This window comes from Rhinopithecus roxellana, chromosome 5, assembly GCF_007565055.1.
Source record: "Rhinopithecus roxellana isolate Shanxi Qingling chromosome 5, ASM756505v1, whole genome shotgun sequence".
NCBI classification, from domain to species: domain Eukaryota; kingdom Metazoa; phylum Chordata; class Mammalia; order Primates; family Cercopithecidae; genus Rhinopithecus; species Rhinopithecus roxellana.
Genome location: NC_044553.1, coordinates 20711354 through 20770240, shown reverse-complemented (window position 1 = coordinate 20770240; position 58887 = coordinate 20711354). Strand labels below are relative to the sequence as shown.

Here is a 58887-nt window from a genome sequence, read left to right as displayed (position 1 = left end):
ATTGCAGTGTGTTCCTTGTAGTCTTTCTCTCTCTTTCTTTCTCTTTCTTTCTTCTTTCTTTCTTCCTTTCTTTCTTTTTCTTTCTTTCTTTTCTTCTTCCTTCCTTCCCTTCCTCCCTTCCTTTTTCTTCTTTCTTTCTTTCCTTTTTTCTTTCGCTTTCCTTCTCTTTCCTTTATTTCTTTCTTTTTTCTCTCTCTTTCTGTTCTTTCTCTTTCTTTTTCTTCTCTTTCTCTTTTTCTCTTTCTCTCCTTCCTTCCTCCCTCCCTCCCTTCTTTCTTTTTCTTTCTTTTTTCTCTTTCTTTCTCTTTCTTCTTTTTCTTTCTCTCTTTCTCTTTCTCTCTCTCTCTTTCTTTATTTTTTTGAGATGGAGTCTCTCTCTGTTGCCCAGGCTAGAGTGCACAGTGGCACAATCTCAACTCACTGCAACCTCCACCTTCTAGGTTCAAGTGATTCGCACACCTCAGCCTCCCAAGTAGCAGAGATTACAGACACATGCCACCGCACCCAGCTAATTTTTGTATTTTTAAGCAGAGATGGGGTTTTGCCGTATTGGCCAGGCTGGTCTCGAACTCCTGACCTCAAGTCATCTGCCTGCCTCAGCTTCCCAAAGTGCTGGGATTACAGGTGTGAGCCACCACACCCAGTCCCTTGTAGTATTTCTTTATGTAGCTTATGTGAATTTAATTTAGACTGATTTTCATGAAGCTACTTTACAAATACAATACATATAGTTGGTTGTAATATCTACGTTAGATGGGATGAATTTTATCTGCTTCTGTTGTTCACGTGGTGATATTGTATGGCTGTGTCCCACCCAAATCCCATCTTGTATTGTAGCTCCCGTAATTCTCACCTGTTGTGAGAAGGCCCCGGTGGGTGATAATTGAATCACGGGGACGGTTCCCCATACTGTTCTTGTGGTAGTGAATAAGTCTCATGAGATCTGATGGTTTTATAAGGGGTTTCCCCTTTTGCTGGGGTCTCATTCTCTTTTGTCTGCCCCCATGTAAGATTTGCCTTTCACCTTCTGCTATGATTATGAGGCCTCCCCAGCCATGTGGAGCTGTGAGTTTTATAAATTATCCACTCTCAGACATGTCTTTATCAGCAGCATGGAAATAGACTAATACACATGGAGACCCAGCAAACATTTCCTAAATCAAAGCACCCCTATTGCAAGTTGAGAGCCATGAGGGAATGATCATAAAAAGAGCCTACCTAGTCCTGTGACTGGCATTACCTAGGAAGATTATGCCACAATCTGTCCCGAGGAGATGTCCTCCCAATCCCACAGAATTGGAACAGAACCTGGGTGCCCAAGGACCCAAAGCCATCTGCTGGGAGCCCATCCTGTACAGCATCCATCAGCTGCCCACGAAGAATGGGTGCCTTGAGTCTCAAGCAGTCAAGATCACCCAGGTTCACAGTCCTGCGGCCCGCCTGTCTGCACATTGTCAAGAATCCCTGTTAGAAGGATTTGCTGCCTAGAAAATCGGAAGGTGACTTTTTTTTTTTTTTTTTTTTTTTTTGAGACAGAGTCTCGCTCTGTTGCCTAGGCTGGAGTGCAGTGGCATAATCTCAGCTCACTGGAAGCTCTGCCTCCGAGTTCACGCCATTCTCCTGCTTCGGCCTCCCGAGTAGCTGGGACTACAGGCATCCACCACAATGCCCAGCTAATTTTTTGTATTTTTAGTAGAGATGGGGTTTCACTGTGTTAGCCAGGATGGTCTTGATCTCCTGACCTCGTGATCCACCCGTCTCGGCCTCCCAAAGAGCTGGGATTACAGGGGTGAGCTACCACACCCAGCCCTGAAAGTGACTTTTGTTTGGTGGGAAGGAAAGTTCAGAAAGATGAGGCAACTCCATTAAACAGAGTTAGTTGGCACTAAAGCACCCTTCCAGAAGCACCGGAGTGGCTGCGGTCACATTAGGATTTTCCTGCCAGGAAAGAAATTATTCCTTCCAATTGTGTCTCATCTGATGCTGAAAATAACACAGGACCTTCCTAGAGCCAGAAATCACAGCTGCGTAGATACCGGGCTTAGGGACCTCCCATGACTGCATTGCTGTGGTTTGAGCTCGGAAGAATACCCAGCTCCAATCCCTCTTGCTTTGCCATGGTAATGTTTTGTGCCCTGTGTGAAATGGAGGAGCCAGGGGAAAAGAGGAAGGTGGCCAAGGAATTTCATGGCTTCTCAAGAGGGAAACTTAGATACCTAACTTTAAAACTTCCACCTGCTAAGCATGTTTTCCCTAGAAGGAGAACTAAATCAAATGCAAAGATTGATTCTTTAAATGGGGATTTTAAAAATTATCTCATAATCCATTGGCCCCCTGAGGTTTCTGGAAGTGGCCAATAAGTTGAGTTTATTTCTTCCTCATCCTGAAGGGCTTGTTCTCAAAGACTTCCTGGAACAAAATACCCAATGCTGCGAGAGTCTCAAAACCCTGCTTCCTGAAATATAACCTGTTTGAAGGCTCCATGCATAGCAGTGAGTGTCCGTCACCGCTGCCAGACCCTGGTCCAGAATGCAAGCTTCCAAGTGACTATGGACTCCCTGCCTGAGCCCATTTGTGAGTGTGGGGCAGAGCAGCTCTCAGGACAGTGTGACTGTTACAGGGCATGTGCACATGTGCATCTGGCCACTGCCTTTGAAGAACGTGGGATCCAGAAACAGCCTTGCTCTAAGTAATGACTTCTTTGTGGATTTCCCACATTCATTTTGGAGTCAGATAACTTTCTCCCTAATAACTCCTTTTAGATGGGAATGAAAGAGCATTCATTAAAAAAAAAAAAAAAAAACAACACCACACACACACACACACACACACACACACACACACACACGGCAGGGCGCGGTGGCTCACACCTGTAATCCCAGCACTGTGGGAGGCCGAGGTGGGCAGATGACTGGAGGTCAGGAGTTTGAGATCAGCCTAACCAACATGAAAAAACCGTGTCTCTACTAAAAAAAAAAAAAAAAAAAAAATTAGCCAGGCGTGGTGGTGCATGCCTGTAATCCCAGCTACTCAGGAGGCTGAGGCAGGAGAATCACTTGAATCCGGGAGGAGGAGTTTGTGGTAAGCAGAGATCATGTCATTGTACTCTATCTTAGGCAACAAGAGCGAAACTCCATGTCAAAACACACACACACACACATACAATATTTACTACTGCAACTTTGTTGTTTTGTTAAAGCAAACAAAGAGAAAATAATTGGACATTGTCAAAATTAAAACTGGGCCAGCATGGTGGCTCACACCTGTAACCCCAGCACTTTGGGAGGGTGAGGAGGGAGGATCACTTGAGCTCAGGAGTTTGAGATCAGCCTAGCTAACATGACGAAACCCCCATCTCTACAAAAATACAAAAATTAGCCGGGCTTGGTGGTGCATGCCTATAGTCCCAGTTACTGGGGAGGCTGAAGTTGGGGGATGACTTGAGCCTGGGAGGCAGAAGTTGCAGTGAGCCGAGATCACCCCACTGCACTCCAGTCTGGGCAACAGAGCAAGACCCTGACTCAAAAACAAAATTTAAAATGTGCTTCAAATGACATCAAGAAAATGAAAAGAGAAACCAAAGAATGGGGAAAAAACCTGCAAATCATATATCCAAAAAGGGATTAAAATCCAGAATTTATAAAGAATTCTTACAAATCAACAACATAAAAACAACCCAATTCAAAAATAAGTGAGGATTTGAATAGACATTTCTCCAAAGAAGACAATACAAATAACTGAAAAGCACATAAAAAGCTGTTTGACATCAGTAGTCACTGGGGCAATGCAAGTCAGCACCACAAAGAGATACCACTTCCCACCCACTAAGATGGTGGCTGTATCAAAAAGATGGAATAGGCCCCGGGCGCAGTGGTACATGCCTGTAATCCTGGCACTTTGGGAGGCCAAGGTGGGTGAATCACGAGGTCAGGAGTTTGATACCAGCCTGGCCAACATAGTGAAATCCCGTCTCTACTAAAAATACAAAAAATTAGCCAGGCATGGTGGCGGGTCCCTGTAATCCCAGCTACTCGGGAGGCTGAGGCAGGAGAATCACTTGAACCCAGGAGGCAGAGGTTACAGTGAGCTGAGATCACGCCATTGCACTCCAACCTGGGGGACAAGAGCAAGACTTTGTCTAAAAAAAAAAAAAAAAAAAAAAAAAAAAAAAAAAAAAAAAAAAAAAAAAAAAAGATGGAATAAGTGTTGGCTGGGATGAGGGAAGCAGAAACTCTCATACCTGGCTGGTAAGAATGTAAAATGGTGCAGGGACTTGGAAAAAAATTTGGCAGTTCCTCAAGAGTTACCATATGATCCAGAAATTCCACTCTTGGATGTGTACCCAAGAGAACTGAAAACATATGTACACACACAAACTTGTATTTGTGTATGTGTATATTCATAGCAGCATCATTGAGAACTACCAAAACCTCAAATCAATCCAGACTACATCACCTAGTGAATGCCAAAATACAGTGTTCTACATCCATACCATGGGATGTTATTTGGCAATCAAAAGGAGTAAGAACTGATGACACCCACCACAACATGGATGAACCTTGGAAAAATTATACTAAGTGAAAGATGCCAGCTGTGAAAGACCCCATATTGTGTGATTCCGCTTAAATGACATATCCAGAAGAGGCAAATTTATATATAGATTAGTGGCCACACCTCTGGTTAATTTCTGTATTTTTGTAGAGACAGAGTTTCACCATGTTGGCCAGGCTGGTCTTGAACTCCTGAGCTCAAGTGATCCACATGCATCTTCTCCCAAATTGCTGGGATTACAGGCATGAGCCACCTCGCCAGGCCTGAATTATTAGTTTAAATGAGGGAACTTTAAGGTTTGTATATAATATCTCAATAGAGCTGTTTAAAAATAAGAGACAGGAACACAGAAAACCGAAAAATAAAATTGATTTAATAAAAACAAGACAACACACACAAACATGTGCATTATGGGCAGTCCTGCACACAGTGCTGGAAGGGACCCCTGCACACGGCCTCACAGCTGGCACGGACTGGGCAGGAGGTTGCTCTCAGTTCCACGGCATTGCCTTCTAACTTGTGTGGTCGATTCATATGCCCTTAAACAAAGCCATCAATACATCAGCTGTTCTTCCCTGAGAGGTTTATTTTTATTGAACAGTAACTTCATCAAACCCCTGAGACATTTTTAAACATTAATTTTCATGTAAACACAAAATACTAACCATTCATCTCAAATAGCACAATGCTCACAGCACACACATCCCATGTGAAAGGTTACATCTGACACCACACACAGGGCACCCTCTAGGCTGAAGACTTAACTCTACTTTTATGTTCTGTGCCACCTGCACAGAGAGCCCATTGTGTAAGGGGCAGGGGGGAGGCAGGCTTCATGATGTCTCCATATGAAGCTCTAAACTATATTTCTAGTCAATTGGACCCTTCCATCTTTGTAATGGGTGCAAGAGAGATGAAAACTCCAGTTGAACACTCCAGAAGATATTCCTTTAAAGAGAAGAGAGTTTCCTGAGGCCAGTAACCACACCTCACTTATATCCCCTGTGCCCGGCACACAGCATGTCCCTGAGAAAGCATGCTGAATATCTGTTGTACAACAGAATGAATGGATGGATGGATGGATGGATGGATGATGGATGGATGGATGATGGATGGGTGGATAGATGGATGGATGATGGATGGATGGAGGATGGATGGATGGAAGATGGATGGATGGATGGATGGATGGATGGATGGATGGATGGATGATGGATGGGTGGATGGATGGATGATGGATGGCTGGATGGATGGATCGGATGATGGATAGATGGAGGATGGATGGATGGATGGATGGATGGATGGATGGATGGATGATGGATGGATGGACGAACAGATGGATGAATGGATGGATAGATGGATGGATGGTCAGACAGATGGACAGCTGGGTGCATGGATTAATAAATAACAGCTCCCACTGTGTGTGTCCTTTGACTGCTCAAAGAACAGATGATGTATTCCCAGAACTTGGGACTGTTGGTGGTCTCCTTACCAGGCCACAGGAGGGGCTTTATTATATCCTAAAAAGGTAAAACCCAGCAGGGTGCGGTGGCTCACGCCTGTAATCCCAGGACTTTGGGAGGCCGAGGCAGGCGGATCACAAGGTCAGGAGATCGAGATCATCCTGGCTAACACGGTGAAACCCCGTCTCTACTAAAAATACAAAAAATAGCCGGGCGTGGTGGCGGGTGCCTGTAGTCCCAGCTACTCAGGAGGCTGAGGCAGGAGAATGGCGTGAACCCAGGAGGTGGAGCTTGCAGTGAGCCAAGATCACGCCACTGCACTCCAGCCTGGGTGACAGAGCAAGACTCCGTCTCAAAAAAAAAAAAAAAAAAAAAAAAGGTAAAACCCTATTTCTCTGTCAACAAGGTAACCAGGCAGCCCAGGGCTGACCCTGCAGCTGAACTCCAACAGCAAAGAGCAGAGGCGGCAAGGCCCACGGTAGCAGGCCCCTGGCTTCTCCAAAGTCAGTGATGAGCACAGAGGGTTTTGGGGTGTCCTCGGCAGTGGGATCAGATTTGCATTTTCCCAAAAGCAGGGGCAAGAACTTGGGTCATCTTCCTCAAGAGGGTCTGACCAGCTTTCTCTGGGAAAAATCCTACTGAAATCAGCAAGGCTGGGCCCAGTTGTAGAGAAAGCACCGCCCCAGCTCTCAGGGAGCAGGCTTTGGGCTCCCTAAAGCAGCCTGGATTTGCGCTCCACCCTTGAGGAGGGCAGACGGCTCTGGGACAGCTCTGCCTAGCCCATCGGACCTGGGGCCTGAGAGTAGGTCCCTGTCTCTGCATCCCAAGTGAGGCCATACACAAGCCACCAGACAGGGCTCCATCAGTATTTGAGAATGGGGAGGTCAATGTCACATTCAAGCCAGGCTGTCATTTTTAGTTGCTTTTACTATCACAAGCTTTTCCACTCAAGGCCACCATATGCTAGAAGCAACATCTGCCCAAATTCCTACCTGGTGCTTCCCATCTAAGCTGATGGCTGAAGCCTGTGCAGAGCCCTCTCTGAGCACCTCCTGTATACCAGGCCAGAAAAGAGCTCCAAATCTGCAGTAGGCACCATCCAGCCCCTGCCCCTGCCCTCAAGGCACTTCTGATGTGGCTGAAGCCTCCCCAGAAAGAACATGTGTCCCCCTGGAAACCTCTTTGGTGTCCGTGGTCTCACAGCAATAGCAAGGCTGGCATGTGCAAACCTGCAATGAGTTTCTACAGCCCAGATGGAATGGGTGTGGCCCCTTCCTGAGCATCTTTAAACTTCTGTAAGGAAAGAGGTACATTCAGTAAAACATCCCTGTGGTTCCGGTGAAGTCCCACCAATTTATCCTGAGAAGCAAAAGCCACATTAGTTTTAACAAGTAAGCTTCTGAAATGTTTAGGAACTATCAACAATTAACTTAGGGAAATATTTCCCCACTGTTGCATGGTGTCGTATGCTGAGTGCAGCATGTTCTCAGGCATTCTAGAGCCTGAGCCCACCTCAGAGGTATGTGGGGCCCGCGGGGTCACTGGCCCCTCAAAGATCCCTGGGGAAGGTGCACTCCCGGCCACACAAGTCTCAGACCCGAATCCTGGGACCCCAGGCAGGCCTCCGGACCCGGCCCAGATGGGCATCTGGAGACGTCAGGGACTGGACTTTGTAAGCTTGCCCAGTGTCTGCCCCGCCAGCCCGGTATCCTCCTCTTCCACTCCACACTCTGGATCATTCTTTGTGTCTTCCAATTCTTCTCCACGCATCCTCTCCTGAAGTCAGAAAAGAATCCACAGGCATGCCAATTAAACATGGCAATGGGGTTGTCCCACACAGTCTGGGGCTGGACGTTCAGGACATGCAGGTGTCCTGGTCTGGCTTGCGCCTTCACTTCCTGCTGAGATTCAGAATAGGCCAGGTTCAAACGCCCCAGCCAGCCACGAGGAAATCAGGTTTTGTGCATAGGAGCACATATTTACTGAAAGGAACTGAAGGACAGCCCAGCCTGGGGAGACCAGAGAAAGGGCAGGGAAGGAAGCACTACTTTCAAAGCTGGCACTCCGTGCTCAAATGTGCAGAATTCCCCCAGGTCCACACCCATGGGCGTTACAGTACCCTGGACACTTCTGCTTCCTCTGACAGAGGTTTAAAAGAAAAGTCAAGGATCAACAGAAATGGCCAAGTACTACGCTCTCTGTTCAGTGCCTGTTGGGTCTTAGGTTAGCCCATCTTTCTATGGTGAACCAAAGAAAATGAAAGCCCTCATCTGCCAGATGGCTAGAGCTAATGTCAGACAGGAAGCAGCTTTCTAAAACAATCCAGCACTTACTGGGATATTTTATGCTTTCATTGTTGAATCTTCTATTTCAGAGCAATATATTTTCCAAAATGAGCAGTATTTGTCCATGATGTACAAGTGTGAGTTTAAAGTAATTTTGGACTCTTTAGGGATTTGAGAGCAAAGACCCTTTGGCACCAGAAAATGGACATTTTCACAATACCCTGTGTGGGCAAGAGTCTGGTTTAGCCACAGGAAAACCAGGAAAACCTAAAATCTTATGAAATACTGAATGACAACAAGCCTCTAAGAAATATTCTTAATATTCCCTCAAGATTCTGCTCTACAGTCACTCTGGATTATACAAAAACCTAATACCTAATTCCACTCCATCCCAGCAATCTGAGCTTTTGCAGTGGAGGAGGAAAGAAAGACAAATTTGTCTTGTTTTTTGTTCTGCTTGACAGACACTGGTCCATGGCAAAATTTGAAATTCAGATTTTTCAATATTTCCTTAACGATGCAAGGTTACGGCCAATTCCCATGTGTTCTGTTCCATTTTGGTTTCGTTAGAGCTTGTCTAGTTTAGAGAAGAGAACCATAAAAAATCTAATTACAAAGGCCTCTCCTCGCAACACCCTCCTCCCATGATAGCCCAGAGATTCTGAGCCTAGACCAAGGCCCCGCTGCCACGAGAAGCCCACAGCCGAGTCATTTAGGAAGCTGCCTGGCAGGTTCAGACCACGGCTTCACTAAGCAAGGACAACCTGATTACTAAGAAAGTGAGAGGTTCATGGGGGTGATATAGTATCACCATACCTTGCTGCTGTCTCCAGGGGCAGACTGTCTGGGTGTGTCATTCTGAGAAGTCCTCGCATGACGGCTCACGTTCTCCTCGGAATTTCCTGGGTGTGCTGCCCTCCCCAAGCAGGAGAAAGAGGATAAGCAAATGAGGGTGGCTCCCAAGGGGCTGGACAATCAAAAGAGGAAATGGTACACTGGGGACCTTGCAAACATGTTGATAGCCATGACCCAATTCTATATCCTATTTTTTTTTTTTTTTTTTTTTTTTTTTTTTTTTGAGATGGAGTCTCCCTCTGTGGCCCAGGTTGGAGAGCAGTGGCGCCATCTGGGCTCACTGCAACCTCCACCTCCCAGGTTCAAGCGATTCTCCCGCCTCAGCCTCCCAAGCAACTGGGATTACAGATGCCTGCCACCATTCCTGGCTAATTTTTGTACTTTTATAGTAGAGATGGGGTTTCACTATGTTGGTCAGGCTGGTCTTGAACTCCTGACCTCAAGTGATCCTCCGGCCTCAGCCTCCCAAGGTGTTAGGTCAATTCTATCTTCTTGACCTTCACTTTGCCATTTGCTGCAATGCTCTCCAGAAGACAGGTGTCAGGAGATGCAAAGTAATGGTTCCACTCAAGCATTTCTGAGCTGGAATTGTGATCTGTTCTTCCATCGATTCTGGCATTCAAGGGACTCACATTCCCAGTTCTAGTCCTGGATCCTTTTTTTTTTTTTTTTCTTTTTTTTTTTTTTTTTTTTTCCTCACTGGTGGTTTTGCTCACAAGAGAGGTCATAATCACCCACGTTCAGTGAGTCTCCCTCCTCTCCTACCAAATCAGTACCGACTTGGAAAGGGATGACTTTCTTGTCCTCCTTTGCACCTCTCCACCCCACGTCCCCAAATCCATATGTGTGTGTGGTGTTCAGATCCCTAAAAAAAAACGCAGTTTTGCATTTCAGCTGAAAATACCTATGTAACACATTTTGTTTACTAAAGAACAAATGAATTATTTAGTTGTTATCTATATAAGTAAATTTTTAAATGTATTTACAGAACTGCATAAATTAGAAAAATTTGGTTTGGCAAAATTTAATTGTGGGCACTTAAAAATATCAGCACACTTTAGCTCTCTTGGCCATACAGAGTTTTTATGTCACACAGTAGTAGGTGCCCATGTAGTTAGCTGGTAAATGAGTTCAGAAGCCAGGTCAGCCCTATTCACTACTGCATCCCTAACGTCTAGGAAGTGCCTGGCACACCCGTAGATGCCCCATTAACAGTTATCGAATGAACAAATAAAGGAATACACGAATGAATGAATGAGAAAATGAAGTAGAAAACCCATTATCAATTTGCCACCTTTCCTAATGTTTTTATGTGTTGTGAGCTATCAAATGTTTACTTGTATTTCATTCCTAATCGAGGTTCATTAAATCTTTAAAAATGAGTGCACTAATTTGGAAGCACACCTGGAGGTATCAGAGCCCTAATCACAGAGGTAAGTTATCATCCAAGGCTGCAGTAGATTACAATGGCCACTAAGGGGAGCCACACAACCTGTCAAAGAGCAGCATTTGCCAGAAGAAAACACACCCAGTATGGTGGTTTTGCCCCCAGCACTCCCCAGCACACTGCACCACCACAAAATTGCTGTTGCTATTGTACTCTATAATGTATGAGTCACCAGAACAAACTGAAAAAAAAAGGTCAGAACTGCAGTTTCCTGGGCATTAAACTTTCAGAAAAGTAGCCCCCGCCTCCCATCTCATATTTTTCACAATTCTTGATGCAAAGATCCTTCTGGTTTAAAAATTAAATGCAAATAAATGTATTTGTGGATGACAACTGAATCGATTAAAAATTCAGCTAGAGAAAGAAAGCAAAACTATGACTTATAGATGGAAAAAAATTAATTTTTAAAGCAGTAGTCAATTATTTCCTGCCCCCAATAACAATTTTGTAAAAGAACATTTCACTGTTGATATATTCAGTTTCATTCTCTCTGGTAAAGAAACTTAAGCCATGTTTAGGCTGACCAGGAAATCACATCAGAAGCAATTATGATCCTATTGGTCAAGTTTCAAAGGCTTTGTCTGTAACTGAACGTAGGAAGAAAGAAATTTCCCACAAACTCCTTCCCTCAAAAGGTCTGCATAACCTGAAAATATTTTCAGGGCCATTATAAGCTGCAGATGTTATCAACAGCCAAGATCGCACAAACTTTTAAAGACCTGGCCCACCAATCAGGCTGCTTCAAAAATAGTCTTTAAAAAAACATTTGCAATGAGCACAAGTTAATTTCCCTTTGAAATGTTGTGAAATGTTCATGCCTTATTTAGAGCAAGAAGCAATTGATTCCACTGGGCTTCTTGCTTACAGTTCTATTTCTATGGCACATAAAATTATAGGATACCTCCAAAATAACTGTCAGGAAAAAGAAAGAACAGATAAAACTTGAAAAAACAGAACAAGTCAAGAAAGTAACTCTAAGAATCACTGACTAATTTAAGACTAACATCCAATTAATGGCCTGAGTTTCCCAGGGAAGAGAAGGTTCCGGAATCTGCATTGTTAGGTGACCCGTAAGAAGTTCTAATCCACTAACACTTGCTGATTTCCATGAAGACAGAAACAGACGAGAAACTGCAGAGCACTGAGCTAATCTGTGATCACATTTGCAGCCCCAACTCACCAACTTGAAAAAAACCTGAGATGTCAGCACTAACTGTCATAATGGCTGCAAGTTGAAGCCGGTTGGCTGAAAACCTTCCTGAGTGAATTAAAACCCTGACTGCGGGCCCTCGAGGGGAAAGAAGATGTGGGTGAAACTGGGAACTAGCCATGATTTATACAGGCAGTGAAAAGACCATAACTTAGAATTTTTTTTTTTAATTAAAGAGTTTTAGTAATCTAATTATATCCTAATTATAATGATAACCCTTATTCCTTCAAGGGACTCAAGCATGCTTCTGGAACATTCTCTGTGCAAGTCCCCTCATTTGCTGTTTTAAAACGAGAGTTGGTGAATCTCAGAGTGAATTAAAGTGACAGGTTTGGCATCTGACTTCCAGCTCAGTTTCCTCTGCCCAGACCACACTGACTCCCAGCTCTTGAAACAGCCCCAGTGGAATTCTCCAGGAGGAGCCATCTCCCCAATTAGGAGAAAACATCCTCGTCCCTGCTCACCCCTCTGGCCTGTGCGATTTCCACATTTCAATATGCAGCACATTTTCTTTTTCCATTTCCAGCCAAGGAACTGAAACATCCAAGCACAGAGGCTGTGCGAGGCCCCACAGCCTCATTTGTGAAGCGTGTCCATAAACCCGCACAGCTGGACAGCTCAGTGCCCAGGGACACGACCGGCTTCCCTTCATTCCTCAGTGCCACAGGGCAAGTCACTTAACTGCCTCATTAGGATCACAGCACAGCCCCGCCCTGCCATGCCTCCTTCCCGGGTGCCTGGTCACCCCACTAATATCTGTAAAGATCCATTAAGCCTTCCAGCATAAAAGCAAAACTGATCACTATTATCATCAATAAACTCCAAGGCACGCTCACCTGTCAACACCTAAGGTGGATCAGTCACCACGTGGAGAGAAAGCCTGACACCTTGGCTGCCTGTCAACCCCTTAATGAGCCACCTGCAGCTGCAGAAATGGCATTTGACGCTGATGGGAGCACCCACTCCAGGAGTGAAGGAGAGCCAGGGCTTTCATTTTGGACAGTTAATTTAAATTAACTGTCCCCCCTCACCTCCCACCCATGGCAGCACCTGCAGCCTGGAGGTGTCTGCTGCCCCAGCCCTGGCCTGGCCTCACCTCTCAGTGCTGAGCTGAGAAGTGCCTGTCATGAGCAGCCGTTACCCACCTTGCAAGAAGTGGAAAGTTCACTGTCAAAAAAGCAACTTGGGGTTGGGCGCGGTGGCTCATACCTGTAATCCCAGCACTTCGGGAGGCCAAGGAGTGCAAATCACCTGAGGTCGGGAGTTCAAGCCTGGCCAACATGGTGAAACCCCGTCTCTACTAAAAATACAAAAATTAGCCGAGTATGGTGTCACATGCCTGTAGTTCCAGCTACTCAAGTGGCTGAGGCAGGAGAATCCCTTGAATCCGGGAGTCGGAGGTTGCGGTGAGCCAAGATTGCGCCACTCCACTCCAACCTGGATGACAGAGCCAGACTCTGTCTCAAAAAAAATAAAAAGCAACTTGGAAATCCTGACACTGCAAGCCTGCTTTCCCATCTGACTGTTTAAAGGATTTCCCACCCCCTGCCTCTCCTGGAAACCCACCACCAAAGGCTCTGTTTTCGTGCTTCCTCCACTAAACCCCACTGGCAAACTGCCACTGGGGCACTGTCTCGAGCAACCAGAAACTGAAGACGGAGTGCACATCTGTCAACAGGGAAACAAATGACATCATGTCCATGCGACATCATACTATGCTGCTGTGAAAAAGACCAGGCAGAGGTTTTGCAGCACGTTGTCTCTGCGGCACTGCCATTATGTGTGCAGTCCCCTCAGAGGTGAGGAGGATAGGAGACTCGCGTTTCATAGTAAACCCTTTTGAGTTTTCAACCAAGTGCACACATTACCTTTCTTTTCTTTTTTTTTTTTTTTTTTTTTTTTAAGACAGAGTCTCGCTCTGTCACCCAGGCTGGAGGGCAGTGGCGCCATCTCGGCTCACTGCAAGCTCCGCCTCCCGGGTTCACACCATTCTCCTGCCTCAGCCTCCCGAGTAGCCGGGACTACAGGCACACACCACCACGCCTGGCTAATTTTTTTGTATTTTTAGTAGAGATGGGGTTTCACCGTGTTAGCCAGGATGGTCTCGATCTCCTGACCTCGTGATCCACCCGCCTCCGCCTCCCAAAGTGCTGGGATTACAGGCATGAGCCACGGCGCCCAGCCACACATTACCTTTCATTACCTGTTCAGAATAGTGTTTTCAACTCATCTTCAGCTAGGCAGAGGAAACTGATCTTACATGTTTCAATAATCTATCTAATTTTAAAAGGGGAGTCCCTTAGTCCCAGGGAGCTCCTAACTGCTAAATTGGGGGTGATCTTTTTGAGCAAGAAAGACCGGAAGGTGTGCTTCACTCAGGAGGGGAACGTTGGAGGATAAGATGTCCCCACCCAGGTCCTGCCTCTCCTTTGTTCTTGCCACAACAGAAATAACATCCACATGGGTCTCATTAGATCATGTAAATCCATACTAGTATTGAGACCAGAAATAACTAGACACGGTGCAGTGTTTCAGTCCTACTCACAGTCTGGAAGCTTTGCCTGGTGAAGTTGAACCTTGAGCCAGACACTGATGCACTGGCCCCAGGCCCCCAGGGGCTCCACCTCCCACAGGCGCCCTCGCTCCTCCGGACAGACCAGCAGGAACTGCCTACAGACTGGGAGAAGGGAACGCAGTGTGAGTCAGGAAGTCCCCCACCTCACCCTGGTTCACTCTGCGCCAGCTCTCTGGGTCTCAGACACAGCCCACTCCAGTCCTCTAGCAGCCCTCCACCCCCTGATCTCTGCTGGAATCCCTGCGGCACTCAAACCACTTTTTCACCTGCCTACCATGGACACGCCCACCTCCCTGGCTCCTCCCGGTGAGGAGCTCTCATCTCCATGCTTCCCATCTGCATTCATTTACCAGGGCTCCTCTAACAAAACACTGCAGACCGGTTGGCTTAAACCAGGAGTCCCCAACCCTTGGGCCACCGACCAGTGCCAGGACGCACAGCAGGAGGTGAGTGGTGGAGGAGTACACAAAGCTTCATCTGTATTTACAGTTGCTCCCATTGCTCATGTTATCACCTGAGCTCTGCCTCCTGTCAGATCAGCGGCAGCATTAGATTCTCATAAAAGCATGGACTCTATCATGAATTTTGCATGCAAGGTTGCACCCTCCTTATGAGAATCTAATGCCTGATGATCTGTCACTGTCTCCCATCACCCCCAGATGCGACCATCTAGTTGCAAGAAAATAAGCTCAGGGCTCCCACTGATTCTACATTATGGTAAGCTGTATAATTATTTCATTATATATTAAAATGTAATAACAATAGAAATAAAGTGCACAATAAATAAATGTAATGTGCTTGAATCATTCTGAAACCAATCTCTTGTCTCTGCCCCATCCATGGAAAAACTGTCTTCCACGAAACCAGTCTCTGGTGCCAAAAAGGTTGGGGACAACTGGTTTAAACAACAGAAATTTATTTCTCACAGTTATGGAGGCTGGACATCCAAGATCAAGGTGGCCCAGGGTTGTTTTCTCCTGAGGCTTCTCTCCTTGGCTTACGAATGGTCATTTTCTCCCTGCATCCTCATACGGCTGTTTCTGTTTGGGTCCATCCTGGTGCCTCTCTTCTTACAAGGACACCAATCATACAGGACTAGGGGCCCACCCTCAGGACTTCATTCAACCTTAATTAACTTTTTAAAGGCCCTATCTCCAAATGTGGTCACACCAAGGGCTTCAACATATGAATTTGAGTGGGGGGCCCAATTCAGTCCTCAGCACCATCCACCCAGGCCACTTTTCATGCACCATCCTTCTTCCCTCCCAAAGAAACTTCAGGCTTATCCTCTGCTCCCTCCTGGATTCCAGGGTCCACTCAAGCTTCCCAGACTTTTATGCTCACATTCATGGGTGAACATTTTCACATGGCAATGTCCTGAATCCAGGTGAATGGGAAACTGCTCCTGGTTCTGCAGGTGCCCATGAGGACTCCATTAGGCCCTCTTCTTAACATCTGGGGGGCCCTGGGAAAGAACACAGATGGAAACCTACACAGTGCAATGCTAAGTGCAGGCAGACCTCGGAGATACTGTGTGTTTGATTCCAGACCACCACAATAAAGCAAATATCACAGTAAAGCAAGTCACGCAAATTTTTTGATTTCCTAGTGCATTCACGTAAAAGTTATGTTTATAGTATACTGTAGTCTAGCAAGCATGCAATAGCATTTTTGTCTAAAAAATACAATGTACATACCTTAATTAAAATATATTTTAATGCTAAACAATACTAGTGATCATCTGAGCCTTCAGGGAGTCATAATCTTTGTGCTGGTGGAGGGTCTTGCCTCAAGGTTGATGGCTTCTCAGAGTGGGGTTGCTGTGGCAATTTCTTAAAATAACACAGCAATGAAGTTTCTTCCACTAATTGATTCTTCCTTTCACAACAGATTTCTATGCAGCATGTGATGCTGTTTGACAGCATTTTACCCACAGTAGAACTTCTTTCAAAATTGGAGTTCATCCTCTCAAACCCTGCTGCTGCTGCTTTCTCAACTAATTTATGGAATATTCTAAATCCTTTGTTGTCATTTCAGCAATGTCCACTGCATCTTCAACAGGAGGAGATTCCAACTAGAGAACCCACTTTCTTTGCTCATGCATAAGAAGCAACTCTTCAACTGTTCAAGTTTAATCATGAGATTGCAGCAATTCAGTCCCATCTTCAGGCTCCACTTCTAATTCTAGTTCTCTCTTTATTTCCACCACATCTGTAGCGACTTCCTTTCCTGAAGTCTTGGACTCCTCCCTCAAAGTTATCCATAAGAGTTGGAATCAACTTCTTCCAAACTCCTATGAATGTGGATATTTTGACCTTCCATGAATCATGAGTGTTCTTGAGTGTTCTTAATGGCATCTAGAATGGTGAATCCTTTCCAGAAGGTTTTCAGTGTACTTTGCCCAGAACCATCAGAGGAATCACTATCTATGGAAGTCTTAGGAAGTGTATTTCTTAAATAAGACTCGAAAGCTGAAATTATTCCTTGATCCACAGAATGGATATTATGTTAGCAGGCATGGAAACAACATTAATCTCTTCGTACATCTTCATCAGAGCTCTTGAATAACCAGGTACATTGTCAATGAGCAATAATATTTTAAGAGGAATCTTTTGTTCTGAGCAGTAGGTCTCAACTGTGGGCTTAAATTATTCAATAAACCATGCTGTAAACAGACGCGCTGTCATCCAGACACTGTTGTTCCATTTCTAGAGCACAGACAGAAAAGATTTGGCATAATTCTTAAGGGCCTTAGGATTTTCAGACCAGTAAATGAGGATTGACTTCAGCTGAAGGCCACCAGCTACATCAACTCCTAACAAGAGACTCAACCTGTCCTTTGAAGCTTTGAGGCCAGGCACCGACTTCTCTTCTCTAGCTATGAAAGTCCTAGATGGCATGTTCTTCCAGTAAAAGGCAGTTGCACCTACATTGAAAATCTGTTGTGTAGTGTAGCCACCTTTATCAACGATCTGAGCTAGATCTTGCAGATAACTTGCTGTAGCTTCTGTATCAGCACTTGCTGCTTCACCTTGCACTTCTATGTTATGGAGACGGCTTCTTTCCTCAAACTTCATAAGCCAACCTCTGCTAGCTTCAAACATTTCTTCTGCAGCTTGCTCAAATCTCTCAGCCTTCATAGAATTGAAGAGAGTTAGGGCCTTGCTCTGGGTTAGGCTTTGACTTAAGGCAGTGTTGTGGCTGGTTTGATCTTCTATCTAGACCACTAAAACTCTTCCTATCAGCAATAAGGCTGCTTTACTTTCTTATCATTTGTGTGTTCACCAGAGTAGAACTTTTCATTCCCTTTAAGAATTCTTCCTTTGCATTCACAACTTGGCTACCTGGTGCAAGAGGCCTAGCGTTCAGCATACCTCAGCTTTTGACATGCCTTCCTTGCTAAGCTTAGTCATTTCTAGCTTTTGATTTAAAGTGAAAGCCATGTGACTCTTCCATTCACTTGAACATTCAGAGGCCATTGTAGGGTTATTAATTGGCCTAATTTCAATATTGTTGTGTCTCATGGAATAGGAAGAAAAGGAAGGAACAGCTGATCGGAAGAGGAGTCAGAACAGGCTCGTGTATCGATTAAGTTCACTGACTTACACAGGCATGGTTTGTGGTGCCCCCAATTGATGTTGTAACAATTATAACTTCAAATATCACTGATCACAGATCACCATGACAGATATAATAATAATGAAGAAGTTTGAAATATTGTGAAAATTACCAAAACATGACCCAGAGACATGAAGCGATACCATGCTGTTGGAAAAATATCCCTGATAGACTTGCTTGAAGCAGGGTTGCCACAGCCTTCAAAATGTAAAACACGCAGCATCTGCAAAGTGCAATCAAGGGAAGAGCAGTGAAATGAGGAATGCCTGTCTTCCAAAGGTACAAACCAAGTTAGCAAAGCGCTATATATGACACGTTCTGCCCTCCTATCTTGACAAATATAACTTCCTAACAACAGGAGAAGCTCGTTTCAAATTTAGAATTCTTGGACTCCTTGGAGTGTTGCACCAGAATGTGGCAATACCAAGCGAGCTGGCCCCCAGCCGGCAGTCCACCCCCTTCTCCTCCCACCCCAGCCCCCAATACCTCACGGGGCCTGTGAGTACAAATGTGGCCGTCCTCCCCACATGCCATCCACAGCCCCCCAGGAGCCGCCCCTGGGCTCTGAGGATGTGCAAACTGGCGGCATGGTCCACCCTCATGAGCACAGACCCAGGGATGAGGTCCACTCAGGCCCACAGTGGCCACTGGCAGGAATACTGGGGTACTGGCACCCTGAGCCAGTTTAGAAGGAGCAGCATGAGCCAGCTGGGCACCTCCTCTTGGGCCCATGGAGCCCTCGCCCCCTGGAGGGAGATGCAGTTGAAAGAAGGCTCAAAGCATGGGGCCCAGGACTCCTGCCAGAGTCCCTCCTGTCCAGTTGGAAGGCATCACTGAACTCAATAAAAACCTGACAGGCACACCTGGGTGGCTGAAGCCCAGAGAGAAGTAGCGTGAGTCAGAATCAGCACATTCAGATCTTTCTTTGCAGGTAAAGACAGTGGAAGGATGGGAGGGATCACAGGGCCCTACAGGGTCTCGGCAAGGCTGGCCCAGGATCAGCAGCCAGCCCTTAGCCTTGGAGCCCACCGTTCCTTTGAGTAAAAGACTCTCTTCCACTCCCTTGCTAAAGCTTCCTAAAACCCTGAGGTGGCCTGCACCTGAAGCAAGAAGGAGGCGCAGGCCCGGAAGGACATGGGTATGGACAGAGGACCAGCTGCCTGGGCTCCCGAATGCTCCTGTACCTGAAAGTGAGCTACATGATGCAGGAAGCCTCGAGCACTCTTGCAGAAATTCAAGGCTCTTCAGAGTTTGAACAACAGGCTAAGAGTTTGAAAATACAAAGAAACAGCCAGACCCACTTGGGGAAAAGTATGTTTTTACCTGCTTTTCTTTATGACTTCACAGCAATGGAAGCTTCCTTGCCTTTCCTAACTGTTCTCTCCTATCCCTTGAGCCAGAAAGACGCCAGAAACTCCATACTAAGCGTTCAAAAACCACCGCACACCAAGAACAGAGGCAGGGCACAAAGTAGGGTGTGTGTGCTTCATGGGGGAGAAGGGGACTCAGAGACATGCTCTCCAGAGCCTCCCACCCTTGTCACCTTAGAGTGTGATGTTTCACATCAGAGCTGTTTCATCCTCCTCTGGCAAACGTGGATAAAGAATATGGGAGGGAGGCGTCTTGTGCGTAGAGAGCTACAGAGGTGCTGGAAAGCTGAGTCCATTCAGAGCTTGCCTTTCTACCTGGTCCCTGCCTTCCCTTCAGCTCCTGGGCTCTCCCGTGGCTTCTAGTTCAAAGGACAAAGTGAGGAACTACAGGCATCAAGTGAAATAGCAAAGGCACTCCAAAGCCCCGCAGCCCGCAGCATGGCGGTAGCTCTCTGGATTCCCTTCTCTCTGAGCTCGTTGGTTTGTTTGTGATTGTTTCTGAATCCAATTATTTTCCAGCTTGGGAGAAGTTCACTTCTCGTGATCAAACATGAAGTCTCAGTTTACGCTGCAGCAACCAGAGATTTCTCAGAAAGAAAGAAAACCTCACGAGCGTGCTGCCAAGTGGAGGCCTGCATCTGCCCACGAGGGCTCCCCAGGGCCTCCCCCTGCAGAGTCCTCCAGAATGCACATGTGTTATCCATCACCGTTACCCAAATGCTTCTGCAAGACACAAGGGGTTTTACCTTGGTACATGGCAGGAGACATCAGGCAGCTGACCCCCAGGGCCTTGTCCTCTGGGAATGTCTCACAGAAGTCCCGCAGCATGGCTGTTTCCAAGCCTTGGTGCCAGTGTTTCCTCCTGATGAACACAGTGTCAAAGACGGGCAGCAGGTAGCATGCACCAGTGCCATCACCACACAGGCTGCCTGTAGAGAAAGAAAGAGACAGACACTGTCCCCTGGGCTCACGGCTGACCCACTAGGACCCTGTAGGGCCCCCGCACAGCCAGAGTCATGGGTACCTCCTGGAAACATGGTCAGTTTCACAAGCTAAACAAGTGATGCTAAAATAGCAGATCATTCTCTAGTTGACTGATCAGCTTTCTTTACAAACTCACATGATACAAGACCACTGGACTGAAATGAAAGGTGAACCTGGGAGACTAAGCAGAGTGAGGCCACTCAGGCAGCACCCTCCTCAGATTCCTCCCTTCACTGCACACAGTTCAATAAGACCCTTGGAGCCAACCAGGAGTATCTGGCAATGTCAACCATCCCCCTGGAGAAGTGAAACCTGAAGAGACCAATTCAACCCATCTCTAGGGTACGCACTTGTTTCAGTAACTCTAGCAAGGGCTCACCATGTCCAATTATAGCAAAATGCACTTACCCCAAATAAACGCAGCACCAGGCCCTGCTTCTCATGAAATATTGATGGCCCCGCTGCAGCAGAGCAAGAGAGGTGACAATTGGCACCCTCCCCGCTTTTCACCCACTACTTAACTGTATTGCAACCAAGGTCAACACCAGCACAGTTGCCATTTCTGCAATGAGAACATGGCCTTTCAACCAGGCATCCCTGTCATCACCCTAACTAGAACACCAATTCTACATTGACCCTACTAGCTCACCTTCCTCACCTCTAAACTGCACAGGTGCCCATGCCCTAGATGCAATGGAAGAAGAAAACAAATAAGGAGCATTTTCAGCTCCTGTTGGAAGTGGTGGTATTTGTCCCTGCCAAGATTCAGAAGTGGATAATTTCCCAAACAAACAAACAAACAAAAATATGACTCCGATTCTAATCAGCCAGACTGAACTGCAAAGATACACACTCCCATGGTGAACTGTTTGCAAAAATGGCCACGATTACTTCCTTCCTATGGCCATGCCCCTTTGCATTTGATTTTGAAGCTCCTCCCATCAAGAGATGGGATCAATTTCCCCTCACCTTTAATTCCAGCTGGCCTTGTGACTCACTTTGGTCAACAGAATGAGGCAGAGTGACAGCACCACCACTCTAAGCCTAGGTCTCCTGAGGTCCAGTGGCCTGTGTTCTCTCTCGGATCCCTGCAACACACCACAAAAGCAAGCCCAGGGTAACCTGGTACCATGAAAGGAATATGGCCCAGGCACTGCTGTGGTCCCCATCAATGTCTAGCCAGCCCCAAGCAGCAGAGCCACCTGACAGGCAGGTCACCATGGATACACAGCAAGCCCAGCTAGACTAGAAAACCACCCAGCTGAGCTCAGCCTAAAATGCCAACCAAAATAATTGTTAGCCAAATAAGCAGTTACTATTTCATACCAAAAATGAATTTAAAAATAAATAATCTATGACCAGTAAGGAAGTTCATTTCTCTTGAGACAGTAACTATAAAATATTTGGGATTTCAACCTTGATGCACTTGAGATGACAGTACCAACTTGCTTGCAATTATATTATTTCAATATATAGAAGACAAGAGCAATGTTCTTGTAACTGTGAAGTCTTCCAAAACTAAAAAGGTTTAATATTAAATAAAGATGCAATTTAATTTACAGTAGCATTAAAAAGAAGTAAATAATTAAGAGTATGTTTAAGAAAAGAATTGCATTGAGCACTGAAAACTATAAGACATTGTTGAGATAAATTAAGGAAGATCTAAATAAATGAAGAGAAATTCCATGTTCTTGGATTGGATGACTCAATTCTTAAGATAATTCTTTTCAAAATGATCTGTAAACTCAATGCTAGCTCTATCAAAATCCTCTTTGTAATTCTACAACTAAGCATATGAAAGGATGCTCCACATCATATGTTATTAGGAAATCACAAAATTTAAACAATGAGATGCCACTACACACCTATTAGAATAGCCAAATTCTTTTTTTTCGAGATGGAGTTTTGCTCTTGTTGCCCAGGCTGGAATGCAATGGTGTGATCTTAGCTCACTGCAACCTCCACCTCCTGGGTTCAAGCGATTCTCCTGCCTCAGTCTCTCAAGTAGCTGAGATTATAGGCATGTGCCACCATGCCCAGCTAATTTTTGTATTTTTAGTAGAGATGGGGTTTTGCCATGTTGGCCAGGCTGGTCTCAAACTCCTGACCTCAGGTGATCCGCCTGCCTTGGCCTCCCAAAGCGCTGGGATTACAGGCATAAGCCACCATGCCCGGCCTAGAATAGCCAAATTCTTGAACACTGACAACAACAAATGCTGGTGAGGATGTGGAACAACGGGAACTCTCATTCATTGTTTGTCAGAATACAAAAGGGTGCAGCCACTTTGGAAGGCATTTTGGCAGTTTCTTACAGAACTAAACATACTCTTACCTGATGATTCAGTAATCACACTCCTTGGTATTTACTCAACAGAATTGAAAACCATGCTCACACAAAAACCTGCACACAAATATTTATTGCAGCTTTATTCATAATTACTAAAACTTAGAAGCAACCAGGATGTACTTCAGACGGTGAGTGGATAAACAAACTGTGGCTCATCCAGTCAATGTAACATTATTCCGCACTAAAAAGAAATGAGTTATTACTACACAAAGATATAGAAAAACCATAAGGGCATATTACTAAGTGAAAGAAGCTAACTGAACAATGACATTCCATTGGATTCCAACTACAGTAATGCGCTTCATAAAGTCGTTTTGGTCAACAATGGACCACATGTGTAGTGGAGGTCCCATAAGAATAAAATACAGCTGAAAAATTCCTGTTGCCTAGTGATAGTCATAGGCACCATAAAGTCATAATGCAACACATTATTCATGTGTTTGCTGCGATGCTGGGGTAAAAAAACATACCACACTGCCAGTTGTATAAAAGTCTAGCACATACACGCCAGGCACAGTGGCTCACGCCTGTAATCCCAGTACTTTGGGAGGCCAGAGCAGGTGGATCACTTGAGGTCAGGAGTTTGAGACCAACATGGCCAACATAGTGAAATCCCGTCTCTACCAAAAATATAAAAAATTAGCCATGTGTGGTGGCGTGCACCTGTAATCTCATCTACTCAGGAGGCTGAGGCAGGAGAATTGCTTGAACCCAGGGGGCAGAGATTGCAGTGAGCCGAGATTGCACCACTGCACTCCAGCCTGGGCAAGAGAGCAAGCCTCTGTCTCAAAAAAAAAAAAAGTCTAGCACATACAATTATGCACAGTACATAATACCCAATAATGATAATAAATGACTGATACTGTTTATGTATTTACTATACTATATTTTTATTGTCATTTTACAGTGTACACCTTCTACTCATTAAAACAACAAAATTAACTGTAAAGCAGCCTCAGGCAGGTCCTGTAGGAGGTATTCCAGAAGAAGGCACTGTTATCCTAGGAGATGATAGCTCCACGTGTGTTACTGCCCCTGAAGACCTTCCAGTGGGACAAGATGTGGAAGTGGAAGACAGTGATATTGACAATCCTGACCCTGAGTAGACCTAGGCTAACGAGTGTGTTTGTCTCTGTGTTTTTAACAAAAAAAGTTTTTAAACTTTAAAAAATATTTTTGTAATTAAAGCTTAAGAATAAGAAAATATTTATGTACAGGGGCATGATATATTTATGTTTTAGCCAAATGTTATTACAAGAGTCAAAAATTTTTAAAAATTAAGAAGTTTTTATAAAGTAAAAAGGTTACAGTAAGCTACAGTTCATTTATTATTGAAGAAAACTGTACAGTAAGCTACAGTTCATTTATTATTGTAGACATTTAGTGTAACCTAAGTGTACAATGTTTCTAAAGTGTACAGTAGTACACAGTACTGTCCTAGGCCTTCACATTCACTCACCACTCACTTACTCCCTGACTCACCCAGAGCAACTTCCAGTCCTGCAAGCTCCACACAAGTTAAGTACTCTACACAAGCATACTGTTTTAAAATCTCTTTACTGTACCTTTTCTATATTTACATATGTTTAGATATACAAATACTTACCACTGTGTTACAATCGCCTCCAGTAATCAGTACAGTAACAAGCTATACAGGTTTGTAGCCTAGAGACGACAGGCCATACTTGACAACCTAAGAGTGCAGGACGCTCTGCCATGGAGTCTTATGTAAATACATTCTATCGTGTTCACACAATGATGCAATTGCCTAACAGTGCATTCCTCAAAACATATCCCTATGGTTAAGTGACAAATGACCATATATTACATTCTGGAAAAGGCAAAACTAGGGAGGCATGGTGACTGGGCACAGTGGCTCACATCTGTAATTCCAGCACTTTGGAAGGCCAAGGTGGGCGGATTACCTGAGGTCAGGAGTTCGAGACCAGCTTGGTCAACATGATGAAACCCTGTCTCTACTAAAAATACAAAAAAATGAGCCAAGCAAAGTGGCTCATGCCTGTAATCCCAGCTACCTGGGAGGCTGAGACATGAGAACTGCTTGAAGCGGGGAGGTGGAGGTTGCAGTGAGCTGACATCATGCCACTGCATTATAGCCTGGGTGACAAGAGTGAGACCCCATCTAAAAAAAAAAAAGAAAAAAGATCTGTGGTTACCAGGGCTAGGAGTAAGAAGGATGAATAGGCAGAGTACAGAGGATTTTTAGGCAGTGAAACTACCCTCTGTGATATTACAACAGTGGACACATGCCATTAAACATTTGTCACAACCCATAGAAGGTGCAACACAGAGTAAGCCCTGATGTGAACTATGAACTTCAGTTAATGATAATCTATTTCCATAGGCTGAACCTTGTGTCTCCAACATTTGCAAACCCACAGTACCTCAGAAGATATTTTCTTTGGAGATCTTTGGAGATAAGGCCTTTAAAAGAGGTCATGAAGCTAAAAAGGAGGCCATTAGGGTATGCACCAGTCCAACCTTCTTACAAGGACTAGTGTCCCTATAAGAAGAAATCTGGACCCACAGAAAGACACCAGCAATACTCAAGTAGAGAAAAGACCAAGTATGGACATAGTGAGAAGGCAGCCATCTGCAAGCCAAGGAGAGAGAGGACTCTGAAGAAAATAAGCTTTCTGACACCCTGACCTAGAACTTCTAGCCTCCATAACTGTGAGAAAATTAATTTCTGTTGTTTAAGCCAGCAGTCCCCAACCTTTTTGGCACCAGGAACCAGTTTCATGGAAGATAATTTTTCCATGGACCGGGAAAGGGAGGGGATGGTTTCAGGATGATTCAAGTGCATTACATTTATTGTGCACTTTATTTATATTATTACAGTGTAATATATAATGAAATAATTATACAACTCACCATAATGTAGAATCAGTGGGAGTACTGAGCTTGTTTTCTTGCAACTAGATGGTCCCATCTGGGGGTGATGGGAGACAATGACAGATCATCAGGCATTAGATTCTCATAAGGAGAGCACAACCTAGATCCCTCACATGCGAAGTTCACAGTAGGGTCCGCACTCTTTTGTTGTTGTTGTTGTTGTTGTTGTTGTTGTTGTTGTTGTTGTTGTTTTGTTTTGTTTTGAGACGGAGTCTTGCTCTGCCGCCCAGGCTGGAGTGCAGTGGCCGGCTCTCAGCTCACTGCAAGCTCCGCCTCCCGGGTTCACACCATTCTCCTGTCTCAGCCTCCCGAGTAGCTGGGACTACAGGCGCCCGCCTCGTCCGCACTCTTATGTGAATCTGATGCTGCCACTGATCTGACAGGAGGCAGAGCTCAGGTGGTGAACAATGGGAGTGACTGTAAATACAGATGAAACTTCACTCACTCGCCCACCACTCACCTCCTATTGTGCAGCCCAGCTCCTAACAGGCCATGGACTGGTACCGGGGGACTGGGGTCCCCTAGTTTAAGCCACCCAGTCTGTGGTCTTTTGTTATGGAAGCCCTAGAAAACTAATGCATATGTCAATATTGGCTCGTCAATTGTAACAAATGTACCTCACTAACCCAATATGTTAATAATAGGGGAAACTGTCGGGGAAGGGAATACAGAGGAACTCTGTACTTGCCGTCCAATTTTTCTATAAATCTAAAACTGTTCTAAAAATAAAGCCTATTCATATTTTTAAGTGTATTGGGTATTTTATAAAGTGAGGTTGGACCCTTACATCACACACAAAAAATGATTCAAAATGGATCATAGACATGAATGTAAGAGCTAAAACTATAAAGCTTTTAGAAAAAGTAAAACTCTTCCCAACTTTGGGTTAGGCAAAGAGTTCTTAGATTGAACACCAAAAATACAATCAATTGACAAACCTAACTTCATCAATGTTTTAAATGTTTTGTTTCAAAAGACACCACTGGGAAACATGGCAGACGGGAGGCAGGACTAGATTGCAGCTCTGACTGGGACAGACAGAGCAGCGTGTGGAGGTTTGCATTGTTAATTTCTGCTCCAGAACAATTGCAGGAATAAATCAGGAAACCTGAGAGGACCCACAGACTCCCTGAAGGAAGCAGATTGCTCCTGCAGGACCTGGGAGACACCCCAAATACTGTGCTGGTATCCACGACTGAGAGACCCACAGATGGTTCACATCACAGGACTCTGCAGACAACCCCCAGTACCAGCTGGAGCCTGGTAGACTTGCTGGGTGACTAGATCCAGAAGAGAAATAACAATCACTACACCTCGGCTCTCAGGAAGCCACATCCATAGGAATAGGGGGAAAGTACTACATCAAGGGAACACCCTGTGGGACAAAACAAACCTTCAGCCCTAGCCCTTCCCTCTGACAGAGGCTACCCAAATGAGAAGGAACCAGAAAACCAATTCTCGTAACATGACAAAATAAGGTTCTTTAATACCTCCAAAAAATCACACTAGCTCACCAGCAACAGACCCAAACAGAGAAGAAATCCCTGATTTACCTGAAAAAGAATTTTGGAGGTTAGTTATTAAGCTAATCAGGGAGGCACCAGAGAAAGACAAAGATCATTGTAAGGAAATAAAAAAAAATGATACAAGAAGTGAAGGCAGGAAATAGATATTCAAGGAAATAGCATAAAAAAAATCGAAACTCCAGGAAACAATGGACACACTTATAGAATGCAAAATGCTCTGGAAAGTCTCAGCAATAGAATTGAACAAGGAGAAGAAAGAAATTCAGAGCTCAAAGACAAGGTCTTCAAATTTACCCAATCCATCAAGACAAAGAAAAAATAATAAGAAAATATGAACAAAGCCTCCAAGAAATCTGGGATTATGTTAAATGACCAAACCTAAGCATATTCAGTGTTCCTGAGGAAGAAGACAAATCTAAAAGTTTGGAAAACATATTTGGGGAAATAATTGAGGAAAACTTCCCCAGTCTTGCTAGAGACCTAGACATCCAAATACAAGAACCACAAAGAACACCTGGGAAATTCATCACAAAAAGATCATCACCTAGGCACACTGTCATCAGGTTATCTAAAGTTAAGACAAAGGAAAGAATCTTTAAAACTGTCAGACAAAAGCACCAGGTAACCTATAAAAGAAAACCTATCAGATTAACAGCAGATTTCTCTGTAGAAACCCTACAAGCTAGAAGAGGTTAGGGCCCTATCTTCAGTCTCCTCAAACAAAACAATTAGCCAAGAAATTTGTACCCAGTGAAACTAACCTTAATGTATGAAGGAACGATAGTCTTTTTCAGTCAATCAAATGCCGAGAAAATTCGCCACTACCAAGCCACCACCACAATAACTGCTAAAAGGAGCTCTAAATCTTGAAACAAATCCTGGAAACACAACAAAATAGAACCTCTTTAAAGCATAAATCTCACAGGACCTATAAAACAAAAATACAATTTAAAAAACAAAAACAAAAAACCAAGGTATACAGCAACAAACAGCATGACGAATGGAATGGTACCTCATATCTCAATACTAACATTGAATGTAAATGGCCTAAATCGTCCACTTAAAAGATATAGAATTGCAAAATGGATAAGACTTCATCAGCCAACTACCTGCTGTCTTCAAGAGACTTACTTAATACATAAGGACTCACACAAACTAAAGATAAAGGGGTGGAAACATATTACAGGCAAAAACAAGCAAGAGTATTCTTATATCAGACAAAACAAACTAAAGCAGCAGCAGTTAAAAAAGGCAAAGAGAGGCATTATAATAATGATAATTTTATTTCCAACAGGAAAATATCACAATCCTAAACATATACGCACCTAACACTAGAGCTCCCAAATTTGTAAAACAATTACTACTAAACCTAAGAAATGAGATAGACAGCAACACAATAATAGTGAGGGACTTCAGTACTCCACTGACAGCACTAGAGAGGCCATCAAGACAGAAAGTCAAAAAAGAAACAATGGATTTAAACTATACCCTGAAACAAATGGACTTAACAGATATATATAGAACAGTCCATCCAACAACTACAGAGTATACATTCTATTCAACAGTGCATGGAACTTTCTCCAAGATAGACCATATGATAGGCCATAAAATGAGCTTCAATAAATTAAGAAAACTAAAATGATATCAAGCACCCTCTTAGACCACAGTAGAATAAAACTGGAAATCAATTCCAAAAGGAACCTCCAAAACTATGCATATATATGGAAATTAAATAACCTTCTCCTGAATGATCACTGGGTCGAAAATGAAATCAAAGGAAATTTAAAAATTCTTCAAACTGAACAGCAATAGTGACACAGCCTATCAAAACTTCCAGGACACAGCAAAGATAGTGCTAAGAGGAAAGTTCATAGCCCTAAACACCTATATCAAAAAGTCTGAAAGAGCATAAACAGACAGTCTAAGGTCACACCACCTCAAGGAGCTAGAGAAACAAGAACAAACCAAATCCAAACCTAGCAGAAAAAAGGAAATAACCAAGATCAGAGCAGAACCAAATGAAATTGAAACAAACAAAAAATACCAAAGATAAATGAAACAAAAAGCTGGTTATTTGAAAAGATAAATAAAATTGATACACCATTGGCAAGATTAACCCAGAAAAGAAGAGAGAAAATCCAAATAAGCTCAATAAGAAATGAAATGGGAGATACTACAACTGACACCACAGAAATACAAAAGATCATTCAAGGCTACTATGAACACCTTTACATGCATAAACTAGAAAACCTAGAAGAGATGGATAAATTCCTGGAGAGATACAACCCTCCTAGCTTAAATCAGGAAGAATGAAATACCCTGAATAGACCAATAACAAACAGCATGATTGAAATGGCAATTTAAAAATGACCAACAAAAAAAGTCCAGGACCAGATGGATTTACAGCAGAATTCTACCAGACATTTACAGAAGGATTGGTACCAATCCTACTGACACTATTCCACAAGATAGAGAAAGAGGGAACACTCCCTAAATCATTCTATAAAGCCAATATCACTCTAACACCAAAACCAGGAAATGACATAGCCAAAAAAGAAAACTACAGACTGAATCCCTAATGAACATAGATGCTAAAATCCTTAACAAAATACTAGCTAACCGAATCCAACAACATATCAAAAAGATAATCCACCATGATCAAGTGGGTTTTATACCAGGGATGTAGGATGGTTTAACATACACGAGTCAATAAATGTGATACATCACATAAACAGAATTAAAAACAAAATTCACATGATCATCTCAATAGATGCAGAAAAAGCATTAGACAAAATCCAGCATCGCTTTATGATTAGAACTCTCAGCAAAATCGGTACACAAGGGACATACCCCAATATAATTAAAGCCATGTATGACAAACCCACAGCCAACATAATATTGAATGGGGAAAAGTTGAAAGCATTCCCTCTGAGAACCGGAACAAAACAAGGATGCCCACTCTCACCACTCCTCTTCAACATAGCCAAACTCTGGAAGTCCTAACCAGAGCAATCAGACAAGAGAAAGAAGTAAAGGGCATCCACATCAGTAAAGAGAAAGTCAAACTGTCACTATTTGCTGATGATATACTCATTTACCTAGAAAACCCTAAAGACTCCTCTAGAAAGCTCCTAGAACTGATAGAAGAATTCAGCAAAGCTTCCAGATACAAAATTAATATACACAAATCACTAGCTCTTCTATACACCAACAGCAACCAAGCAGAGAATCAAATTAAGAACTCAACCCCTTTTATAATAGCTGCAAAAAAAAAAAAAAGAAAGAAAGAAAGAAAGAAAGAAAGAAATACTTAGGAATACACCTAATCAAGAAGGTGAAAGACCTCTACAAGAAAAACTACAAGACACTGCTGAAAGAAATCATAGATGACACAAACAAATGGCAACACATTCCATGCTCATGGATGGGTAGAATCAATATTGTGAAAATGACAATACTGCCAAAAGCAATCTACAAATTCAATGCATTTCCCATCAAAATACCACCATCATTCTTTGCAGAATTAGAAAAAATTCATATGGAACCAAAAAGATCCTGCATAGCCAAAGCAAGACTAAGCAAAAAGAAGAAATAGGGAGGCATCACATTACCTGATTTCAAACTATACTATGAGGCCATAGTCACCAAAACAGCATGGTACTGGTATAAAAATAGGCACAAAGACCAATGGAATAGAATAGAGAATCCAGAATAAACCCAAATACTTATAGCCAACTGATCTTTGACAAAGCAAACAAAAACATAAAGTGGAGAAAGGACACTCTTTTCAACAAATTGTACTGGGATAATTGGCTAGCCACATGTAGGAGAATGAAATTGGATCCTTATCTCTCACCTTATATAAAAATCAATTCAAGATGGATCAAGAACTTTAAGACATAAAACTATAAAAATTCTAGAAGATAACATTGGAAAAAACCCTCTAGATATTGGCTTAGGCAAGGGTTTCATGACCAAGAACCCAAAAGCAAATGCAATACAAACAAAGATAAATTGTTGGGACTTAATTAAACTAAAGAGCTTTTGCATGGCAAAAGGAACTGTCAGCAGAGTAAACAGACAACCCACAGAGTGAGATAAAATCTTCACAATCTATACATCTGACAAAGGATTAATATCCAGAATCTACAATGAACTCAAACAAATCAACAAGAAAAAAACAAACAATCCCATCAAAAGGTGGGCTAAGGACATGAACAGCCAATTCTCAAAAGAAGATATACAAATGGCCAACAAATATATGAAAAAAATGCTCAACATCACTCATGATCAGGGCAATGCAAATCAAAACCACAATGCGATACCACCTCACTCCTGCAAGAACGGCCATAATCAAAAAGTAGTAGATGTTGGTGTGGCTGTGGTGAACAGGGAACACTTCTACACTGCGAGTGACAGTGTAAACTAGTACAACCACTATGGAAAACAGTGTGGAGATTCCTTAAAGAACTAAAAGTAGAACTACCATTTGATCCAGCAGTCCCACTACTGGGTATCTACCCAGAGGAAAAGAAGTCATTATAAAAAAAAAAAAAAAAAAAAAAAAAAAAAAAGATACTTGCACATGCGTGTTTATAGCAGCACAATTCTCAATTACAAAATCAGGGAACCAACCCAAATGCCCATCAATCAACAAATGAATATAGAAACTGTGATATATATATATATACACATAGACATACATACACATGATGGACTACTACTCAGCTATTATAAAAAGAACTAATGGCATTCGTAGCGACCCAGATGAGACTGGAGACTATTCTTTTAGGTGAAGTAACTCAAGAATGGAAAACCAAACATATCATAAGTGGGAGCTAAGCTATGATGATGCAAAGGCATAAGAATGACATAATGGACTTTGGGGACTCAGGGAGAAAGGAAGGGAAGGGGGTGAGAAATAAAACTCTACAAATAGGGTACAGTGTATACTGCCCAGGTGATGGGTGCACCAAAATCTCACAAATCACCACTAAAGAACTTACTCATGTAACCAAACACCACCTGTTCCCCAATAACTTATGGAAATTAAAAAAAAAAAAAGAAGACATCACTAAGAAAATGAAAAAACAAGCCACAGACTGCAAGAAAATGTTTACAAATCACATTTCTGATAAAAGACTTAGATTCAAAATACATAAAGAACTCTAAATTCAATAAGAAAACAAACAACCCTATTAAAAAATGGACAGAAAATCTGAACAGATATTTCTTCAAAGAAAACACACAAATGACTACTTATCAATTAAAAAATATTTCACATCCTAAGTCCTTAGGGAAATGCAAGTTACAACCACAGTGAAAGGCCACTTTTGGCCTACTAGAATGGCTCTAATAAAAACACAATAACAACTGTTGACAAGGATGTGGAGAAATTGAAATCCTCATCTACTGCTGATGGAAATGTATTATGGTACAGCCACTTTGTGAAACAGTTTGTCAGTTACTCAAGAAGTCAAACATAAGCTTACCCAATGACCCAGCAATTCTACTCCTAGGAACCTATCCAAAAGAAATGAAAATGATGCCTATGCAAAGACATGTTTGTGAACGTTTATAGCAGGGTAATTCATAATAGCCTAAAACTGGAAACAACCCATCAACTGATAGATGCATAAACAAAATGTGATATCCATACAATGGAATACCATTCAGCAATAAAAAGGAACAAAATATTAACACATGCTACAATTTGGATGAACCTTGAGAACACACTGTGCTAAACAAAAAAGCAACCAGATGCGGCCGGGCACAGTGGCTCAGGCCTGTAATCCCAGCACTTTGGGAGGCCAAGGCGGGCGGATCACGAGGTCAGGAGATTGAGACCATCCCGTCTAACATGGTGAAACCCCATCTCTACTGAAAATACAAAAAATTAGCCAAGCATGGTGGTGGGCACCTGTAGTCCCAGCTACTCGGGAGGCTGAGGCAGGAGAATGGCATGAACCCGGGAGGCAGAGCTTGCAGTGAGCCGAGATCATGCCACTGCACTCCAGCCTGGGCAACAGAGCAAGACTCTGTCTCAAAAAAAAGAAAGAAAGAAAGAAAGAAAGAAACCAGATGCAAAATATTGCATATTTTATCATTCAATTTATGTGAACTGTCCTGGAAAGGCAAGTTGGTAGAGACAGAACAGATCAGTGATTGCTTGGAGCTGGGATGGAAACAGACTGACAGCAAACAGACAGTATTTTTGGAGGGGTGATGGAAATGTCCTAAAACTGGATTTTGATGATGGTTACACAACTCTCTAAATGTGCCAAAAATCACTGACTTATACACTTATAATTGGCAAATGTTACGGAATGCAAAAATTATTCAACAAATTGAATTATTCAATTAATAATTATTCAAAATTATTCAAGAATATTCAATAAAATTGATTTCTTAAAAATACAATGGATTAATTTTTTTAAAAAAAGATTGTAACATATCAATTTAAAAAAGGGAAAAGAGTAACTTTACAGTGGAGAAATCTAGCAGACATTCTCTTAACTGTGATCAGGGTTACCACTAGTAGTAACATTCATATCATGCACCCCACCTCTCTGATATGATGTGAGGAAAAAGGTACTTCCCTTTTCCCCCAAATTCAAAGCCCCACAGTCTAATAATGAGTAAACATCAGGCAAGTATATATTAATGGACATTCTATAGATCACCTGACCGGTACTTCTCAAAAGTGTCCAGATGGTGAAAAACAAGGAAAAACCAAGGAAAGGTCTCAGATTGGAAGAGTAGACTAAAGAGACTTGAGGACTAAATGTAACATGGTATGCTGGATCAGGAAGCGGGATTGTTATGGTCTGAATGTGTCCCCCAAAATTTATATATTGAAACTTCATCACCAAAGTGATAGTATTAAGAGATAGGGCCTTTAGAGGGTGATTAGGCCCTGAAGGCTCCAGCCTCATGGATGAGATTGGCACCCTTATGAAACGGCTGGAGGGAGTGAGTGAAAAGGGGCCCTTTCCTCCCCTTTCCATCCTTTCACCATGTGAGGACACAGCATTCATCCCCTCAGGAAGATACATTAATAAGATGCCATTTGGAGGCAAATGGCGGGACTCATTTGGGTCCTCACTATACATTGAACCTGCTAGTATCTTGATCTTAGACTTCTCAGCCTCTAGAACCGTGAGAAATAAATTTCTATTGCTCATAATTACCCAATCTGTGGTATTTTGTTATAGCACCACAAACAGACTAAAGTGGGGATTAATATCTAGAAAATATAAAGTGGGGATTAATATCTAGAAAATATAAAGAACCATTCAGCCTCAACAACATAAAAACAATCTGCAAGTCCATAGCTTACATCATATTCAACAGTGAAAAGCTGCAAGATATTCCTCTAAGATCAGTAACAAGGATATTCACACTTGCCACTTCTATTCAACATAGTACTAGAAGTACTAGCCACAGCAATGAGGCAAGAGAAAGAAGTAAAAGCCATCCAAACTGGAAAGGAAGAAGTTAAATTGTCCCTGTTTGCAGCAGATGACATAACCTTTACTTTGTCTTTCTTTCTTTCTTTTTCTTTCTTTTTTCTTTTCTTTCTTTTCCTTCCTTCCTTCCTCTTTCTCTTTCTTTTTTATTTTCTTTTCCTTCCTTCCTTCCTTTCTCTTTCTTCTTTCTTTCCCTTTCTTTCTCTCTTTCTTTCTTTCTTTCTTTCTTTCTTTCTTTCTTTCTTTCTTTCTTTCTTCCTTTCTTCCTTTCTTCCTTTCTTCCTTTCTTCCTTTCTTCCTTTCTTCTTTTCCTTTCTTTCTCTTTTATTTTTGAGACAGGGTCTCACTCTGTCAACCAGGCTGGAGTGCACTGGCATGATCATAACTCACTGCAGCCTAAACTTCCCAGGCTCAAGCAATCCTCCTGCCTCAGCCTCCCAAGGAGCTGGGACAACAGGCACATCACCATACCTGGCTAATTACTTTTTGATTTTTTTTGTAGAGACAGGGTCTCCCTATGTTACCCAGGTTGGTCTCAAACTCCTGGGCTCAAGTGAGCCTCTGGCCTTGGCCTCCCAAAGTGCTGAGATTCCAGGGAGGAGTCACTGTGTCCAGCTGACACAATCTTATATATAAAAAAAATCCTAAAGACTATGTTAAAAAAAACTATTAGAACTAATAAACAAATTCAATAAATTTGCAGGATACAAAATCAACACACAAAAATCAGTAGTGTTTCTACACACTAACAATGAACTATCCAAAAGAGAAATTAAGGAAACAATCCCATTTACAATAGCTACAAAAAAGAAATAACAAAATACCTTAGGAATACATTTAACCAAAGAGATAAAATTCTATACAATGAAAACTATAACACTGATGAAAGAAATTGAAGAAGACACAAATAAATGAAAATTATCCCATGTTCATGGATTGGAAAAATTAATACTGTTGAAATGTCCCTGCTACCCAAAGCTATCTGTAGATTCAACACATTTTCTATCAAAATTCCAATGACATTTTTCACAGATATAGAAAAAAAATCCTAAAATTTGTATAGAACCACGAAAGACCCAAATACCCAAAGTGATCTTAATTAGAAAGAATAAAGCCACAGGCATCACACTCTGTGATTTTAAAACATATACAAAACTATAGTAATCAAAATAGCATAGAACCGACATAAAAACAGACTGATATAGCAATGGAACAGAATAATGAGCCCAGAAATGAACTCACATATGTACAATCAGTTGATTTTTGACAAAGATGCCAAGAACACACATTGGAAAAAGGACAGTCATTTCACTAAACGGTGTTGGGAAAACAGGATATCCACATGCAAAAGAATGAAATTAGGCTCTTATCTCACATTATATACAAAAACCAACTCAAACTGGATTAAAGATTTAAATGTAAGGCTGAAACCTGTAAAACTACTATAATGTCATGGAAAGCTCCATGACATTGGTCTGGACAATGGTTTTTTTGAATATGATCCTGAAGCATAGGCAACAAAAGCAAAAATACCCAAAGGGGACTACATCAAATTAAAAAGCTTCTGCATAACAAAAGAAACAATCAACAGAATGAAAAGGCAACCTACAGAATGGGAGAATATTTGCAAAGCATACATCAGATGAAGGGTCAATATCTAAAACATATAAGGAACACATACAACCTAATAGCAACAAAACAAATAACCCATTTTAAAAATGGGTGCATGATCTCATTTACATGTAGAATCTAAAAAAGTCCAATTCATAGAAGCAGAGAGTAGGATGGTGGTTACCAAGGGCTAGAGGTGGGGAGAAACTGGGAAGATGTTGGTCAAAAGATACAAAATTTCACATAGACAGGAGAATAACTTAAGAAATCTACTGTACAACATGGTGACTACAGTTAATAACAACATATAGTATACTTGAAAATTGTTATGAGAGTAGATTTTAAGTGTTCTCACTACAAATTACTGATAAATATGTGAGGTAATATGTATATTAATTAGTTTGATTTAGCCATTCCACAATCTAGACATATTTCAAAACATCCTGTTGTACACCAAAAAATATATATATATATATCTGTCAATTTAAAAAACTTTAAATATGAATAATGTTATGTAACCATCATCACCATCCATGTCCAGAACTCTCCATATTATAAATGGAAACTTTGTATCCATTAAACAATAACTCCCTGTTTCCCTCTCCCTCTAGTCCTTGAAACCACCATTTTGCTTTGTATGAATTTGAGATAAATTCACAATTTGAATATGATTATTTTTTAAATTAATATTTTTTAATTGCCAGAAAATATTGTATATATCTTTGGTGTACAACATGATGTCTTGAAATATGCATAGATTATGGCCAGGCGTGGTGGTTCACTCCTGTAATCCCAGCACTTTGGGAGGCCAAAGCGGGTGGATCACAAGGTCAGGAGATCGAGACCAACTTGGCTAACACAGTGAAACCCCATCTCTACTAAAAATACAAAAAATTAGCTGGGCGTGGTGGCGGGCGCCTGTGGTCCCAGCTACTCAGGAGGCTGAGGCAGGAGAATGGCATGAACCTGGGAGGCGGAGCTTGCAGTGAACCGAGATCGTGCCACTGCACTCCAGCCTGGGTGACACAGTGAGACTCTGTCGTAAAAAAGAAATATGTATAGATTATGTAATTTAAAAAAATTTTTTTAATTACGTACACACAACCAATACAAAAAATAGGCAAAGGATTTGAATAAATACTTCTCCTAAGAAGATATACAAATGGCCAATAAGCATGTAAAAACATGCTCAGTAATCTTTAGGGAAATGCAAATCAAAACTACGAGATACCACTTCATATCCATTAGGATGGTTACCACAAAAAAATAAGTGTTAGGAAAAATGGGGAGAAATTACAACGCTTGTGCACTGTTGGTAAGAATGTAAGGTGGTATAGCCACCATGGGAAACAGTGCGGCAGTTCCTCAAAAAATGAAACCTAGAATTGCCACATGATCCAGCAATTCCGGTTTTGAGTATATGCCTAAACCAGAGTCTCAAAGAGATATTTGTATATCTATGTTTACAGCAACATTATTCACAACAGCTACAACATGGATGCAATCCAAGTGTCTACTAACAAATGAATCAATAAGCAATATGTGGCATATACATACAGTGGAATATTATTCAGTTTTAAAAAGGAAGGACATTCTGACACATGCTATAACACAGGTGAAACTGGAGGACATTATGCTAAGTGAAATAAGCCAGTCACAGACGGAAAAACACTGAGTGATTCCACTTATATGAGGCACCTAACATCGTCAGATTCAAGCAAAGTAAAATGGTAGTTTCAAGAACTGGAGAGAGAGTGAAATGGCGAGTTATTGTTTAATGGGTACAGTTTCCATTTTATAATATGGAAAGAGTTCTGGAGATGGATAGTGGTGATGGTTATACAACATCATCAATATATTTAATACCATTGAACCATACACTTAAAAATAAGTAAGATGCATTTTATTTTATGTGTATTTTACTACAATAAAAAAATTAGAAACAAAAAGGAAAGAAACTACCAACAAATTATAGAATTAATAGGAGATTTTAGCAAGGCTGACAAACCCAAAATCAATACTTAAAAATCCATATATTGGCCGAGGCAGGCAGATTGCCTGAGCTCAGGATTTCGAGACCAGCCTGGGCAACATGGTGAAACCCTGTCTCTACTAAAATACAAAAAATTAGCCAGGCATGGTGGCGTGTGCCTGTAGTCCCAGCTACTCAGGAGGCCGAGGCAGGAGAATCACTTGAACCCAGGAGGCGGAGGTTGCAGTGAGCCAAGATCACGCCACTGCACACCTGGGCAACAGACCAAAACTCCATCTCAAAAAAAAAAAAAAAAACTATATATTAGAAACAATTGGAAAAAGGCTTTAAAATAAGATATCATTTCATAGCCTCAGATCAGCAACCACTAAAACGCTGGACAATACCAAGTGTTGGCAAAGATAAGGAGCAACAAAGCCTCCAACCTTCTGCTGGTGAGAATATAAATGGCTACAGTCATTTAGCAAAACAGTTGAGCTTCGTCATTACCTAGGAATGCTGAACTCATGCCTACTCCACAGGTGGAAAGCCCAGTTCGAGTTATACACCCTAGATCAGTGTTTCTTAAACATTTTTCATTATGGCCAATTCAAGTAGCCTTTTAAGACATTTTTAATTAAATACTGATAAAAAATAAGACTTTGTTAAATAATGTTGATCTTTGAAAAGCCACAAACCACTGTAAATATCTAGGATTTTTTTTGCTCCCCAAAAACAAATCACTGTCTCATTGGGGGCAATACCCCCTTGCTGAGAATGTGTGCCTTAGATCAGTGGTTCTCACACTTTAGAGTACATGAGAATCACTTGCAGGGCTTGTTAACACAGACTGCTGGGCCCCGCTGCAGAGTTTCTGATTCAGTAGGTCTGGGGAAGAGCCCGGAATTCCTGTATCCTACACTACATGAGCAGCACAAAGCTGTGTCCTCTTGGGGTGGGGGGGGATCTAAAAATTAGACTTGTCAACAAAGGGCTGCCTGGTGGTCTTGACTAAGAGTATTCCAGTCCAGGTTGACACCAGAATACTTTTAGGCAAGACCACCAGGATTCTTCCATGGATTATTATGGGATATCTGCCAAACCCATAGCTCTTCCTTAAAATTGCCCCACCATAGCCTCAGTTAAAGAGACAGGGCTAGACAGCTGTCTCTGATCCACAGCACCCAGCCCACTTGACCACAGTTGAGCAAAAGGTGGACCCATGATCCATCCATAAGAAACCAATCCACCAGCCAGCTGGTCTAGCACTATAGTAGGTCCCGGTCCTTGAAAGCAGTACAGTTAGAAGCCAGGCTGGCATCACAGCAAACTAAAGTCAACATTCTAAGGGAGCAAGAAACTTCAGTAAGTAAAGGAAGCTGGTCTGCAAAGAGACTAGCAGAGTAGCACCCCACTAGCAGCTGTGGAGTCACCATCCTGGCCTTAGAAGCCAGGCAGCACCCCACGAACTTCCCCTGCCCTCTTCCAGTGCCCTCCCTTCTTGTAATTCCAGGAGTAGACTTCTATTCCTTGCAGTGGCAAGTCCCTTCTCTTTGGGTGGTAGACTTGGTACCTGAAACAACACTGCACTCTTGCCCCTCCATTTTTGGCTATGCTTCTACTAAAGTCCGGAAGATGGCAAGGCGGTCCCTGCTTGATGGGACAACAGTACAGGAGGTCCCTGTGGGCCTGGTGTCTGGGGAAGACACAGAACTGAAGGCCCTGGTGACAGGCAGGGCTGAGGCCGACTCCACAGTGTCACTGTCATCTCACAGGTCCCATGCTTGCCTGGGCTCCAAATCACCTAGTTTAATATTTTAAGTGTTGCCCTTGCATTTGTTCAAGGACTTTCAGGAATCATTTGTGTTGGGCTTTCAGGAATCTGAAATGCAAAGGTGTTCTTTTTAGATTTTTATACAAAACCAAAATACTTACTAGCTCTGCCTTAAATTGACCGACTCTCCACTACCCAGTCCAGTATTTTCTTCCCTTGAATGCTAACAGTTTTGTGGAATGGTGGTTTTAAAGCAAAAGTTAAAGTAAAACCTCACAATTTTGATTACCTAGGGAAAATTTCAACATGAAATAGTGAAATGGCTGAAGTGTCAATATTTTGTCAGAAAGACAATTACAGAACCATCAAACAAAGGGAGAAACTCAAACCACCCTGTTAGCAAAATGTGTCCAAAGAGGGGTCTACCTGAAAATATCTTATTTATTCTATATAAAAGCACTCACTTGTTTGAAAACTGACTGGGCTCTTCAGCAGTAATGGGCCACAAACTACTGATACACACATTATTGTGGATGAATCTCAAAGGCACAATGCTGAGTGAAAGAAGTCAGTCTCCAATGGCTAAACACTGCCTGATTTCACATATAGGATATTCTAAAGGAGACAAAACTGTAGTGATGGAGAACAGACCAGGGGTTGCTGGGGTTATGGGGAGGGGGGATGAAGTGTACAGGGGAGGTAATGAAACTATTGTTTATTTTCATTGTGGTTGTGGTTATTCAAACCTATACATAGGTTAAAATTCACAGAGTTGTAAAGCCCCCCAAAAGTGAATTTTACTCTACAACTTTTAAAAATAAGATTTAGTTCCTGGCCTGTGGGCCGTCGGGTGTGAGCTGCGCCCACCGCTCTGAGGATTCGTGGCCCACCGCTCCTTCGCCGTCCCTGCCGCCACCATCCACGCTCAGCGTCGTAGAGAAGATGGTCGGAACAGCGCCATCGCCGCCGGTGTATGCGGAGCCCTTTTTATTGGGTACTGCATCTACTTCGACCGCAAAAGACGAAGTGAAGAACAGGCTTCGAGAACGAAGAAAGAAACAGAAGCTTGCCAAGGAGAGAGCTGGGCTTTCCAAGTTACCTGACCTTAAAGACGCTGAAGCTGTTCAGAAGTTCTTCCTTGAAGAAATACAGCTTGGTGAAGAGTTACTAGCTCAAGGTGAATATGAGAAGGGCGTAGACCATCTCACAAATGCAATTGCTGTGTGTGGACAGCCACAGCAGTTACTGCAGGTCTTACAGCAAACTCTTCCACCACCAGTGTTCCAGATGCTTCTGACTAAGCTCCCAACAATTAGTCAGAGAATTGTAAGTGCTCAGAGCTTGGCTGAAGATGATGTGGAATGAGAAACAAATGTCAACATAATAAAATCTCAGTTAAAAATATTTTTAAAATTTTTGGTAGTTGAGCAGCTCTGGGGGAATAAGGGCAAATATGCTTGTTATGAACTACACTGAAATCTACCAAAGTTAATGTTTACTTTGTGTAGATCCATTTGTCTATTTTATTTATTTTTCCCAGTGAAAAGTGTATTTTGGTAGATACACGTTTTATTCATTTTATACACTTTTTATTCATTTTATAAATACACTATGAGTTACTAAAAAAATAAAAAATAAGATTTAAAGTTACAAGCAGACAGAAAAGGCATAGCTAAAATGCTTAGAAACAATGTATACTCTGCCGGGCGCGGTGGCTCATGCCTGTAATCCCAGTACTTTGGGAGGCTGAGGAGGGCAGCTCACAAGGTCAAGAGTTCGAGACCAACCTGGCCAACATGGTGAACCCCCATCTCTATTAAAAATACAAAAATTAGCTTGGTGTGGTGGCACGTGTCTGTAATCCCAGCTACTCAGGAGGCTGAGGCAGGAGAATCGCTTGAACCTGGGAGGCAGAGGTTGCAGTGAGCAGAGATTGTGCCAATGCACTCCATCCTGGGTGACAAAGCAAGACTCCATCTCAAAAAAAAAAAAAAAAAAGGAAGAAAGAAAGAAAGAAAAGAAACAACGTATACCCTTCAGTAGGCGTATTAGTCTGTTCCCACATTGCTATAAAAAAATACCTGAGCGGCCGGGCGCGGTGGCTCAAGCCTGTAATCCCAGCACTTTGGGAGGCCGAGACAGGCGGATCACGAGGTCAGGAGTTTGAGACTATCCTGGCTAACACGGTGAAACCCCGTCTCTACTAAAAAATACAAAAAGCTAGCCGGGCGAGGTGGCTGGCGCCTGTAGTCCCAGCTACTCGGGAGGCTGAGGCAGGAGAATGGCGTAAACCCGGGAGGCGGAGCTTGCAGTGAGCTGAGATCCGGCCACTGCAGTCCAGCCGGGTGACAGAGCGAGACTCCGTCTCAAAAAAAAAAAAAAAAAAAAAAAGAAATACCTGAAACTGGGTAATTTATAAGAAAAAAGGTTTAAGTAGCTCAGGGTCCTACAGGCTGTACAGGAAGCATGGCTGGGGAGACCTCAAGAAACTTTCAATCATGGCAGAAGGCAAAGAGGAAGCAGGCACATCTTACATGGCCAGAGCAGGAGGAAGAGAGACTGAAGGGGGAGGTACTACACACTTTTAAACAGCTGGAACTTTTGAGAATTCATTCACATCATGAGAACAGCAAAGGGGAAGTCCACCCCATGACCCAATTACTTCTCACTGGGCCCCCACTCCACCACTGGGGGTTACAATTGGACATGAAATTTGGGCGGGGCCACAAATCCAAACCATATCAGTAGGTAAAACCTGGCCCCTGTGATCCTACTTATGCAATGAATTTGTACATTTTGTTTTCCTCACAGAATGAAATTATAAACTTCAGCCAAGTCCAGGCTAAATTAACAGACATCCTGAATCATATGGATCTAAGCTTATGAAGAGAAACTGTTGTACTGAAAAGTGAGGAAGCATGCCATTTGCTGTGCCTATCTCTCAAACACCAATACAGCACCACCACATAACACTGTGGCAGGCACCAAGACAGAGCCAAGGCTGAAGAAACATCAGTAACTGTTCTGAACTTTTGAACTACAAACCCTTCCTATAGTCAATTAAACCACATGTACTCACTGGCAAATTTTCTTAACTTACATATGTAAAATAACAAAATATCATAAAATATACCTAATCACCATCAAAATTACTTTTTGTTTAATTTACCTGCATGCATAGCAACCGTTTTTTAATTCATCTAAATAGATCCCTCTCTCAATTTACAGGAAGACATGGGAAGGCAAGGAACAAAATTCTATGATCTATGCATAAACAGAATATTAGATAATGCTGGTGAGATGAAGTGGTCATGCAAATCCCTACATATAATGACTATTAAAAAATAAATTTAATAAAATATTTAAAGAAACCGCAAGGCATCCAAAAGCAGAGAGAAGCCAGAGGAAAACTGGCTGGGCGCAGTGGCTCACGCCTTTAATCCCAGCACTTTGGGAGACCGAGGTGGGTGGATCACGAGGTCAGGAGATCGAGACCATCCTGGTTAACACAGTGAAACCCTGTCTCTACTAAAAAAAATACAAAAAATTAGCCAGGCATGGTGGTGGTCGCCTGTAGTCCCAGCTACTCAGGAGGCTAAGGCAGGAGAATGGCGTGAGCCCGGGAGGCAGAGCTTGCAGTGAGCCAGGATTGTGCCACTGCACTCCAGCCTGTGCAACAGAGTGAGATTCCATCTCAGAAAAAAAACAAAAAAGAAGCCAGAGGAAAATTTACTTTCAGAAAACTGCAACCGAAATTGGCAGAACCTGTGAGTTTACAGCTTACCAGCCACAGGATTAATTCCACCTGCAAGGCTACAAAAAAAAAAAAAACATTGGTGGGAAAAACTGCAGCCTTACCAGCTAAATGTGTCAAATATCAGAAGTCAGGATGGGAAAAGAAGCAGAAAATTAATGAGGAAGCCCTAGCAGCATGAGGACCACAGAATTAGTGAGACCCAAATTCAGAGCATAAACTTCCCAAATCTGGCTTATAGCTAGTCTACATATGAGTGCAGCAGACCCCAAGGGATCCGGCACAAAAGAAGTCAGAGCCCAGAGAGATACCCACTCTTGAAAGATGGAACTACACAGGATTAGACCTCTGTGTCCTCACCCAAATCTCATCTCGAATTGTGGTCCCCACATGTTAAGGGAGAGACCTGTAATACCCACATGTCAAAGGAAGGAGGTGATTGCAGTTTAAATCCAGGCAAGTTCAATGCCTGCTGAAACAAAAATCTCAAAATCCTCAGGAAAAAAAAAATTAGTTGCTGCAATGACTAGTTATCAACCAAAAATTACTAAATATGCAAAGAAACAGGAAAGTGTGACCCTTACTCAGGAAAAAAATAAATTGCCGAGTAACTAACAGTTCATTGCCACTTCAAAAACCAGTTCATTGATGAAAATAATGTGACCTCACAAGCAGCTTCAGGGAACTTTTCACTGAATTTGTGGGATCCATCAGAAATGAAAAGGCAGAATTCAAGCACCCAGTCTGACCTGCCTCAGCTCAGCATCCTTAGGTCCTCCCTCTCCTCCAAGGCTCTGAATCTGCCTGGGGAAGAGCATGGCAGTTGCAGACAACCCCTGCGTCCCTCCCTAGAATCAGGACCCTTGGTATCACTGCCTCCAGGAATAGCAGCAGGACCAGGCAAGACCAAGGTCAAGCTCTTTCTGCCACCTACCTGTGGTTTCACACATCAAGCTGGAATCTGTTAACAGTTTTTGTTATTATTAGTAGGATGTCTACACCACAAATGATTTGGTTACAGAGTCAAAAACAGCCATTTGGTAGAAAATGACCACTGATGAGTCTCCCAGGAAACAGGAGTTACAAAAAGCTTCCTTTTCATTTTAATTTTTCTCTAGATCCCTTGGTCTATCTTAAATGGCGAAAGAACATGATCATTCAAAAAAGTGAAAGGGCATCAAAATCTGAGGGCAAAGGCTGTCGTGAGGAAAGGAGATGAAAGCCACAGGGGCTAAAGCTACGACTGACTTTGCAAATAATTAACCAAGAAATGAAGAAGTGGTCTGGCTGAGAAACTGCTGTATCTCACTGAGGAAAAAACAAAAAAGTGAGAAACACAAATTTATCGCATCCTGGACAGGTCAAACACACACACAATGTGAACATGGCTCAGAACCAAACTCAGCATCTTTAGTGCCGGAGAAAAACATCTAACTCATAGTACATCCATGGCAGTTTACTGAGTAGATCGATTTTTGTTAAAATTGAGAACTTTTTGACAACCAAATGATGGAGCTGGAATTAGTTAGGTGAGAGATGTTGACAGCCTTTAAAAATTAAATAAAGAGGCGAGGCATGGTGGTTCATGCCTGTAATCCCAGCACTTTGGGAGGCTGAGGCAGGAAGATCACTTGAGCCCAAGAATTTGAGGCAGCAGTGAGTTATGATCACGACACTGCACTCCATCCTGGATGACAAAGAGATCCCATCTCAAAAAAAAAAGAGAGAGAGAGAAGAAAAGAAAGAATGAAAAAAAGAAAGCAACTTTAAAGAAGAAAACCGGTGGCCAGGCGCAGTGGCACACACCTGCAATCCCAGCACTTTGGGAGGTTGCAGCGGGCAGATGGCTTAAACTCAGGAGCTCGAGACCAGCCTGGGCAACATGGCAAAACCCCATCTCTACAAAAAATACAAAAATTAGCCAGATGTGGCTGGAGTCCCAGCTACCCAGGAGGCTGAGGCGGCAGGATCACCTGAGCCCAGGGAAGTTGAGGCTGCAGTGAGCCGTGATCGTGCCACTGTACTCCAGCCTGAGCGACATCAAGCAAGACCCTGCCTCAAAAAATTAAAAAAAAAAAAAAAAAAAAAAAAAGACGAGACAAATCCGTTCAGCAAAATGGTACTAGTCCCACACTTATCACTGGCGACTGCCCTTCGAGTCAGAGATTTTCACCCTAACCTTGTTATCATGGCCGGACTCCCTCTCTTCTGAGGTAAAGTCTATAAATCTTGGCATCCAAGGTGCTTTTGCTCCACATGTCAGCTATTAGCACTGGTATTTTTCCTGACAACTAACTAGTAACACTGAAGGAAAGAAATGAATTTTATACCATTAACTACAATTAGGTGTTTTTTAGAGGGGACATGGCACTGCCTGGAAATCAAAGGGACATGCTTTTGACCATGTTTACCACTGAAATGAGAAATGTGGTGGAAATGGAATCCATACATGGGGTTCATTTACACCCAACTTAATCCACGAGAGAAGATTCTCTCCACACAGCTGGTGCTGAGGGAACCCTCCAGGCCAGGCAGAGCCCTAGAGAGCCCCGCTCAGTCCAGCCTGAAGTAGTGGCCGTGCATCCCTCACCTTTCATCTTGGTTGTGTAAAACCCAACAGCCGCTCCACATCTCCACAGGATTTTAGCTTGTTCCTTCACAGAGTGAGGTAGAAAAAACATGTCATCATCATCCAAATTTCTCTCCAGTCTTCCAAAAATAATGACGTTTAGAATGAAAAGCACAATCCTTTCCCCAAACGACTGAACCTTTGAAAAAAAAAGAAAGAAAGAAAAGAGCAACAATAATCACGTGAGACAAGAGAGGAAAATCATATGCAATAAATTCTGGGCTTGGACGTGACCCACACGTTGGGGCCAGGTGTGAGCTCCTCCATCGAAGATTCATTTTGTGCTCAAAGATCCAAAACGTGAATCATGGCATCTCACAGAGGCTTCCACACCACTGACCTTTCGCACCATGCAGCCTCCAGGAGCAGAGAACGATGCCAGGGGCGGACCCTGGGTCCTCAAGACCGCAGACCAGGAATGTGAGACGACAAAGCACAATCCATCACATGGTAACAAAACAGGAATTTAACACTGGGGGACTGGGCAACCCATTTCAACTGACTCGCTGGATGTGTCCTGAAATAAACCCAATCTGCCATTTTCTTGACAGCAGGCCCCGGAATTCTGGCCATCAGAAGGAGGGTAAATAATGTGGGAGATCAATTGCTACACCAAAAGCAAGTGAGTTTCAATGGCTTGTGACAGATTTGGAGCACACACTGGTGTCCTAATCCCCGAGAATTACAGGGACTCGGGGCACACCCCTTCTAAGGCTGTAAAATTGAACCATCTCTTGCCTGTAGCAAAGTTATCACAAGTGAGGAAATTGTATTGTGGTCAAAGTCAGGCCCACACAGTTAGAAGCTTTCCCCTTCGCAAGTCAAAATGGCTTCACACTCCTGCCTATTAAAATGCTGTGCATTTGTGTAGCCCACGGATGGCAAATAGGTGGTAGAAACCAAGATCTCCCACCCCTGGATTCAGAGCAGACCTATCTGTCCAGCTAAGCGTGGACACAGTCTCAGAAGCCTCCTTAACGCAGCCCTTCAGACAGTCACGAGCAACTGCTAAAATGTGGCACGAGGTGAAACCAATCAGCTATTTATGAAGTGACAATGCTGTTGTATTGGAATTTACTCTGCAACACCGCTAGGTGACAGCCTCTGCATGTGTGTATTTGTCACCTCATCGTATGCATTACCTCCAGATCAACAAGGCCACTAACTGGTCCATGACATCCACTCACATGCTCCCATTTGATTCTCACCACCTGGCTGGGGAGGTCCTGGTTCATAGGTGGGGAAATTGAAGCTCAAAGAGGGTGATTACATTTATTGATTTCCCTGCCTCATTTCAAAGAGGACTTGAGACAGCTGGACAAGAGTTCTGTCAGAGGCAGGCACAAAACAACAGACTGGGGCTTTCCAGTCCAGCCAGCGGTTTCCTTCTTCATCTTCATCCATTAGAAATGAGATTTGGGGAAAGGGGATAATACAAATGTTAATACTTCATTTTATATTTAATACTTGACCCTTGGATTATCATCCTTATCGTTTGTGGTTTGTGGGTTGTTACCCTGGATTTGCTGGGAGATCTTCAGCAATTCACAACCTCTTTGAGTCTTGGTTTCCCCCTCCAGTCAAGGGAGAAGATCCTTCATGTGGTCTCTAAAATACGTGCATGTTTTTCAAATGCTCTGGTAATAAAAATAAGGCAGCTTGTAGCAAATGGCACGAAGTGTTCAGTGCCAGTAAACTTACGAATTGGCCAGAATGTAAAATATTTCACCTTCATCTGGAGTTAAATCTTAAATGAGAAAAAGATTAGTGAAAACCACACTAGCTTGGCTCTGAGAAGCCATCACATTTTGTATCTCAGACAGCGGCAGCCAAATCAAGTTCAGACATTAAAAATAACTAGCTAGTCACAAAACCAGATCAGTGTCGTGGGGGAGGTTATATTTTTCAACTTATAAAACCAAAAAGTTCAGAAGAAAGCCAGAAGACAAAAGCAGATTGCATCTGGCAGAAGGGAAATATCCAATCAAAAACTGGCAGGAGAAAAAGGAGGAGAAAGAAAATGTACTTAATTTGTCCAATTTCATTACAGGGGAGGAAAACGTGTGACATGTGATTTTGACTCAGAAATGTTTCTGAAAACACAAAACTAGGTTCCAGTTCACATCCCTCATTAGGACCACTAATTAAGTTAACAGGAAAAACATTAAGAAATCTTGTGGGTTTTTTTTGGTAATTTGTGAAGAAGAGCTGGCTAGGAAACAAAATGTAATTAAAAGAAAAAGAAAAAAAGTCAAGACCTAAAGTTCTACAGAGAGGGGAAATATTCCTTTGTACAGCTGGGGTAGGATAGATCTTTACAACATGGTTCATTAAGTGGAAAGAACACCCAAGTTTCTTTCTGTTCATAATATAGGCCACATTTTCAGAAAATGTGGGGGGTTTCTCATTTCAACTTAGAAGAGATGACAAATGAAGGAAGTAACAACTCTTGTTCTGAAAAAATTATTTAAGGAGCCATTCACATTCTTCATAGCATTCAGAACAGTCAATCATTAAGTGGCACCTGGCCCACCTGCGGCACCAGAGCTGGGACAGCAACGCATACCAAGATGCCAAGCACCACACTGGGTACATCACACTTACTTGCTGAATCTCAGGCCACCTCTAATGTGCTGGAAGAAAAACCTTTTCAAAATAATATCTACCAAGTCAATTAAAATGAGACCTAAAAAAGACAACTCATAGAATGGGAAAAAAATAATTGCAAATCATATATGTGATAAGGATTATGCATATGAAAAACCCTGCATATGAAACTCTGCATATGAAAAACTCTCACAACCCAATAGCAAAAAGTCAAATAGCCCAATTAAAAAGTGGGCCAAGGATCTTCATAAACATTTTCCCAAAGAGGATCTATAGGTGGCCAATAAGCACATGAAAAGATGCTCACCATCCTTAGTCATCATGGAAATGCAAATTAAAACCACAGTGAGATTCTACTTCACACCTACTAGGATGGAGAACATTAAAAAGACAATAACAAGTGCTGGTGAGGATATGGAGTGACTGAAACCCTCAGACACTGCTGTTGAGAATACAGAACGGTGTGGCTGCTGGGGAAGGTAGTTGGACAATTCCTCAATATATGAAACATAGAGTTACCACATGACCAGCAATTCCACTCCTAGATACATACTCAAGAGAACTGAAAATATGTTTCCTCACAAAAACTTACATACAAATGCTTGTAGAAGTATTATTAATCATAGTCAAAAAGTGGATACGATTCAAATGTCCATCAACTGAAAAATGGACAAATGAAATGTGGTATATCCATACAATGGACTATTATTCACCCCAAAAAAAGAATGAAGTACTGACGCATGCTACAGCAGATGAACTCTGAAAAGATTTTGTCAAGTTAAAGAGGCTGTTTACACAAGACCACCTGTCATATGATTCCATTTATAGGAAATATCTAGAATAGGCAAATCCATAAAGACAGAAAGCAGATTAGTGGTTTGCAGGGACTGGGGAAAGACAGGAATGAGGAGTGATGCTAATGGGTAGAAAGCTTCTTTTTAAAATGATAAAAATGTTCTGGAATTAGTGGTGATTGATATACAATGTTGTGAATGTATTAAAACTCCCTGCATTGTGCACTTTAAAAGAATGAAGCTTATGATGTGTGAATTTATCTTAATGAAGCTCTTGTTTAGAAAAAAATCAAAAACTAATTTTTTTAATTGCTCAGCAGAAAATAAATAAATAAATAAAATAAAACCTGGATTAACAACTTGGGAACATTACCTGAGACCTCTTATAGGGATTATCTAATTTCAGAACCTTTGAGGTATTTGTTGTGTAGATGAAGACATGGAGGCTGAGTCACACTGCCAGTAAGTGAGGTAGCTGGGTACAAACTTCCATCTCCTTGACATCAGGCTGGAGATCTTTGACGTGTTGTGCCTGAGACTATTTCCCCTCTCTGTCTGTAGAACTTTAGGTCTTGACTTTTTTTCTTTATCTTTTAATTGTATTTTGTTTCTTAACATTCTCCATACTGAACCTGAAAGAAAACTGATATTTCATTCCTTATTTACAGGGCTCTATGAAGGGAACTGAATGGCATGCCAGACAACTGTAAACAAGATCACACATTTCAAGACTACAGGGAAGCATCATCCTTCTTCCCACCTATGGAATTAAGATAAATATACCAATCAAATGAAAATGGGTGAATGTGAGGCACACAGTCCAAACTCTCAGCTGAGTACTGGCTTCCTCCTTAGCCTCGGCCCCAGCCAAAGTTCAGCCAAGAGGACACAACCTGGACCTCTGAGAAGCTCCTCTGCCTCTGAGCAGCTCCTCTGCCTCCTGCCTTCACACCTGCCATTGCAGGTCTCTGCTTTACAACTGCTCAACAGAGGCACAGCTCTTCAAAGATCACCAGGTCTGATGTCAAGGAGACAGATGTTTGTACCCAGCTAAATCACTTACTGGCTGTGTGACTCAGTTTCAATGTGTTCATCTGCAAAACAAATACCTTGAAGGTTCTGACATTAGATAAGCTCTATAGAGTCTCAGGTAACATACAGGATAATATCTGCTATAATTCTAACTTATGCTAAGTGCCAATAAACGTTACCTGAATGTACTAAGCAGAAGTTTCCCATACAACAGAGAGATGGTGTATATTAAAGTTTTAAAACTTAGACATGAGGGGCCACTCAGGAAAGTAAAATAGACTTATCGGTAGCCAGATATCTGTTATACATAGCACTGAGTGCTGTTTTCCTTGCTAGCAGGATGTTATGGCTTGAATTATCACCCCCAAAAAGCTGTTGACGTCCTAACTCCCAGTTGTGTGAATGTGACCTTATTTGGAAATAGAGTCTGCTGATCAATCATCATGAGGGGATTCAGTTGGTCTCTAATCCAACATGACTTGTGTCCTTATAAAAAAGCAGGATTTTGACAGAGACAGACACACATATAGAGAACAATGTGGAAATACAAAGAGAAGGTCATCTATAAGCCAAGAAACCCCTGAGGTTACTAGAAGCTAGGAGGGAAGCCAGGAACAGATTCTCATTTACAGACCTCAAAAGAAAACAACCCTGTCGATTGCTTGATTTCAGACTTTCCAGCCTCCAGAACTGTGAGACAATACATTTCTGTTTTGTGATACTCTGTGGTACTAGGAAATGAAGACATGGCTAGACTGCTTTAAATTATCAAATTATCAAGTAAGCACTGTGACTTTTAAAACTTCTTTTACAATGTTCATTTAAAATTGCATCAACTCACCTTCATCAACCCCTCTCTTGCGGGATCAGAGGTTCTTAGTGCATCTTCCGTGGATCACAAGGATTCCTTTATGTAAACAGCCACAACTGGAGAGAAAGCCAAGAGAGGACGATGTGCACACAGGAAACTGGCCAACAGAGGGGCAGCTTCGCAGCACAGAGCCACTGACAAGGTGCAAAGGGAAGATGATTTGTAGGGAAAGCAGGTGATATTTTTAGAGCTGAATTTACTGAACAGGAAAGATTGACCACTCTCACATGAAGGGGGCTTCACAGATGTTTCAGAGGTGGCCTATTATTGACGCAAAACAGGATATATCCCAATGTTTGGGGACACAGCAGGATACACACCAATACTGACAAATCCAAAGAGTAATAATTACCTTTTTTTGAGTCAGAGTCTTGCTCTGTCACCCAGGCTAAAGTGCAATGGCACAATCTTGGCTCACTGTGAGCTCCACCTCCCAGGTTCAAGCGATTCTCCTGCCTCAGCCTCCCAAGTAGCTGGGACTACAGGTGTGAGCCACCATGCCCTGCTAATCATTGTATTTTTTGTAGAAACAGGGTTTCGCCATGTTGGCCAGGCTGGTCTCAAACTCCTGACCTCAAGTAATCTGCCTGCCTCAGCCTCCCAAAGTGCTGGGATTACAGGCATGAGCCACCGTGCCCAGCCAACTCTTTTCATGTCAAAAACATGTGCCACAGCCCAGAATGTCCCCAATTTAGTACAATTCAACATGGGCTAAGCACGTTAAACTGACTTAATACCTGTGTATTGAGCATCACCTTAGCCTTGGGCTTGGTGCTGCCTTCTTTTACTTGAGTTTCTTTCATCCTCACCATGAAACTGTTACCAGCATCTTTCTGAGGAGGATGCTGAAGCTCTGAGAGGTGAAGTGACTTGCAGGCAATCAACTAGAAGGGGCTGAGGTGGGGTTCAGCCCTGGGTCACTAGACTCCTAAGTCAGTGCTCCTTCTAAGAGGCTGGAGATGGGTCTGGTGTTAAGAATGGGTGAATCACATGGGGTGGAGGGAGTGTGTTTGGATGAGAAGGTCCTGGGGCTAAGATTTACAAGAGAAGGGTAGGGAAATCCCCCCTCCTCTCCCCACTCCTACCCCAGGCATCCCCAAGGCCTGCTGACTCTGCCTCAGAAGCATCTCCGGAACCATTCCAAGGGTAGACATAGGTCCCGCTACTCAGCAGGGGAGAACTGGACATGACTTCAACTTCACTAAGCCCCATATTCCTCATCGGAGTTGCCCAAACCGATCACCCCAGGTGGCTGGGAAGTTCCCATGAGGAACTGAAATGCCCAGCATAGCACCTGGCACACAGGAAGTGCTCAGTGTCTACTAATCATTGAGTTGATTTCTCCTCTTCCTCTCATGCTGGCATCACCATGTCCCATCAGTTCCTCCTGCTGCTTCATAACAAAATCTGTCCTCTTGGTTCCAGCCCCAGATCCCAGCTGGATGAGGCCACCACGATCTCCACTGATGGCTGAGACAGCCCATCGCCTGGTCCCCACCTCGGTCTCCGCTGCCAATCCATCCCTACTGAGTGGTCGCCCTAAATCCCATCATGGTCTCTGCCCCTTGTCTCAACTCAGCAATTTTCTTTTCCTTGCTTAAAAATTAAATTATTTTCTTTTTAACTTTTTTTCCTTTTTAATTTTTTTTCCATTTTTAATTTTTGTGGGTACATAGTAAATGTATATATGTATAGGATATCTGAGATGTTTTGATACAGGCATGCAATGCATATTAATGGAGTATCCAGCAGAGCACTTACATCTGTAATCCCACACTCTGGAAGGCAGAGGTGGGCGGATCGCTTGAACCCAGGAGTTCAAGACCAGCCTGGGCAACATGGCGAAACCCCATCTCTGTGAAAAATACAAAATAATTAGCTGGGTGTGGTGGCACACGCCTGTCATCCCAAATACTTGAGAGGCTGAGGCTGGAAGATCACTTGAGTCCTAGAGGTCAAGGCTGCAGTGAGTGCACTACTGCACTCCAGCTTGGACAACAGAGTGAGACTCTGTCTTAAAAAAAAAAAAAAGGGAAAGACAAAAAATGATGTATATGTCCCCTCAAGCATTACATCCTTTGTGTCACAAACAATCTGATTCTACTCTTTTAGTTATTTTAAAATGTACAAGAATTACATTTTAAGCATCAAAGTTACTTTGGTTGTTTTCTAGTGTCTTTTTTATACCCCTTTGATCATCATTTTTATATCTGCCTCTCAAGGCCAGTATTTGAGCCTGAGGGTTCCAGAATCCACAGAATTATAAAAGAGGCCTCTTCCCAGTCAAACCTTTTTAGATGGAGATTTGGAGGAAAATGTGAACACGGAGTAGAAAACAAAAGCAATTGAACATTTCACATAAGCCTCAAGATTTTAAAACGAATGTTGTGGGCCACTCGGGGTCAGCTGCCACAGCCTTTCTCCCTGTTCCTCTCTGCTACTGAGGAACTTTAGTAGAAAACTCTGTGAAGACCAAGCTACAGTGGTGTGATGGTTAATAATGAGTGTCAACTTGATTGGATTGAGGGATACAGAGTATTAATCCCAGGTGTGTCTATGTGGGTGTTGCCAGAAGAGTTTAACATTTGAGTCAGCGGGCTGGGGAAGGCAGATCCACCCTTAATCTGGTGGGCACAATCTAATCAGCTTCCAGCAAATATAAAGCAGGCAGAAAAACATGAAAGGGAGAGATGGGCTTAGCCTCCCTGCCTACATCTTTCTCCCGTGCTGGATGCTTCCTGCCCTCGAACACTGGACTCCAAGTTCTTCAGCTTTGGGACTCAGACTGCTTCTCCTTGCTCCTCAGCTTGCAGACAGCCTATTGTGGGACCTTGTGACTATGTAAGTTAATACTTAATAAACTCCTCTTTATACATATATATAAAATACTTAATAAATTCCCCTTCACGTACATATATAAAATACTTAATAAACTTATATATATACACACACACACACACATATATCTCCTATATGTATCCTGTTAATTCTGTCCCTCTAAGAGAACCCTGACTAATACAAGTGGCATTAGCCAGGTATTAAGCATTAACTCTGCATAGCCAGCCCCTCCTCCCTAGAGACCAACAGCATCGAACTCACCTTGTCAGTTTCATATGGATGAATTATATCATCTCTGACAATGGTTCCAAAATTGACAGAGTCAGCTGGGAGCAAAGAGCCAATTAAATGCTTAACATCTGCCTTCATTTATTCGACTCAATTCACTTCCAAAATGGCACCTCCTAGAACTTTCAGGAGCTTTATAAGCTACAAGGATTATTTTCCTGCTTAACAAGGTGAATCAATAAAAGCTGTTGAAGTTACTAATATGCTGTATTGCTGTAATACAGATGTTCAATTTGCTAATACAATTTCAAACAAGAAATGTGTTATGATTCAGTGTTTATGTGGTGCCTTGCAAGTTTCACGGTGCACTGCAGACCATTAATTAGTCACACAAGTTGTCACAAATAAGACTGAACTGTTGTTGTTTTTTTTCAAAACTCATCTTAAACTGCTAAGTATACATAACAATGAAACTGAAGTCCAATCACATGTAACGGTTAAAAACAAACTGCCCTCAAAACCAACTCTTGAAAAATAGAATCAGCCTTCTGAAGAGCAGGAGCTTTTGATCAATGAAGTATAATACCTTGTCCAGAGAACACAGGAGGGAGACATGGTGGCACAGCCCTTGGAGACAGGCAGTCCCCAGCTCAGCAAGGACAAATGACAGCTTCTGGGGGGCTGACAGGTGCCACAGAGCCAGCCTCAGGGCATCACTGCTGAGACCCTGGAGCCAGCAACCTCCAAGGGTTAGAAAATGGAAGTCACAATATCCTTGTTTTTAAAAAGGAAAAGTATGGTCCTGATCAATCATTTCCACCACCTAAGGACTGAGAAGAGCCTGGACACCTGCAGAGAGATGCACCATGCCGAGAGCCATCCGGAGGGCATTATGAAGAACCAGCCTCACCAAGCCAATTCAATTTCCCTGTCTCCGAGTGGCAGGTGACACGGACCACAAGGAAGATGTCAGTAATGGATTTTATTCTATGACACTCCAAGGTCTCCCAAAGAAGTTAAGACAGTGAGGTCCCTAAGGCTAATTCCTAGAGGCCTGGATTCACCTGAGGCTAAGTATGATTCACTGAATTCAACTCTCCATGGCTGAGTTCCCCACTGTGTGACTGATGCTGTCCTGGGACCTGGGAGCTGATGATTAAGCTTCCATCCTTACCTCTTGGAGTTGAGAGCCCACTGAGAACGAGAGAGCTAAATAAGCTACTCCCGTACAGGGCAGGGAATCATCGGTGCTGGAATCAAGTTTCACGAGGACCCAGAGAAGGAGGTCGACTCTGCAGAGGGAAATTGGGAAAGCATCACCAGAAACTCCACCAGCTCCGCATCACTGGGTGAGGTTTCAACAGACAGAGACGGTGGGGAAGGCTGATGCAGGCAACCCGGGAGCAGAGACACAGAGTCCTGTAAGTTCCGGGCTGTGTTCAGGGCATCCCAACCGGCAGGGGTAGCTGGGCAAGGTCTAAATATGGAAGAGACTGGGCTGCAAACACCATCTCAGCAAAACACTGGCTTCGTTCACTCGGAAGTCACTAGCCGATATCAGCACCTAGTGCTGTAAGATGACTAGGGAGTAAGCGCCTAGGGAGTAAGATGACTCAAGGCATTTTAGAAACGGCTCTACATACTGTCCATGGTAAAGGAAAAGGAAAAGGAATTGGAACCTCAGAGCCAGACAGAGCCCAAATTCTGGCGTCTCCAGTTACTAGTTGCATGACCTAAGCCCATCCCCTCCCCAGCTTTGATTCACCCAGTCAAATGGAGATCACATCCTCTTCTATTGTTATAAAGCAACGTAGGTGAGAGAGTTCACCTCACCAAACTGCTTTTCCTTAGGTGTTTGAAGCATTCCAGTAATTTCTAGAAAGTTCCTCCACCTACTTCAAACATTGCTCTGGGATTACAATGAAGTATGAAAAGGCTGTGTAATATTTTCATTGTCAACAAGACAATGGAAAGTGTTCTGTAATACTCCATTTCTCCCTGGGAGATCCCCATCCAACCCATCTTTCTGCTCCGGTTTACACAGAAATGTCTGTCTTTCACAGCTTGAGATCTGCCCATCCAGTGAGTATTTACTTTTCACATCACATTTCCTCATGACCATCCCCTTTTCTATCAGGAGTTAAGCTGACCACAGCATTCCTCACTCTGCCCTCCCAACGTAGTGGGCACGCATCAGCGCCAGATTCAGACACATAACAGGACCTCTGACAAGATTTTTTAAACTTTATGTCTTGCTTAAGACTTCTTAAAGAAGCTGAACCTTTTTAATCTGATTTTTAAAAATCTATAAATAAGCAAAACAATCCTTTTGAAAAAGTTAGCATGACTTTTTCACAGTACAGGTCAGAGAGACCTGGTTGTCACCTGTCACCTTGGATGGATGGGCTGTGGCAACTAAGAGTAAGTGGTGCCTTCAGAAGGATTTTGAGGCCGCAGACAAATTCAGCAAGGAGGAGTCTACTTAAGGAATTAAACTATACCCTGGCTTAAGAAACTTACAATTTAAAGAAAGACACAGAATCGAGTCAAATCAGACCCAGGCTGTGTGGTCTGATGTAGTAGCAACGTCCAGCAGGGGACGGTGGAGCGCAAAGTTGAGCTTGAGGTCCCCCTCCACCTGCCTCAGCACAGAGATCAGCAGGAGGTACCAAAGCGGTGCACAGACCCTCCAGAGGTCACAAGTCTGTGGCACGTGTTGCTTATCCAACCCACATGTAGAGCAGCTATAATGCGCAAAAGACATATTACATCCAATCAAGGAATCAAACTAGACCCTGGCTTAAGAAACTTACAGTTTAGAGGAAGACACAGAATAGAGTCAAATCAGACCCAGGCTATGTGCTGTGGGAGGGCCAGAAGGGAGAAGAAGGTCATTTGGAATGGGGGATGAGAGAGTATCCAATGGCAACTGACCTAACCAGGTGGGAAGAATGAGTCAGGCCAAAGTAAGGGGAGAAGGCCATGCCAGATAAGGGAGGTGACAGAGATGTAGAGATGTGACAGGCAAGGACAGGAACTGCAGCATGCCAGAGCCACCAGCATTCAGAGTGGTGAGGAGGCAGGAGGAGGCCCATCAGGAAGGCTGTGAGAGCCAAACTCTGGACAGCTACTATGTTTCAGAAAAGGATAGGAACATGATCCAGTTACTGCTTTAAAATAATAGCATTGGCCGGGCGCGGTGGCTCATGTCTGTAATCCCAGCCCTTTGGGAGGCCGAGGCAGGTGGATCACGAGGTCAGGAGATCGAGACCACCCTGGTTAACACAGTGAAACCCCGTCTCTACTAAAAATACAAAAAAATTAGCCGGATGTAGTGGCGGGCGCCTGTAGTTCCAGCTACTCGGGAGGCTGAGGCAGGAGAATGGTGTGAACCCAGGAGGCAGAGCTTGCAGTGAGCCGAGATCGCACCACTGCACTCCAGCCTGGGCGGCAGAGTGAGACTCCGTCTCAAAAAATAAATAAATAAATAAAATAAAATAATAGCATTGACCACCACAGCACAACCAAGCACTCATCAAGCCCTTGGCGCAATGCCAAGGGCACATGTAGTATCTCATTTTTTTGCTTGTATTCTTTTTAATTGACACATTATAATTGCACATATTTATGGGGTACATGTGATATTTTGATAAATGTATGCAACATGTGATGACCAAATCATTACATGCCACCTCAAACATTTATTCCTTCTTTGTGCTGCAGACATTCAAAATCCACTCTTCTAGCTATTTGAAAACATAGAATAAATTGTTGCTAACTGGAGTCATCCCGCAGTGCTATGGAACCCTAGAATGTATTTTTCCTATCGACCTGTGCTTTGCATCCATTAGCTAGGCCCTCCCTCTCATCCTCCAACAGCCTTCCCTGCATCTAGTAACCACTATTCTACTCTCTACTTGTATGAGCTTAACTACTTTAGCTTCTACAGATGAGTGAGAACATGTGGTACTTATCTTTCTGTTTTGGCTTTTTTTCATATTTCGACATAATGTCCTCCAAGCTCATCCATGTTGCTGCAAATTACAGAATTTTGTTCTTTTTTATGTCTCAATAGTATTCTTTTGCATATACATTGTCTTTATCCATTCATCTGCTGATAGACACTTAAGTTGATTCCATATCTTGGCCATTGTGAATAATGCT

The 58887-nt window shown here is 42.8% G+C and overlaps 1 protein-coding gene and 1 pseudogene across 2 annotated transcripts; one reads left to right on the top strand and one right to left on the bottom strand.

Moving 5' to 3' along the window:
- Nucleotides 1-7667: 7667 nt before the first annotated feature.
- On the bottom strand, nucleotides 7668-54870 carry FAM169B (family with sequence similarity 169 member B). Its single transcript, XM_030930923.1, has 6 exons — nucleotides 54757-54870; nucleotides 51628-51713; nucleotides 46315-46492; nucleotides 20118-20300; nucleotides 9113-9207; nucleotides 7668-7787 (listed from the first exon to the last, which is right to left on the bottom strand). The coding sequence occupies exons 2-6, from the start codon at nucleotides 51631-51633 to the stop codon at nucleotides 7668-7670; spliced, it is 582 nt and encodes a 193-aa protein (XP_030786783.1). The 5' UTR covers nucleotides 51634-51713; nucleotides 54757-54870.
- Nucleotides 39832-41591, top strand: LOC115897432 (annotated as a pseudogene). The gene is made up of 2 exons (XR_004057218.1): nucleotides 39832-39928; nucleotides 40847-41591. The product of XR_004057218.1 is annotated as a mitochondrial import receptor subunit TOM20 homolog pseudogene (transcript).
- Nucleotides 54871-58887: the final 4017 nt, after the last annotated feature.

Excerpts from the sequence above, each read along its gene's own strand:
- FAM169B (XM_030930923.1), bottom strand. Across the intron at positions 20,301-46,314 it reads TTACACAACCAAGATGAAAG|GCAGCCTGTGTGGTGATGGC; the intron begins GTGAGGGATGCA and ends CTTTCTCTACAG. Across the intron at positions 7,788-9,112 it reads CCCCTGGAGACAGCAGCAAG|GAGAGGATGCGTGGAGAAGA; the intron begins GTATGGTGATAC and ends TTCTGACTTCAG.